Consider the following 60,948-nt stretch of genomic DNA (forward strand, 5'->3'; position numbering starts at 1 on the left):
GTTTCATGCCTAGAAAGAGCACTACAGATGCAATGTTTGCTCTGAGAATACTGTTGGAAAAGTATAGAGAAGGACAGAAAGAGTTACATTGTGTGTTTGTGGACTTAGAAAAAGCTTATGATAGGGTGCCAAGAGAAGAGTTGTGGCATTGTATGAGGAAGTCTGGAGTGGCAGAGAAGTATGTTAGGGTAGTGCAGGACATGTACAAGAATAGTGTGACAGCGGTGAGATGCGCAGTCGGAATGACAGACTCATTCAAGGTGGAGGTGGGATTACACCAAGGATCAGCTCTGAGTCCTTTCTTGTTTGCAGTGGTGATGGACAGGTTGACAGATGAGATCAGACAGGAGTCCCCATGGACTATGATGTTTGCAGATGACATTGTGATCTGTAGTGAGAGTAGAGAGCAAGTTGAGTCTAGTCTGGAGAAGTGGAGATATGCTTTGGAGAGAAGGGGAATGAAAGTCAGTAGAAGCAAGACTGAGTACATGTGTGTGAATGAGAGGGAGCCCAGTGGAATAGTGCAGTTACAAGGAGTAGAAGTGGTGAAAGTAGATGAGTTTAAATATTTGGGGTCAACTGTTCAAAGTAATGGCGAGTGTGGTAGAGAGGTGAAGAAGAGAGTGCAGGCAGGGTGGAGTGGGTGGAGAAAGGTGGCAGGAGTGATTTGTGACCGAAGAATATCAGCAAGAGTGAAGGGGAAAGTTTACAAAACAGTAGTGAGACCAGCTATGTTGTATGGTTTAGAGACAGTGGCACTAACAAAAAGACAGGAGGCAGAGCTGGAGGTGGCAGAGCTGAAGATGTTGAGATTCTCTTTGGGAGTGACAAGAATGGACAAGATTAGGAATGAACATATCAGAGGGACAGCTCAGGTGGGACGGTTTGGAGACAAAGTCAGAGAGGCGAGATTGAGATGGTTTGGACATGTGCAGAGGAGGGACCCAGGGTATATAGGGAGAAGGATGCTGAGGATGGAGCCACCAGGCAGGAGGAGAAGAGGGAGACCAAAGAGGAGGTTCATGGATGTGCTGAGGGAGGACATGCAGGTGGTTGGTGTGACAGAGGAAGATACAGAGGACAGGGTGAGATGGAAACGATTGATCTGCTGTGGTGACCCCTAACGGGAACAGCCGAAAGACAAAGAAGAAGATTCAACCTCTCTACAAAATGTATCCACTACTACAGTACATAGTGGCAGTCAAATTTAGGAAAGTGTTGCTATTTTCGTTCAGAGGCTATCCTCTCGCCGTCTGTCGTCTTTTACATTCATTTGTGCATCTGTGAGTTTGTTCTTTTTCAAATTCTTTTATGGTCCCACAAAATCTACTTGAGAACAGTTTCTCACACAGTGTCCCAGCCTGAACAGGCTTTAGCGCTAGCTTCAGTCGCTGATGGTGATGATTATAACGTTAGCATTTGGACTAGTGTTAGCATTTGCTTTTATGAATGTAACATTAGGTGCATGCACCTTCTGTGTCAGGTCATGTGTTTTTTTTTTAAACAATTCTAATGTCCCCTGTGTAATGATGACTAGCTAGCTGACTCGTGCCATCACATTCCTGCCAAGTAAACTGTGAAGCTGATTGGTCGCAACACTTGTAACCACAGCCATGTTTCTTCGAAAGGTCATTGATCAGCAAACCACGTGGAATAAACTAATTTTTTTAATTGTAGAATTATACAATACTTAATAAATTAAGATATATGCAAAACCACATTCATAGCTCATTTATAGATAAAATCTTCAGGTTGGCTTATTGATGTTTTTGTTGTATTTGGAAGCACTTTTTGGGTAAACATACTGTCACTAAGTGAGACTTATCATGACATCACTTATACCACTGACAAATGATGCACTGATGGATTTAAAACTTTGGATCAGCTCTATAGCTTTATTGATTCCAGAGATATCCAGGAAAATGTGTTTTTGAGACAATGGTTTTAAAGAACTTGGCTTTTGTCCAATCTGGTCCAGAAGTTAATTGTCTGGAAACATTCACTCAAGGAATCATCCATGGACAGGTCATCATGGGTGCATGGAATATTCCCGCAAGGTTTGGTGAAAAGCCTTGTAAAAGCATTTGTCTATGGAGCCACATTCACTTGACAAATCCTGGACATTACCTTTCCGTAACTGGTGATCGCATTTCAATTTGGTGTACTGTTACATGACACACTTCTGGCTGCCTTTGGGACCAAATTGTGAGATGCCAGAATCCTTCTCATAGCACTACGGTTGTCAGTCACACTGTAATGGCAGCCTATGGCACTGTCAGAAGTGCCACAGGCTGGCAGTGAAAAGCCACAGTAATTCCACAGGCTGCCACTGAGGTGCCTGTTCTCCCAAGGCCCGTATAGGATAGGATAGGATTTGAAGGCATCATCTTAGCCTCCTGGAAAATGGAGTTGAATAGACATTTTTTTACACTTTTCTGGCATTTGGTGGACCCAACAACTTATTTATTAATTGGTAATTTTCTTGAAAACAATGTTAGTTACAGCCCTAAGACAGACAAACCAGATTTTTTAACGTCTGCTGTCACGAAAAAAAAAAAAAAAAAAGTGTAAAAGCTGAGGGTGCCAAAACATTTTCATCTCTTTATACAAACAGTGCCTACAAACTGACTATGTTCACTAAAATTAGCAATGGCACAATTCCACTTGTTTATGCCCAATACCATACCGATATTATAGCCATCAGTGTCTGCCAACACCGATACCAATTTCCTGGTCTTAAAACCATTAATCTGTTAAAAAATACAATTGTCTGGATGTACTTTGCTAACCGAGCCATTTAGCAGAACATCAACTCAAACTGCGAAACAAATAGTCTATTCTCCTAAAGGAAAACATACATAACTGAAAACATGACTCAGATGTGCAATGACTTGGAAAAGACTTGGATAAAAAAAAAAAAAAAATTAGAAGAAGAAATTCCTAGCCAATCCAGCAGTTTTGACTAATATTTGCTCAATATGATTGATACATTGGAGTGGTGCACACTTAACTGATAAGACACAGTACAATCCTTGTTCTCACTGAGCCACATAGTAAAAGCTTAAATTATTTATTAACACTTTTACTCATACAAAACAATGGGATATATAAAGAAAAAGGTCACTCTCATGCCTGGGAGTTTTACTATTGCTCAAAATTGCATTAGCTGAGGAAATGACATTTTTTGAATAATAATAATAAAAAAAAAAGGCAAACAAGTGTTTTACACAATCATTCGCTCCCTTTGACATTTTCTGGCTCCAAAACTATGCTGTAAAACAAACTAAGACACAGAATGACTAAAAGTATCCCTCCGTATACCTGGGCTAAAAGCTACAAACATAAATAACAAAACCACGTGTTTGGCTTTTAATTACACAGCTTTAACAGTTCATCCAGTGTCCACTTTGCCCTCTTTTGAGAAAGAAAGAAAGACAAAAAAAAGGGAAAAAAAAATCTGAGAAAAAACAAAGAAACAAACACTGATAACACCAATAACAGTAAAGGGTGATGACAGCGCCCTCTGCAGAGAGGAGTGAAAACAGAGGAGATGAAAACTGGTGTGTGCGTGTGTGTGTGTGTTTGGTCGCCTCTCCGTCAGAGCTCTCTGGAAGCTTGGCCTCGCCGAGAGGTGTGGAACATGTTAACATGTCTGTGTGTTCAGTCCCTCCTGTGGGGGGGAGGAGGAGGAGGGGGGGGTGCCACGTGCTGCTGGGTGAGTGTGAGGAGCCGATGTGGGTACTGGTGGTCCGTGGCGGGCAGACCGAGGAACCTTTAGTCTGTAAAGTCTCTCCTCACTGCGAAAGGGTACAGCTAGGTTGGGAAAGTTCATCTCGGGACCACAGTTTAGTCACCACCACACAACATGTGACACAACACACACTCCTGTGCCCCCTCCCCAAACATGCACACGATCAGCCGGATGCAGACGCCCCCGCCGCTGCTGGTATTAGGTGGTCCGTTCCTCATCGTCGGTCTCCTGCTTGGTCCTGCGCAGGTTGCTCTTCATTTTGACAAACTCTGGGGTGTTTTCCTGTTCTTCCTCCATTTTTTGTTGCTCTAGCTCCAGCTACAAGACGGAAGACAGCAACACAATGATTGGAAGAGGCTGAACTCACTGGAAAGGACATTGTTTTTAATGGTGTGGTCCAACCGCAGAGCCGCTAAGCTTAATCATTAAGGAGTCCTACATACAGAAAGAATGAGCTCTCACATCTGTTTAGAGTCAGAGTTCATCTTCAAGGCGATACAGCGACAGCTGATACATGATTTATTATTATTTAGATGGCACGATTTATTTATTTTTTGTAATTATGTATCTGCAGACCACCAAGATGGAGCTGACATGAAACAATCAAGATTTGTTTGTAGTGTTGACACTGGTATGGTAAATAAAAAAAAAAAAAGATGTCCCTGTCTAGATACTGCTGCATTCTTCCACTCACCTGCTCTAGTTTCAGTTGTCTTTTCATCAGCTCTATTTCCAGGTCACTCCTCTTTTTGTGGGCCTCCTGCTCCTCCCTCTGAGCCTTGAGGACTTGGTCCCTCTTCTTCTTCTCCAGAACCTTCTGGAGCTCAGGCTTGTTCTGAGGAACAAGTCCCCTGTGCAGAATTCACAATGAAAGAAAAGTCAAACACAGCACATCCTCAGGACACTTCAGAGCCGCAGTCAAATAAAAGCCAGGCGTAGTCTTCAGCCAGTAGAGCACTCAGTGGAGAACATGCTAATGCAATGGCATTCATTCTTTTTCTAGCTCCAGCTCCTATCTATATAGGACCTGGAGCCTATCCCAGAGGTCAATGGGCGAGAGGCGGGGTATACCCTGGAGAGGCCACCAGTCTATCGCAGGGCTGAGCTGTATAGACAAACTTTTTCACACTCCCACGCCCAACTGCGGTCAATTTAAAGTCTTGAATGACCAAATAAACCTATTTTTATACATTACAGCAGTGACAGTGGAAACGGTGTGTGTGTGGCAGAGTGGAGGGCATGGCTGACAATACTGTGATGTCACTCAGCTGTTGGCAATCATTTAACTGACCCAACAAGAGACTGCATTTCTCCTACAGTTATCCATCTGATGCAGAGATTAAAGTGCTTCGTAATGATGCATCACATTCGACCGCTCACACACTCATGCTAGCATGCTGCCATGCGAGTCGCTCAACTGCACACATAGAGCAAAGTGGCAATTAATGACCCTGTTCATACGCACTGTACTGAGTTGCTACTCTGACAGAGTTTTTAATGATCTAATGGTAACTGTTGACTCAGGGAACCCTGCATTGCTTGTGCTCCTTGATCTGACAGCTGCTTTTGATACTGTGGATTAGGGGATCCTCTTAGCATGACTGGAACAGTGGGTGGGCATTAAAGGCTCTGCGCTCTCATGGTTCAAGTCATATTTGACTGACCGGAGTTCTTCTGTGCAGCTAGGTGAATTCACCTCATTCACAGCCCCTTTCGTCACTGGGGTCCCCCAAGGCTCCATCCTCGGGCCGATTCTTTTCCTGTTGTATCTGTTGCCATTGGAGTCAATTTTTAGAAAATATAATCTTTCTTTTCATTGTTATGTTGATGATGTTCAGATTTATCTGCCTTATCAAAATCCAATGACACCGTACAGTCATTGCTTGATTGTCTAAATGATGTTAAGTGCTGGTGACCGCAATTTTTTTTTAATTTAAATGAAAACAAGACAAATGATAATGTTTATAAGAGGTCCATCTGATTTTCCTGCTGGCTTTCTGGGCCCCCTGTCACCAAATATCCAGTCATCAGTGAGAAAACATGGTGTAATATTTGATGACAAGCAGAAATTTGATCGCCAGGTGAGTTCAGTTGTGAAAAACAGCTTTTTTCATTTAAGGATTTTATCAAGAGTAAAAGGGTACCTGTCACGCAAAGATCTCAAGACTGTAATCCATGCTTTTATTAACACAAGACTGGATTACTGCAACTCGCTGTATTTTGACCTGGACAAGTCAATCCTGCACCACGTGCAGCTGGTACAAAATACAGCTGCTTGTCTCTGGCAAACGCAAGCGTGACCACATATCCCCTTTAGCTTCACTGCACTGGCTCCTGGTTGCTTTCAGAATAGATTTAAAATTTTTATTATTTGTTTTTAATAGCCTCCCGAGCCCACAAGTATTTGTCTGAGCTCCTTCATGTCTACGCCCCTGCCAGAGCATTGAGATCTGCGAATCACCTGCTACTGGTCACACCAAAAATGAGGCTAAAAAAACTAAAGGTGACAGAGCCTTTGTGGCTGCGACCCCTAGGCTCTGGAAAAACCTGCCCTGGCACATTCACTCTGCGGGATCGATTGAAGTTTTTAAATCTTCCCTAAACACTCACCTCTTTTCTCTGGCTTTTAATCAAGGTTAAGTGGGCTTTTGGCAGAATGTGATTTGAATTAAATTTTTAATTATACTTTAATTTATTAAATTATATTTATAGCACTGTTATGTATTTTAGTACTATTTTTTGTAACTGCTGCATTTTATTGCTTATCCTGTTTTAATGTGTACAGCACTTTGGTCAACCCTGGTTGTTTTAAATGTGCTCTATAAAGTTTGAGTTGGGTTGAGTTGAGTTGACTCTCTCATCTCAAGGCCACCACCTTCCTTAAATGAGTTCTATGGACACACACCATTTGCTCTTTGAAAAATGCATCGGCCCGTATAAAATATTCAATTTTGCAACTTTTTTGTCTAGGCTCCTCCCCAATTAATTAATCAATCAATCAATTTTATTTATATAGCGCCAAATCACAACAAACAGTTGCCCCAAGGCGCTTTATATTGTAAGGCAAGGCCATATAATAATTACGTAAAAACCCCAACGGTCAAAACGACCCCCTGTGAGCAAGCACTTGTCGACAGTAGGAAGGAAAAACTCCCTTTTAACAGGAAGAAACCTCCAGCAGAACCAGGCTCAGGGAGGGGCAGTCTTCTGCTGGGACTGGTTGGGGCTGAGGGAGAGAACCAAGAAAAAGACATGCTGTGGAGGGGAGCAGAGATCAATCACTAATGATTAAATGCAGAGTGGTGCATACAGAGCAAAAAGAGGAAGAAACACTCAGTGCATCATGGGAACCCCCCAGCAGTCTAAGTCTATAGCAGCATAACTAAGGGATGGTTCAGGGTCACCTGATCCAGCCCTAACTATAAGCTTTAGCAAAAAGGAAAGTTTTAAGCCTAATCTTAAAAGTAGAGAGGGTGTCTGTCTCCCTGATCCGAATTGGGGGCTGGTTCCACAGGAGAGGAGCCTGAAAGCTGAAGGCTCTGCCTCCCATTCTACACTTACAAACCCTAGGAACTACAAGTAAGCCTGCAGTCTGAGAGCGAAGCGCTCTATTGGGGTGATATGGTACTATGAGGTCCCTAAGATAAGATGGGACCTGATTATTCAAAACCTTATACGTAAGAAGAAGAATTTTAAATTCTATTCTAGAATTAACAGGAAGCCAATGAAGAGAGGCCAATATGGGTGAGATATGCTCTCTCCTTCTAGTCCCCGTTAGTACTCTAGCTGCAGCATTTTGAATTAACTGAAGGCTTTTCAGGGAACTTTTAGGACAACCTGATAATAATGAATTACAATAGTCCAGCCTAGAGGAAATAAATGCATGAATTAGTTTTTCAGCATCACTCTGAGACAAGACCTTTCTAATTTTAGAGATATTGCGTAAATGCAAAAAAGCAGTCCTACATATTTGTTTAATATGCGCTTTGAATGACATATCCTGATCAAAAATGACTCCAAGATTTCTCACAGTATTACTAGAGGTCAGGGTAATGCCATCCAGAGTAAGGATCTGGTTAGACACCATGTTTCTAAGATTTGTGGGGCCAAGTACAATAACTTCAGTTTTATCTGAGTTTAAAAGCAGGAAATTAGAGGTCATCCATGTCTTTATGTCTGTAAGACAATCCTGCAGTTTAGCTAATTGGTGTGTGTCATCTGGCTTCATGGATAGATAAAGCTGGGTATCATCTGCGTAACAATGAAAATTTAAGCAATGCCATCTAATAATACTGCCTAAGGGAAACGTGTATAAAGTGAATAAAATTGGTCCTAGCACAGAACCTTGTGGAACTCCATAATTAACCTTAGTCTGTGAAGAAGATTCCCCATTTACATGAACAAATTGTAATCTATTAGATAAATATGATTCAAACCACCGCAGCGCAGTGCCTTTAATACCTATGGCATGCTCTAATCTCTGTAATAAAATTTTATGGTCAACAGTATCAAAAGCAGCACTGAGGTCTAACAGAACAAGCACAGAGATGAGTCCACTGTCTGAGGCCATAAGAAGATCATTTGTAACCTTCACTAATGCTGTTTCTGTACTATGATGAATTCTAAAACCTGACTGAAACTCTTCAAATAGACCATTCCTCTGCAGATGATCAGTTAGCTGTTTTACAACTACCCTTTCAAGAATTTTTGAGAGAAAAGGAAGGTTGGAGATTGGCCTATAATTAGCTAAGATAGCTGGGTCAAGTGATGGCTTTTTAAGTAATGGTTTAATTACTGCCACCTTAAAAGGCTGTGGTACATAGCCAACTAATAAAGATAGATTGATCATATTTAAGATCGAAGCATTAAATAATGGTAGGGCTTCCTTGAGCAGCCTGGTAGGAACGGGGTCTAATAGACATGTTGATGGTTTGGATGAAGTAACTAATGAAAATAACTCAGACAGAACAATCTGAGAGAAAGAGTCTAACCAAATACCAGCATCACTGAAAGCAGCCAAAGATAACGATACGTTTTTGGGATGGTTATGAGTAATTTTTTCTCTAATAGTTAAAATTTTATTAGCAAAGAAAGTCATGAAGTCATTACTAGCTAAAGTTAAAGGAATACTCAGCTCAATAGAGCTCTGACTCTTTGTCAGCCTGGCTACAGTGCTGAAAAGAAACCTGGGGTTGTTCTTATTTTCTTCAATTAGTGATGAGTAGTAAGATGTCCTAGCTTTACGGAGGGCTTTTTTTTTATAGAGCAACAGACTCTTTTTCCAGGCTAAGTGAAGATCTTCTAAATTAGTGAGACGCCATTTCCTCTCCAACTTATGGGTTATCTGCTTTAAGCTGCGAGTTTGTGAGTTATACCACGGAGTCAGGCACTTCTGATTTAAAGCTCTCTTTTTCAGAGGAGCTACAGCATCCAAAGTTGTCTTCAATGAGGATGTAAAACTATTGACGAGATACTCTATCTCACTTACAGAGTTTAGGTAGCTACTCTGCACTGTGTTGGTATATGGCATTAGAGAACATAAAGAAGGAATAATATCCTTAAACCTAGTTACAGCGCTTTCTGAAAGACTTCTAGTGTAATGAAACTTATTCCCCACTGCTGGGTAGTCCATCAGAGTAAATGTAAATGTTATTAAGAAATGATCAGACAGAAGGGAGTTTTCAGGGAATACTGTTAAGTCTTCAATTTCCATACCATAAGTCAGAACAAGATCTAAGATATGATTAAAGTGGTGGGTGGACTCATTTACATTTTGAGCAAAGCCAACTGAGTCTAATAATAGATTAAATGCAGTGTTGAGGCTGTCATTCTCAGCATCTGTGTGGATGTTAAAATCGCCCACTATAATTATCTTATCTGAGCTAAGCACTAAGTCAGACAAAAGGTCTGAAAATTCACAGAGAAACTCACAGTAACAACCAGGAGGACGATAGATAACAAATAAAACTGGTTTTTTGGACTTCCAATTTGGATGGACAAGACTAAGAGTCAAGCTTTCAAATGAATTAAAGCTCTGTCTGGGTTTTTGATTAATTAATAAGCTGGAATGGAAGATTGCTGCTAATCCTCCGCCTCGGCCCGTGCTACGAGCGTTCTGGCAGTTAGTGTGACTCAGGGGTGTTGACTCATTTAAACTAACATATTCATCCTGCTGTAACCAGGTTTCTGTAAGGCAGAATAAATCAATATGTTGATCAATTATTATATAATTTACTAACAGGGACTTAGAAGAGAGAGATCTAATGTTTAATAGACCACATTTAACTGTTTTAGTCTGTGGTGCAGTTGAAGTTGCTATATTATTTTTTCTTTTTGAATTTTTATGCTTAAATAGATTTTTGCTGGTTATTGGTGGTCTGGGAGCAGGCACCGTCTCTACGGGGATGGGGTAATGAGGGGATGGCAGGGGGAGAGAAGCTGCAGAGAGGTGTGTAAGACTACAACTCTGCTTCCTGATCCCAACCCTGGATAGTCACGGTTTGGAGGATTTAAGAAAATTGGCCAGATTTCTAGAAATGAGAGCTGCTCCATCCAAAGTGGGATGGATGCCGTCTCTCCTAACAAGACCAGGTTTTCCCCAGAAGTTCGCCAATTATCTATGAAGCCCACCTCCTTTTTTGGACAACACTCAGACAGCCAGCAATTCAAGGAGAACATGCGGCTAAATTATTACCGGGATCTCTCAAAATTAAACAGATTCTGCTCAATTTATGAACCCAAGATTTTACTTCAACTTTTGAAGTATTTTTTTTTTTAAACCACAACAATCTCAAATAATTACATTCCTAATTCAGGCCAGAATGAACCTTCATATCAAATTTGGTGAAAATTCAGTCACTTTTCAAGCAATACTGACAACAACCAACAAAATAACCAACACGGGTGAACACAAACTCCTCGGTGAAGGTAGTAACAGTTAGTGAAGACAACGACCTCATTCTCGGTCAGTGTGATTAAACACGTCAGTCATGTTTCAGCAGAACTTTGACTTTGAGCCAATCTGTGCACAAATGGATGCCAGCAGTGGAATCCAGTTGGGAAAAGGGAAACTCTGGTTTGACAGCAGAAAAGAAAGAAAGGTGGCTTGTGGTGTAGGAGTTACACTTAAAAGTTCAAAGCAAATAAACAGCAAGTCTGTTATTAAGTACAAACACTTTACATGATGGAGAAGAAAACCAGAGAATGAAAAAGACAGAGGCTGTGAGTGAGGGCCAAGAAATTAAAATACAACCTCCCTGCTTTTCATTAATCCAATTTAACTAAAGGCACAATTTGATCCAGATTTCTTTGCCCTCCTTCGGACTGATTTTTAGCTCGTCTAAACAGTGCAGGTTCTTCAGAGAAAAGAGGCCACAGCCTTTCTGACTTCACTTTGCACAAAGTAAATCCACGAATAAACCCTGCAGATTACATAACCGAGCTCACGTTGTTCCAAGAAGCAGCGGGAGTGAATGTGAAACATAACACCGTTTTGTGTAAAGTCACTCCTCAGCGATAAATGTGCCGGTGTGCCCGTCACTTCAAAAAGGCTTGTGGAGCTGAACCAGAATGCAGAAGAAATAACATGACTGGGGTCAGGCAATTTTGTACATCTGCTCTGAAAGAGAGGAAGATCTAATCCACTCAAAATCAAGAAGAGTAAAGATGCTTGCACCTTGCATTTCTGGGTAACCACACACACACTTTTATTGCCTACTCACCTCAACACTGACGCTTTGCCAGTGTTGGTGACAGAATTTCTGATATTCCTCCACATGATTATTTGTGTGCAGGAACGATCACTGCAGCAAACAGTCAGAGCAGAAGAAGTCCTTCATCTACAGCAGTGATGCCCACAAGGTTTCCATTTTGAAAGCCCAAAATAAATTAATGCATTAAAGCTACAATGTGTAGGCTTTAGTGTCATCTAGTGGTGATGCTGCAGATTGCATTATCTTGCCTGTTGCCGGTCACAGGTTTGTTTCCCGATAGTGTACATTCAAACAGCCACCAATTCCTCTTGTTTTTTCCTTCAGTGTTATGTTCCATTGCGAAATGCAGAAGGCTGAGGAGAGATGTCCCTTTTGGGCTCCTGTATCAACATGGTGTTGCAACATGACAGCTTCTGTGAGGTGAGCCCGCCCCCATGTGGATATGAAGGACACATTCTGCTCTTATGAAGACACACTGATTCATTACTGCAGGTAATTATGCACTAACGAAGAGATGGCTATTAATTCTATATTCCTGCTAATGATCACTTTAGGAGTAGTGTAGTGACATGGGCATTTTTCATTCTTTTTCCCCTCTACACCTTTGCACACATTACTGCTGGATAAATGCAAAATGTAGCTAAGTTTTGAACACAAAAGTAAGACGAATGTTGGTCTCATTTCGATTAATATGTTTCTCAGACAAACACCACTTTAAAACAAACAAGCAAAAAAAGATCTAAACCATATTACACTCAACATTTGGTTTTCTCTCCCAGTGGATCCTGCCAGCTTGAGTCGTGACAGCCTCCTTGTAGCCTCCCAACAGCCTCGTCTATTTTTACTGCGTGAGTCATTTTAATTTACAGACACTGCACTTCACCTCACTTTCTCTTCATTCACACGCTTTCTCCAAATGTTGGGGAGGTGGCAGCACCATAGGAGGCACAGAGCAACAGACTCTGGTAATCTTGCTTACATAACTCTCCTTTTTCCCCTCTTCATCCATCCATCCATCCATCCATCCATCCATCACCCCCTGACTCACCATGACTAATTCACCATGTAGAAAAGCTTCCTGTACTTGCAATGCAAAAATACAAATCCCAGGCAAAACTCCACTAAATCCCCCAGATTCATCTTACACCATTCTTTTGGGACTCAGATTGGGCAGGGGTGGAAGCCTGGAATTCTGTCTGGACTACTAGTTATATATTACATACTGCAGCTTCATGTTTTGTGTTATTAAACAGAGGGTGATTACTGCTTTCAGAGTACACCAATGATTAAAAATATCAAAACCATAAAGAATTCATTATCAATAGTACAAGTTTCATAATTAAACCTAATGTCACTCCACATGGTTCAGTCAGTGATTTCTGCATAGCTAAAGTCTAAAATCCATGTATCATGTCTCTGTCTCTCTCCCTCACACACACGAAAAAAAAAAACAAGATAACAGTTTAGAGGAGGGAAGCCACCGAACGTGCAATGTATAATTTTGAAGAGTTACTAAAAGAGGACAAAAACATTCCATCAAGCATCCACAAATTTTGCTGAACTCAAGGTAATTTTATTTAGAAATTAATATTGTCCAGAACTCAATAGAAAGCTACTATATTACTGAAATAAATACTTTAGCACTACAAAAGAATTTCCCTATGGAGACATTCAAGTGTCTATTTGGTACATGTGCACACTTACCTCTGCAGGGATCCTGCCCATGCTACCAAACAGTTGCAGTAAGATTTTCACCCTTTTAGTGGTGACAAGAAGCAACGTACTCCGAGTGTTTCTCATTGCCCCGCTAATAAAATTAATTAGTAGGTTATCCCGTGGCAATATTTGTGTTCTAAATTAAGTGTGCTGATTAAATTTGTTTTCATCAAGTGAAAAGATGACCCCAAAACAGAGCCAAGGTTGAAAAATGTGGGCGTTCTCCTTTAAGCTTTTGAATTCTAAAAGATTCTTCTAACCTGCTGGTGCCGAAATGCAGAGGATGAACTTTTTTCATCCAAAAGTAGAGCATAATTAAAGGATGTGCTACCCCATGACACTATACTATATTAGAGAAAAGTTTGTTTGTTGCACTATTCCTCAAAGGTAATTGGAACAGTTTCCACTAAACTTGCTGTGTTCATGCAGGTTGATCCCAGATGTCCTTTGGCCAAGGAGGAACAGGCGAAGAAACAGACAAATCTGGGTTTTGACTTTTGAACCCATTTACCTTGACGTCTGCCAAAACAAACCCCTTAAGAGATCAACCTGCATGAACACAGCAAGTTTAGTGGATATATTTATTAAAGAAAAATAATATATGTGCACATCAGCAATGAAATATGTCCAGAGAGACATGCAGTCCCGTATAAAATTGTGCCTACTTGTTATATTTCTATACTGTCCTCTTTATCCTGGCATCACTTAAACTCAAGTCCCTGCTTCTATCACAACAAAAGCACCTCCCTGTGTTTCTTGTTTCGTACAAAGCATCACCGCTGTGATGTAACGGCCGCAAACCGCATTAATGTTTACACAGTTATTTATAGCATGGGCTCCATGTTCCTGCAGCGCTGTTCAGTGAGACATGATGTGTAACCATTTAGTGTCACAAGAGTGGACACAGATGCCAGCGTTCACTCACATATGTGCAACATGCACTCGTCTTGTTATCGGCAGCAGGTTTTAATGTGTACAGTGCATCTGAGCAACCTTTACATAGCTGATTTTTGACAGATTAAGCTGTTTATATAATGGCTCAGATTAAAAAATGACACCCAGAGCAATTTTTTTTCCCAGTACAGTACTTGTGCTTCTCACTTTGAGCTGAGAAATACCAGCGATGACATCTAGAATAATCACACTGCAACAGAACTGCTTCAGTCTGCACTGAATAACACTGGTATACAAATATTCAAAAGTTGTCTGCTTCAGAAATAAAATGTGCTATTATTATGGATTTTGGCATGTTGAATTCAAATATGACAATAACAATGGCTAACTGGCTGCTGTTTCCAAGATATACAAGGGTTTACATTTTGCACCTACATAATTATATTGTGTAACAGTAGAGTTTTCATGAAAAATCATAAACATAGGTCTTTTTTATGTTTCTCTGACTGTATAATATTTCACCTGTTCTCTTTTAGTAACACTTTAAAAATCAGCAAAAGGGTTATCTATTAATCCTTAGTAGCACAGCAGTCGCATTTCTTAAAACTGCAGCCAAACAACAATTTCAAACATTTCAGCTTCTAGACCAGAGTCATCAGTGTGATTATGAAAGCAGTGTGATTACTGAAAATCATTCAACATCCACAAGTAGAGGTATAAAAGAAAAGAATATAGCTGTTCCTGGTTTGTTTCAAGGCAAATCTGAGTTGTTCTTATAAACAAGTAAGGAAGTGGAGCAGAAAATGTTGCACAGCTAAGTAGTTTTTGCTGCTTAATAAATAAATAAATAAATAAATGACACAAAACAGCCATCAGCCACATCTGACGAAATGTGAACGCAGCACTTATTAATGAGGAATTCAGCTGGTTGGATTTAAAGCCCCAGTCACACGGCGCTAACGAAAGCCCAAACGAAACAAGAAATCTGGACTATTGGAGGCATCCTTTAACCTTTGTTCAGCTTCGTTCCTGCACCTGGTGCTTCATCAGAATTTTTATACTGTTGAAAAATTTGAACCAATACAGATGACAACCCCAATTAGTCTGTATTTCATTTTGCTTTCGTTCTTGACGGTTTATTATTGTTTGCTTAGTTTTCGTAATGTTAGCGTTTCGTTCGACTTTGTTCAACCTCCCAAGTCCACTGTATTGAATGAAGGTTGACAATATCTGAACAAATCAATAACTAAAGCTTTGACGAGCTGAACGAAACAGCCTTGTATCGCTAAAGAATGGTCCATGTTTGGGATGAAAAAACAATGTTAAGAACATTTTATCAACGACTTTAACTATTTACGCATGTTTCAACCGTTTGTGGCTGGCCTGTGTGTTCATTCGGTTTTATACCCCCTTTCAGTCACGTCATTGTGAATGTTTCGTTTTGATTTCATTGGTGCATGAGGTCGACGTTCGCTTCATTTGTCTTTTTGTTTTAAATTCTGTTTGACTTTGTTTGATTCACAGGCTTTTCTGTGATGGGAAAAGTGCAGGATCCTTTGTCCACCTTTTCTCGACGATTTTTGACTTTTTATGACTTTTTGTCCAGCGCTTGCTGTGTGTCATGTGACCAGGGCATAAAGTGGCTTCAATGAACTTATGACTGTAAAATAACACCATAACTCAAGAACAATAAATAGTATCATGTTCTAACTCGCCAAATAAAAAGGGCATACAATGAGGACAAACTCATAACATTTGGTGAACTCTGATGCCCAGATCCTGCTGGATGGTTAAAAGATACTGGATTGATGATGGATTAGGAGCAGGTGTGGTTGTCAGTCAGCGAGACAGAACATTTCTACACAAAAATGGACTAATTCAAATAATTTAACCATTACTTTTTGATTATTTCACATTAGCTGTCTTCTATAAAACAACACGGTCATATTGCCGCACAAACCCTGCAGAAAATGTTATGTGAATATAGCCGTTAAAGAAAAGAAGTGAGAGAAACTGTTGAGTCAAGTAGGCAGTGAATGGAATCTGTGTGAGAGAGAAAATGTACTAAATCTGACAAACATTACTTTCTGATTTTTTTTTTTTTTTTTTACTGTGGTTACATTCTAAAACTCAAGTATAGACAAAAAAAAATCTGCACAACCCCGCGGAAAGGATTTTGCAGAAACAGACGCTTCTTACTTCTCCGTCCGTCTCTCTCATCATATGTGTGATTTTGAAATGACATGGAGCCTGTAAATGAGGTTGTTTTTGTCTGTTTCTTTCATTTCCAAAGCCTAAGTCTTTATAACTTGTTTACCAGGACAAAGTAAAAAAGAGAGGGAGTGCAGAAGAGATGGAGGGAGTCTCCTGACCTCTTCTGGTTCATGAGCAGCTCTCTGTGAAGGTCCTGGTGGTTGCGGGAGGTCTTGACGGGGTTGATCAGCTTCTTGGGTTTGATGAGCTCATCGCAGTCCCCCTCCAGGTAGTCTGGCTCCGCCATGACACTCCTCCTCGGTGACAGAGACAGACCAGAGTCACGTGGATCTGGATTGACATAAACAAGTGAAGATGATCTTTTTTATTTAAATGGGACACAGTTGTGGGTTCCAGCACAATATATAGAACTTAATTTTCTGTAAGTAAACACCTTTCATAACAACATGCGCATATGATGACGACTGCAGTTCTGGCATATGCCCAGAGTTTCTGATTGGTCTCTATGGCGACGGAGGGACACGGAGCTGGCATTACATAATTGTTCCAGAGTGGGAAAAGAACACTGCATCTCCATCACAAGAAAGAGTACACTCAAAAAAAAAAAGATGAAGACAGGGAATTAAGACAATACTGAACTACAATTTAAGATCCTGGAAAGAGATTTGTTTAATTTTCAATATTTCACAAACTGCATTAATTAAATGTAATGCTTAAATTTTTTGGTGAGGACACCCCTGATTACGACTTCATACCTCTCCATATGGAAAAACATGTATTTGTTAATGCATAATGTCCTTAGATAGAGAAACAGCATTTAAAATCACATTATAGCATTTGCAAATATATTCTTCGTTTCATATAGAAATCCAGACAATTTTTTCAATACTAAAGTGAAAACAGATTGATTTGTACGAACTCTTACTATTGCCTCATGCAGTTACAAGCAGCTAATTTCAACCGAAATGTTTCCTCACCTTCAAAAACTTCTGAGTTATTGTTCTAAGAAAGCACAGAATTCACTCACCTTGCAGATGAGGAAAGATGGCATATCTGAACATCGCTGTCATCTTTTCTAGTTCAGTACAGAATTACTGTTCCGGTTAAAGCTATTCAAACACCGTAGTCATGTGAGCGGGCAGCTTGCACAGATTAGAGGTGTTTTATCCTGCACAGCTGGTTCATACTGAGCGGTTTGAAGCTCAAAGTCTGTTTTATGCCTGCTCTCCCCCTCTCTCACTCCTCCTCTCTCTCTCTCTCTTGCTCCTCCTCTCCCTCTCTTCTGCCCCTCATACAGTTCGACTCCACACGTTTCTATAAAAACACCCCAAACTGCCAGCACAGTTTTCCTCTCTTTGGTGAATTATGTCATAAAAATTAGTTGTATTTTTTTTGCATCACAGCCAACCGATACAGTCAGGTCCGTAACTAGTTGGACAGTCGCACCATTTTTGTACCTTTGTACGGCACCACAATGACATTGAAGTGAAATAATCAAGATGTGCTTTGTTCTCAGCTTTTATTTTGAAGGGCTGCTTTGTATTGTATTGTAATGATAATTTGTATTGAAATGACACCTCATTAAAATACAGGAATACTGCTACTCTTAGGTCATGAACTGTCAACTGATGATGAAGATGTGAATGTAAAGAAAGATATCTGCAAGTTTTGGAAATGTTTCAGTGTATTCATGTCAGATCTGGGCTATCTACATTCTTTGATTAAAAGCAAGTTATTGCAAGTTTTTATGATTCACTTTTATGGCGTCTAAACAATAAGTCTGTAAATGACGTTTGTGTTGCTTGGAGAAAAGCAATGTAATGTAGATGGAAGGTTCGTCCAACAACTCATTGTGATATTGTACATGAACTATATGGTAGTCTTCTATTGTCAGTGCAACTGAAAAGAATATTTAAATTCATAAGAAAGAATATATCAAGTGAAAACAATGTCAGCATAGTAATCAGAATTGCCTTAGGGAACTCAATGTCGGTTACGGGTTCTTTATTACCTCCGCTAAGGATGTTATGTTTTCGGTTGCGTTTGTCTGTCTGTCTGTCTGTTTGTCAGCAGGCTAACTCAAAAAGTTTTGAACGGATTTTGATGAAATTTTGTGGAGTGGTTGGAAATGACAAAAGGAACAAGTGATTAAATTTTAGTGGTGATCGGGATCACGATCCGGATCCCGATCCTAACGTGTTAGCATGTCTATGGCATTTTCAATGTTAAAAGTTAGCATTAAGCAGTTGCAGCTGTCATCACATTCAGGTGCATTTGTTTTCAAATTGTAATATTTCTTAAATGTATTTTTGTTTATATATTAATAATCTAATGATTATTATATACAATGTTAGAGAAAGAGACAAAAATAAATTTTTTGTCTGTCTGTTTGTCAGCAGGATAACTCAAAAAGTTTTGAACGGATTTTGATGAAATTTTGTGCAGTGGTTGGAAATGACAAGGGGAACAAGTGATTAAATTTTTAGTGGCGAATTTTTTAAAGGATTCTTCACCATTGCAGGATAGGGGGAATTTTGACATTCTAGTTTCTAACTCCACAAAAACAAGGCAGAAAGGCTTGAAAAAAATTAGGGTGTAACATAGTCAAATGTTCTATCAAACAACAAAGTTTGGTGATGATCGGATCTGGATTCCGGATCTGGTGATCCAGAATATGCAAAAATATAGGGAAAATAGAAAATGTGTCAGTGTGAGGTGACAAATGAAGCTAGAGATGCACAACTAACACCAAATTGTAGCTGAATCTGTATGGATTCAGTAAGGTGTCATCAGATTTGATGTAGCTTCAAATGTTATGGAGCTAGATCCAGAAGAACACCGCCATTACCGAAAAATCGTTTTAATACAATAACCTTTCAACTAATAAAGACATAAAAGTGATTTCAAGTTCTAGTGGTATGTTTTCATGGTCAAGGATGTCAAATATAAAGGAAAGAAAAGTGTATGTACACGTATCATAGTTTTGGATGTAACACTGAATTGTTGAATAGATCACAGTGCCAAGGAGGGAATCTCTTTAGGGTCAGTGACCCTATGGCCTTGGCGGAGGTTTGCACTGTTTGAGTGCTTCTAGCGTTGAGTCATGAATTTGATGACATTTTAACCAGTGCCATTCATTTCAGCAGTAACTGTGAAGGAGATTGGATGTATGTTTTATGGGAGATGATCTGTATCCAAGAAGGTTTAGGCCAGGGGTGGCCAAGTTCGATCCTGGAGAGCCACCTTTCTGACACTCTTAGTTGTCTCCCTGCTCCAACACACCTGAATCCAATGAAAGGCTCATTAAAAGTCTGCTGACGAGTCTTTCATTGGATTCAGGTGTGTTGGAGGAGGGAGACAACTAAGAGTGTCAGGAAGGTGGCTCTCGAGGACCGAACTTGGCCACCCCTGGTTTAGGCTTTTGTGAGAATTTTAAATTTAATGGTGTTTTAGATATGATTTTATTTGTTTATATTTGTGTGTTTTTTAAATAATCTGTACTTGTACTTAATTAACATGTGCAGTAAAGATAAAGATAATAAATATAATACTATATAAGGCACTTTCCCACTCATACATGTCAGAGGTGTTCATCAGAGATGGGAAAGAGGAACTGTATGAGTTCAGAGATTGGCACCCTGCTATCAGTTACAGAAAAGAAAGGCTGTAATTTTTAACAGCCTAAACACTGGAACTATCAGACATACTAAAACCAGTGAATGGGAATAAATAAAGAGTGCTTTAATGCTGTATCATTGATGTGTTGACGCAAGGAAACTGTTCGACATATAAATCAGTGGTGTCCAAAGTATTCCAGAAAGGGTCAAGAGGGTGCAGGTTTTCTTTGCAGCCACTGACTCCAGCAGGTGATTTCACTGATTAACATCACTTTGAGCAGATGGGATGAGCTCATCAGTGAAATCAGCTGCTTGAGTCAGTGGCTGCTAAGAAAACCTGCACCCTCTTGGCCCTTTCTGGAATACTTTCAGACACCCCTGAAATTGATAAAAAAAAAAAAAAGGTCTCCTCACAACAAGGTGATTGGGGAATAAAACAGGATGGGGTCAATCACAGACATAAACAAAATAAGATGTATCGTAACTGGTTTTGTAGTGCGAAATATTCATATCAATTTTATATTTTTAGGATGTAAAATTGATGTCCGCAGTCCTCTGGGGGTCGCCGGAGGCACACATTCGGGATCTTTTCTCCTCTGCAAGGGATGGCTCATCTGCTGCAACTTCCAGTTAGTTGCTGTAACAGTTTTGAAATACTTGAATCTAAATATGAAGCACTTTCAGTTAGATTTCTATAATGAAAAGTATGATATAAACAAACTATATATTTACCTGGACTCTAACAATGTAACAACAAGAAGCATAGTTTGTTAACCACACTACCAGATATGTTTCTCTAAATCATGAGTTAAATCTGACAACCATGTTCTCTAAAGTCTCTGGGAGATCAGTGTATACCATTGAAATACATCTAGGGAGAGTTTATAGAGTCATTAGGTCACTAGACAAAGGCGTTTGGCGATACCAATATCTTTGCAGGAAAATGAAGGTCCAAGTCTTTAAGATTGTAGTGTATCAAGTCTTACAGCATGGTTGTCAGACTTTGACGCCAAATACAGACCTAAATAGATGACTAGACGCCTTTGGTACAAAATGTCCCCAAAGGATCCTTGGGTACCATTGTAATGACTTTGTGTCTAATGAGCAGGTCCTGAGGGTGATTCATATGAAATGTAATATTTGTATGAGTGAATGTCAGCTATGACGCTAGAGTCATGTTGCATGACTTCTCTGAGCAGGATACAGTGTGCAGGTAGGTGCCTCAGTGTTGAGGACCCCAGCAACTGGAAAAGGTCAAGGGTACACCCACACTTCAGCTGACTATGGACACTAAATGGCTATTTTCGGGAAGTGGGTATGAAGTGTGGTTGGGTCGTCACCAATCAGGTGTTCTTAAATGCACTTAGGTGAGAGAAATGATTTGATGACGTTGCTCGGTTCTGAGTTTCTCCCATTGGTGAATGATTGAGCCAGACTGATGACTATAGAAAACTGAAATGTGAGTGATGAATCATAGGTTTTGACAGCAGAAAAGCTTCACAACACTGCATGTGTAGGATACAAAGGGATGGGACGTATCCTCATCAGAATCAAAACATTTAAAATTGATGTGATGATTGAAACACACCACTAGAGGGTGACACTCATATGCTGCTGAAGGTAAGACGCCTGTTGTGTAAAAAGTCATTTTAACAGACATGATTATAGAACATAATGACATATTTTCCCCCATGTTATCTACAGTTAAAGCTGTGAGGATACACCACCCAATGTGAGACTTACAATTTATTAAATGTCATATTTATGTCTGCATAATTCATAGCATTGTTCTTTAAAAGTAAACATTAAAATTAAACGTTTAAATAAAAGGGGACTGTGGCTGCAGGTGCAAATCACAGAGGCTATAATATGTATTAGGCACATTGGCAGTTTTGATAAATTGTAGAAACAAGTAAGAACATGATGATGGTGTCAAATGGCAGAGATGGGTAGCTCGCGGTTGTAACCGGGCTTTGCGTGCAAGCACCATGTACATCAAAGGTGGTTTGTGTTATTGGCGGTAGTAGGGGGTAGGGGAACCCACAGACTGGCAGTGTTGTCAAAGTATCAGTTAGCTTAACACATCTGCTCCACTTCCTGCATACCCCAAGGGAGAGGGAAGTGACATAGGGAGTTCAAAAGGCTCCAGCAACCCTAAATTGGAGGCCTGTTTAAATTCTGCCTTATCAAGGGCAGTTCTGTCTGTTCTTTATTGTTCAGTTAGGTTCTCATTAAGTGCGATGCCGATAAGTTTCGCCGTCAGCCAGTTAAAGTGCAACATGTAAGAACAAGACGGAAAAAAAAAGTTTTTTGATCCATTAATCAGCCAGATAAGGAAAAGCATTTAATCAAGGTTTAGTAAAAGTGTTTCTATACCTTGGCTCTTAGAAACATATTGCGCTATAACAGAGAGCCACTTCAACGCCGACAGCATGTGCTCCGAAGACATGGATACATTCATTGTCTGTTAAACCTCCCAGCATAACACTGTCTGTTACTGCATATTCTGTTTTGATACACTGCATCTGTGGCGCCCTCACCTGGTGTAATAGGTAACAGACAGCTGTTATCAAATGTGGCCAATGTAAAAGTCTCCTTGCACTAAGCAGTGCAAGCATGGGATGAATGTCATGAATGAGTCAAGTCAGTGAGTGGGTCAGCAAAATATGATAAAATTTGATGCATATTCAGCTTGAAACTTTAGCTTCTATACATGCAGTGAGTACCACTGAACCTCCTATTTTGGGAATCTTTTAATGTGCACAAAGACTCAGGACAGGCACAGAAACCCAGTTTCGCTATGGTACCTGTTCCAACACCACTGGTATCTCCCAGAACCAATCAGAATGAAGATTTCAGTGCATCATTAGATAGTTATTTAGCGCTCAGGCACTAACCTGAGCAGGGAGAACAAGACCAACAGACTACCTTCATTCATTGTCTATACACGCCTGTTCCAATTATGGGTCAAGGGGGAGCTGTAGGTTATCCCAGAAGTCAGAGGCCAAGAGGTGGGGTACACCTTGGACAGTTGACCAGTTTGTCACAGTCATATGGTCAATTTAAAGTCACACATATAGTCAATTTAAAAGTTTTAATTTTCAATATAAAGGAGGACATGCAAACACAACACAGAAAGGACTCTACCATAAAACTTCATATCTAACTAGGTATCCAAGATCAAATTTTATCTTCATTCATTTACAGTTGAGTTGCAACAGTTCAAAGAAGCACTGAAAATCAATGAATGGAGAAACTGAGAAGAAAGTTGGGAGAAGGCATGATGTTGCTGTGAAAACACCCCTATTCACATATACTGGACAACTGTTGCCTCATATCCTTTACATCATCTGACATGTTTCCAAAACTAAACTCTCTCCCACCTAACCGTTTTTTAGTGAGGATGTAATCCAGGCTGTTAAGTTGTATTTTTTTTTTTAAGGCTAAATTGCCAGTGAAAGGGGAGCAATGCTTGGATATGTTAGATCATCTTAGTGTGCTTTCACACAAACAGTACTTTGTTTCGTTTGGACCTTCGGGCTTTCTAGTTTGGTTTTCTGGATGGTTCAGACTTTTGGACTAATTGCAGGAAGCTGAGACAGGTTATCATCACCCAAATAAACAGGTGAAGAAAAGAAATAATTTAATTAATTTACCTGATTAAACTCATTAAAGTCCCTTCCCTGCTGTCTGTCTTTTCACCTCTTCAAAGATACTAAAACATCATTCATTTTGTGTATTGCCGTGACAGGCGTTCTAAGTAGAAAATATTTCACTTTTGGCCAAAAGTGCCGTCATGTACTGCTGGCAAAAAAAAAAAACAAGTGGATTGAGGAAATGTATGAGTTGCATATACTTGATATCTGTTCGTCTCAAATTTTGTTCTGTACAAGTTCTTTTCTCGTTCGTTAAATGCATTCTTTGTCAGTTGATGTCCAGCGAGTCCACTGACATCAGATGGTGAAATTCACCGTTGGCTGCACTTTTGTTGACCATGCTGTCCTGTACTTGTTTCTTACTTTTGCAATACTCATACTCTGTGGTTGTCCAATATTTCAGACTGGGCTTCCGATTGGCCAAAGCTCCAGTTTGGGGTGTGGATTCAGCACTAGGGGAGAGAGGACAGTTCCCGATGCAGCAAAATGAAGCTTGGCTGCTCGTTTAGCCTGGGTGTTCATTTAGCCAAGGTCAGACTGAAGAAAAAAACAGAACGGTTGTGTGTATGTTTAGCTGAACATCAGAGTGCACCCAGCAGATTTTCTTGGCAAAAAAATTGCAGCAAAAAAGAAGGTTGTTTGCTGTCCTCCCCATGACAGCAGCACCGAATGCTCACACAGTGGAGTGAATGCTGTCAGTGCACAAACTTGGTGAGGAGTAAGATCTTTGACCGAGCCCAATTCTAGCCACATTTGCATTCAGACCTCGGTGACTCCCGCTCAAATCCAGCTCCCCCCAGTGCGCATATATGTCTTCAAACTGGGAAAATCTGTTGAATGTGGCTCTGTGTTGCTAATGAAAATATGATGTTATCTATTGAATAGAACCCCAAATTCACCGGAGATCAACAGGTTAAGAAATATTTGCCACTGGACAAATTATTCAGTGGCAAATAGAGGAGATGGTCTAGTGGTTAAGCATTGGGCTTGAGATCAGAGGATCATCTGTTCAAACCCCAGCCTGACTGGAAAAATCACTAAAGGCCCTCAGGCAAGGTCCTTAATCCCCAGTTACTTGTAGTGAGTGCCTTGTATGGCAGCACCCTGACACTGGTATGTGTGTTTGTGTAAATGGGTGAATGTGAGGAATAATTACAAAGTGCTTTGAGAGGCTTTGAAGCTTATTTGCAATGAAAGGAATCAGTTCCTTAACTTTTTGTGTGCTTTCAAACTGAACTACACACCAAATTGACAACAAGCTGATGTCAGACGAACGCACCAATTTTCATCTCCAGGAAAATCCTGAGTCCGAACAAATAAACATATTTTTGTTATAGTGGGGACAATGGAGTATGTGTTTCATAATGACATCAGCCATCTTTGAGGGAACTGTCCAGCTGTCATACCAAATTGTGATTTTCAAAGCTTTTCATTATTTCTAGATCATATTTAATGTGTAATGTATTTTAACCATGACAATTTCTATACTGTACCATATACCACTGTACTGTACTCCACACGCCAATCAATGTCAAGTATGGGAAAATGCAGCCAACGTCGATGATGACAGGATGTAAGGACATCATTAAAAGTTCATCAGTCCAACCACAACATTGCAATGTGAAACGACCAAGCATGAACAAACATGAACCTTGGATCAAACCTGGTTCCGGGCTTTCAAGTGTGAAAACACCCTCAACTAGCCTAGGAACATTCTGAAAAACCCTCATACAGAGTTTTATTTATTTATTTATTTTTTGCTGGAGTTGTTTCAGGAAACCTATTAAAAAAAAATCTGTGTATTGGTTTTGGAAATATACCCACATAGTATGGAACACAGGTAAACACAGATACAAATGCACAACTTTAATGAGCCTCTTAAAGAATTGCATGCATAACTGTGCATAACCACAGCAGTTAGTCTGTAAAACCAAGGAAGAGATGCAAAACTGGGTCAGAGCAGATTCCAGGAAAGGAGAAAAAACTGTTTTATTCTGCTTTAGTTTGCTCATGTCATCCTCTTTTATATGACCCATCTCGAATAAATAAATAAAACAAAACAAACATCATCTAGTTCAACACGCAATCACATGCGAGAACATCAAGAAAACTATGCAAAGACAGTTAATTCCTTGCAGTGTTTGGAAATAAACATTTTCATGTCACTCAAATTTTTCAAGTATGAAGAATGTGCATGAGGAAGGTATTCATTCAGGGAAAGAGAAGAAATTAGTTGCACACTTTGGATAAACATGTTCGCACTAGTGAGAGTGTGTGAAAGAGGATCCTGTGGTGGTGGGTTGCATTGGAGCTGACAGAATGACGGTCTTTAGGGCAGAGCACCAGTCCTGTGCCAAGTGATTACAACTGAACACTCGGCTTCATGACACACAGACCTGCACTCAAACACTCACTCATTCCTCATTTTTCTCCATCAATTGTCATTTTCCCTCAGTCAGTCATGGAGACCCATAGTAACTGATAATTTGTTTGGTGACACAGAACAGGAAATGATATCCCCAAAGCTTCCAGTGAGAAAAAAATACAACAACAAAACAAACAACTGATGAGTTCCAGTAACTTAAAAAAGAGATCTAAATAGCGATACAGTCCTGGTCAGAATTGTTACACCAGTATTTTAAAGGACAAAATTTAAAATGCATTCAGAAATAAATCCAATTAACAAATTTTGTATGTTTTAAAAAACCTTTCTAAAACTACTGCACAATACCAAAACAAGATGCTTTTATTTAGTGAAATAAAAATTACTGGTGTCTGACAATTATTGCCACATGGACAAATTTATTTATTTATCGCTTTTGTAGCCTCTCTTTTTTTTTTTTTTTTTTTTTAACATGTCAGGGGTGGATACATGAACAGTGTGAAGTCAGTAAATATGTCTTGGAGTTTATTTATATCAATAAATGATGATTAAAAACAATGTTGTCATACATGGTAAATCTGTCTTGAGTAAGCACTGGCAGTTCTCAGAAGGTGAGTGACTAAATCCTCACCACCATTTGGAGAAAGAGCTCCCGGTGTATCTCTGTGTAAGTCCAGGCAGGCGAACCCTTCTTGATATCTCACATGAAAATTGAAAACAAAGTTGCACGCCACTGTGGCCACAGACCACTCTAAGCCAAGGAGCATAGTATCTGTCCTGGGACATTTGGCTGGAGTGTGCTCAGAGTGCCCGCCTCATTCTGGCTCATATTCACCCTCACGATTGTCCGGTGCAGTCATGGCACATCTCAGCCCTTTCACATATAAAAACAGACCATCCCTAATTTTTGCACCTCCTGTATCACATTCATTGGATGGTTACCAGCCTTTATTCCTTGGGGACTCCTCTATCTAAGAAAGGCTGAGTCCACCACAGTCCATACAAGTGTGTGCATCCACACACACACACACACACACACACACACACACACACACACACACACACACACACACACACACACACACACACACACACACACACACACACACACACAGGTCAGAAGGTTCCTGGTTACCACCTGTGCCCATTCTGTGTCCTGCAAGTGAGTTATTGTGACTTTAGATAACATGTACACTCCTAATTTTGACAATTTTAGAGCAGACAAAACTTCACAACTCCCCCACGATATCATTGACTGACTTGGGGGGAATCTCAGATGCAAAGTTGGGAACCAGAGCCTTAAAGAACATATTCATCAGGGCCCAATTTCATCTCCAGGAAAATCCCGAGTCCGAACAAATAAACATATTTTTGTTATAGTGGGGACAATGGAGTATGTGTTTCATAATGACATCAGCCATCTTTGAGGGAACTGTCCAGCTGTCATACCAAATTGTGATTTTCAAAGCTTTTCATTATTTCTAGATCATATTTAATGTGTATTTTAACCATGACAATTTCTATACTGTACCATATGCCGCTTTATCTATAAAACCAAACTAAACCACACCAAAATCTCAGATGAACAGCTCTCTGTTTAGTATAACCGTTACAGAGGAGCACAGATGGACAGAAACCCTAATGATGAGGGACGGGGAGGAGAACCTAAATTGCCCATTATTAGAGCTTCTCCTTTGTTTCACTGCTACGAAGTAAACAAGGGAGATGTGCAGATTAAAGACAAAATTATTAAGCGTACAGCATTAAAAACAGCATTACAAACATGGAAACGGAAGAAAACATACAAAGACAAGGCCATATTAGGAAAGGCTGGATAGAATCATGTTTAGCACAGAAACGAAAATGCTGACTAATGATACATTTGCTGCATCATATGTTTAACTTCACTGCTGTCCTGTTGCAGCTCAGAAAGAAAGAGGCGGTGATGAGAGCAGCTGGCGGCCGGTTTCACCATCTGATTGCCCGTCCTGCTTCTGAAGGCACACACACGGCAGCCCAATCAACCGCCCCTGGTGCTGAGCACATGGCAGACCACACCCAGAATTATCATCAGCAGGCCAGGATTTGTTTTCCAGTCCGCATCCAGCAAAAAACAACAAAAAAGTTACTTCGACTTTCAGATCATTTTAAACACTGATCACTCATTTAACGTAAAAAAGGGTAATGAAAATCAATTTGATTTTTCTTCATTGCTGATTTTAAAAAAGTATGATATATTGAAAGATCTGCACAGAATCAGCTGCAGATCATTTGTGATATCTATTCCCCCGTCCCCACCTTGTCCCATATAGTTCCTCTTGTTTTTCTGTCTTTTCTTGGACAGATCTTGTCGACTCCACTCGCAGATGGGAAGTCTACCCTCAGGGGAAATTGCGTCATCAGTGCCCCTACAGCAACCCCCACACCCTGTTCTCTTTCTGTCCAGCTCCCTTTCACACAGTTCCACCCTCTGTCCCACACAGTTTCCTGAAAGCTGGAAAGATCCGGGTACATCTCCCAGTCTTTCGGTTAATGAAGCATCTATTCAGCCATAAAAAAAAGGAGAGTCGCTAATTAAAAACACATAGATAGATGAGCTTTTAACTGACAGCTGCAGGAGGGAGAGCAAAGGCTGTGTGAAAGTGACAGTTGGAGTGAAAGTGGAGGAGTGGGGGCCTAGTAGTGACAATGAGCTCATGTCCCATTCAGGTGCCACATATACAGTACTAGTACGGCTGAAACGGGGCTTTCATGAACATATCAGTATCAGTGTTACTGTTGCTGACATAAACACTTATTTTACTGAATAAACAGTGCAGAAAAACACTACAGCTTTTGGAAATGGCGTGATTATGTACTGTGTCCAGCGGAGGGTGCTCTAATGGCACTGTTTACAATGCTGTTAAGCATGCCCACAAGAGAGAGGCAAAGCGACCAGCTGCCATTCAATTTCAATCAGAGCAGGTGTTTTACAGTCATGAGACAAGTGCTCGCTATGCCACCAGCGAGGCGGTGCCAAAACAGACGTTTATTTTATGCAAATGCTGAGTGATGCAACAGGTCGACTGCCAACCCAAGTGGAGGCAGCATGATGGTAGTGCGACATACGTTGGTTAGTCACAGTTACCTATTATAATGTACATGTTTTAACATGTAACCTCAGATACACTTCTTCATCAAAAAGGTTTGATAACAAATATTAGGAATCATTTCTATTTTTTGTGTTTACATAGGCAGATATCAGTATAAATGTTTTTACTACTATAATATACTATACTATACCAATACTATAAAATTGGTATTGTGTTAGTCTACTCACTAGGGGTGCAACACATCACAAAACACATGGTTTGGATCAGATCACAGGTGTTAGTCAGGGATCTCAGCTTTTGTCAGACCAGCACAACATACTAAATAAATACATATATTTAAAAAATGGGGGTGGAGGGGTGGGAGACAAATATAACTTTGCTTTCAGAGTCGCATGCCATTTGGCAAAAGTCAGCACAGGACTCTGTAACCAACTGGTTTGTCAGAACACCACCAGCAGATAAGTAACCACAAGGATAAGATAAAACATGCACCGTCAAGTACTCTGAGGCGTGCACGCATTCCTGTCCATACATGAGCAAAAACAAAACATCTACTCATGTGACTGGTCGGCTCATGGTTATACTGTGGAAACTGGTCAAAATTATAATCAGTATGTGTTCATGAGAAAGCAGCATTGACAGCACTATTGACAGGAAAGTTTACACAGTAACATGCAAAATATAAAACCCTTAGGCTTTGATACATTTTATGACAAAAAAACCAAGCAACGTACATGCTAGCACATGTATCAACTCTGAGCTGATTGTAGCCTTTCCAAAAATATTGCAGGTATTTCAGTTACTTGAGTATTGGTTATGAATCAAAAACACTACAATCCTCGTTCTTAATGTTTCAACCCGAGGGGCAAAACCAACACGAACATTAGCACAGTACTTGATGTCTTCCTTTTGATGAGGTAATAGTACCTGTCGTCAAGGGTTATGGCAACTGACATTTGACCCCAATGGCCTTAACCTTCACCCAAATGATTGACCTATGGCTGATCATGCCAGGATAAATCTGGAATCCACCTAAATGTGTGTCACATTTGGTCTAAATCAGGTTGAAAATCAAAGTCCTTGATCGTTGCCAAAAGGAATTATATAGGGGCAATTTTGGGGTCAACCTTCACTGACAAGCCCAGTTAGGTAAAAATCAGCACAAGGATCAGGGTAGGCTAATAGACAGAACTTTGGTAAATTTGACATCACCTGGACAATTCCATAACCCTTCATGCTCTTCATGTGTGTAGCAAGCTTTTGTAAATCGGAATGAGAAACATTCCTTTTTGTCATTGATCCCAATGATCAAGCTTTGGTAAATTCGATCTTCCCTAAGCAATTCAAGTGCCCACCTACATGTATGTGCCAAGTCTGGTGGAGTGGGGGGGAAGAAGAAAAAAGTGACCCTTGAGCCTAATGACCTTGAGGAGTTCCAAAACAAACCCATTAAGGACAATTCTGGGCTTGACATACTGGTACATCCACATACCAATTTTGCTGGAAATCTAGGCAAGGACCTGGGATGATGAACATAAATACAACCCCTGGCAAAAATTATGGAATCACCGGCCTCGGAGGATGTTCATTCAGTTGTTTAATTTTGTAGAAAAAAAGCAGATCACAGACATGACACAAAACTAAAGTCATTTCAAATGGCAACTTTCTGGCTTTAAGAAACACTATAAGAAATCAAGAAAAAAAGATTGTGGCAGTCAGTAACGGTTACTTTTTTAGACCAAGCAGAGGAAAAAAATATGGAATCACTCAATTCTGAGGAAAAAATTATGGAATCACCCTGTAAATTTTCATCCCCAAAACTAACACCTGCATCATATCAGATCTACTCGTTAGTCTGCATCTAAAAAGGAGTGAACACACCTCAGAGAGCTGTTGCACCAAGTGGACTGACATGAATCATGGCTCCAACACGAGAGATGTCAATTGAAACAAAGGAGAGGATTATCAAACTCTTAAAAGAGAGTAAATCATCACGCAATGTTGCAAAAGATGTTGGTTGTTCACAGTCAGCTGTGTCTAAACTCTGGACCAAATACAAACAACATGGGAAGGTTGTTAAAGGCAAACATACTGGTAGACCAAGGAAGACATCAAAGCGTCAAGACAGAAAACTTAAAGCAATGTCTCAAAAATCGAAAAATGTACAACAAAACAAATGAGGAATGAATGGGAGGAAACTGGAGTCAACGTCTGTGACCGAACTGTAAGAAACCGCCTAAAGGAAATGGGATTTACATACAGAAAAACTAAACGAAAGGCATCATTAACACCTAAACAGAAAAAAACAAGGTTACAATGGGCTAAGGAAAAGCAATTGTGGACTGTGGATGACTGGATGAAAGTCATATTCAGTGATGAATCTCGAATCTGCATTGGGCAGGTGATGATGCTGGAACTTTTGTTTGGTGCCTTTCCAATGAGATTTATAAAGATGACTGCCTGAAGAGAACATGTAAATTTCCACAATCATTGATGATATGGGGCTGCATGTCAGGTAAAGGCACTGGGGAGATGGCTGTCATTACATCATCAATAAATGCACAGGTTTATGTTGATATTTTGGACAATTGAAAGGATGTTTGGGGATGATGAAATCATTTTTCAAGATGATAATGCATCTTGCCATAGAGCAAAAACTGCAAAACCATTCCTTGCAAAAACACACATAGGGTCAATGTCATAGCATAGGGTCAATGTCAATGAGCAGATCTGATTTGATGCAGGTGTTAATTTGGGGGATGAAAATTTACAGGGTGATTCCATAATTTTTTCCTCAGAATTGAGTGATTCCATATTTTTTTCCTCTGCTTGGTCTAAAAAAGTAACCGTTACTGACTGCCACAATCTTTTTTTCTTGATTTCTTATAGTGTTTCTTAAAGCCAGAAAGTTGCAATTTGAAATGACTTTAGTTTTGTGTCATGTCTGTGATCTGCTTTTTTTCTACAAAATTAAACAACTGAATGAACATCCTCTGAGGCCGGTGATTCCATCATTTTTGCCAGGGGTTGTATCTCCAGAGGCACCCATTCAAGAAGAATTGCAAGAAATTTTATCAGTGAAACACAGAAATTTTAAAATAGATTTTTTTAAAGTTGTAACATCAGTATGGAATCTGTAGAAAAATTCAAAACAGTTCATCTCATCCAACATTAATTAATACCAGGCAAAACGATACAATCTATGTGATTATCAGACGGAGACAGAAAAACACAGAGCGAGACAATGGTTCTTCAAAAGTATGCTGGCTAGTTTGGGATTTGAGATCCGTTTAGTATTTCCTGCCTTGGAGTAGAGGTCTGAATCGGAGAAGAAGAGGAGCAGGGGAATTCTGGGACCTCGATATGTACGGAACTGTAAAAGCATCCAAACCACTCCCACAAGATGATGATGATGTCACTGGGGAAACGTGAGGGCATGAGAATTTTGATTCAGGGAATCACGGTTCATAAAATACAGATGGAAAACCAGGAACCAACATGCATCAAGGAGAACGCATGATGAGGAAGGCATGAAATGTTGTAATTAAACATATTTGTTTGTGCATGAAAGTGAGTGCCTTTAAACCCAGATGTCCTAAAAATTTGGACAAGATGGCTCGACAGAGATCAAAACTACACACCAAAGCTCACTGCTACATCTGCTAGCCAGATGAAGGATGAACATACATCAATCAGCCATCATATTGTGTAGGTCCCCCTGTGGCCACCAAAACAGCTGAATTCTTCATCAATTTTAGCTGCAGAAACTCTTCTGCTGGATTGGACTACATGGGCAAGCCTTCGCTCTCCATGTGCATCAATGAGCCTTGGCTGCCTGTGACCCCGCCGCCAGTTCACCAGTTTTCCTTCAATGGAGCACTTTTGGTAGATACTGACCACTATAGACCATGACAATCCCACAGGAGCTGCAGTTTTTGAGCTGCACTGGCCCAGTCATCAAACCACCACAATTTGGCCTTTGTCAAAGTCAGTCAAAATGTTTATGCATCACCATTGTTCCTGCTTCTAAAACCTCAACGTCAAGGACAAAATGTTCACTTGCTACTCAATAAAGCCCACTCACTGACAGATGCAATTGTAACAGTAAGTCCCTTCAGCTTCTCACTTATTTTCAGTTGGGGTTGCCACAGTGACTCCAGTGGATCTGCATGTTGATTTGGCACAGGTTTTACAACGGATACCCTTCTTGACGCAACACCACATTATATGGACAGCTGACAGGGGTAGTTTTAAACTGGGAATGCTCCACACTGTAAAGAAGCCCACTTAACCGCCGGGCCACAATTCCTGAGAGATTCATTCATTTTTCAGCTGCTTATCCGGGTCCAGGTCACAGTGGCAGCAGAGCAAGCAGCTCATCCCACACTTCCCTATCCCCAGCCAAGGTGAGGAGGCAGACTAAGGGTGATCCAGCTGACCCTTTATGACAGACACAATTAGGGATGGAGTCATCTCACTTGGATTAGGGATACCGGTGTCCCCGATCGAACGGTCCCCCCTAAAACTGCCCCATTTCTGCTTTAAACTGCACTCCAGTCATCATCTATCTCAGCAATAGATATCTGAAACTTTTGTAGAACAATTATTTCCACATAAATTCAGCATTATTTCATCATAAAAGACAGGGGAGTGATCAGAGGGTGAGAGCAGCACATCTGAGTCTAGAGTGCTGCTGCGCATACGTCATTTCGGAGCGTCAGCAATGATTCACCGGTTATCGCCTTGTTTCTGCTTAAAACTGACTTTAGAATTATTTAAGAGGTTTTACTTTGTCATCTGATGGTTAATAATCACATTATTCCCTTTGATCGCTTTGGGTGTAGAGAGTCAGACTCAGACAGTTAGACTCAGATATGCTGCTGTGGCGCTCTGATCGCTTCCTCCATCTTTTATGATGAAATAATGCTGAATTTATGTGGAAATGATTGTTGTACAGCTTCAGATACCTGTCGCTGAGATAGATGATGACTGGAGGGCAATGTGAAGCAGAAACAAGGTGATAAATGGACTGCATTTATATAGCGCTTTTCCATCTGCATCAGACGCTCAAAGCGGTTTACAATAATGCCTAACATTCACCCCGATGTCAGGGTGCTGCCATACAAGGCGCTCACTACACACCGGGAGCAATAGGGGATTAAAGACCTTGCCCTTGCCCTTAGTGATTTTCCTGTCAGGCGGGGATTTGAACCCAGGATCTTCTGGTCTCAAGCCCAACACCTTAACCACCATCACCTCCCAATAGGTCACTGATTATCACCTCCCAAAGGTGATAATCGGTGAATTGCTGCTGATGTTCTGAAATGATGCGTGCTGGGCCTGGGGGTGGGGTGTGTGTGTGCTACAAACGTGGGATTTGCGAGGGCTCAGCTCAAAGAAACAACACAGTGTCAGGTCCATGTGGGCTCACCAGCTACAGGCAGTCTGTAGAGGGTCTGGTGCGCTGCTTTTCTGGCAGTGGACAGGGACAAACGCCCACACGGACCCCTGATAGATGTCATTCTAATAATCAATGTTATTCACTTTGGCTGTCAGTGGTCACAATGCTATGGCTGATCGGTGTATATTATGCCTTCAGGAATTAGTACAAAAATCACCAAGGACATTGGTTAAAAAGTCAGGCTGCATTAACCTTTAGGTCTCATGTCCATATTTCATACGGCATTCTCCATTTTTAAAAAATAAATTCAGAACCCCCCTCCCCCCAATCCAAATCACATCTTTGGCCATACTTTTCTACATCCATTGTGCTTTCTGGCATTTCACTGAAAAGACAACATTCTTATCGAGGCCTGAAAAGTGCTATAACGATTGTGTTGTGGCTGTAGTTACGTCAATCTGTGTTACTTTCCACCTCTCACCATATCCTCAGCCCTCGTACAACGAGAGTGGACAGCCTGACCACTTCCATATTTGGTTTGGAGAAACTATATCGAACAAAAAGGCACTCAGAGGGTGAAGACTTCTATCAGAGCCCAACACTTAGGTTCATCTGCCCTTAAAGCCACAGTGTGTGGGATTTCGTGTAATCTAGTAGTGAGGCTGCAGATTGCAGACTTTGTTTCCCCTTACATTTTCGGGCGATTCTTTAACTACGGGCACTATTGGCCTTGTAAATGTAATTTCCACCACACCATTGCCTTACAATATAAAGCGCCTTGGGGCAACTGTTTGTTGTGATTTGGCGCTATATACATGTGCTCTGATGTCACTGTTTATCTCCATAGAAACTACCCAAACAATCTTTCATACAAACTGTTTAGGGACATTACAGTGTTGTGGTAGAAATTACGGCAATAGTGTGGGACAACTACATTTTGTTTTAAAAAAAATCACAACAGTTGTATGACATTGAATACCCCAATTATGTTTTGATTATTTTACTGATATTTTATTCAGAGATATTTTAAAACATTAGAAAAAACATTTCTTTACCATTCATTTTTATCATTGAAGATCAAAAGTCTGGGTGTGGGACAAGCACAAAACAGCAATATTTGCATATAATGATGCTGAAAAAAGGTGAAAAAGTCATCATAGACTACTAGAACAAATTTCTCAACACACTTTCATTGTAAAGATAACTATAAAAGTGTGAAATGTCCCCTTTTTTCTGTTTTTCATACAATATGATCAAAGGACATAAGTGCCCGTAGTCTAAGAATCACCCTTTCACTTCTTTTGCAAAAGGAATTTATGTTAGTCTAGGACCTAGCTTAGGCATGTATGCACATCATTTATGAGAGGATAACTCAACTGTTCTCAAATAATATGGCCCCAATGAACAACTGGGGATATGTGCCAAAATCTCTATCCAGGACGAACACCCCGAAAATGACCACACTCTTTTTCGACCCGAGTGTTACTTCAAACACAGCTATATTTTCTAACTGCAGCAGCTACAGATTTTCCAAGATAATCAATATGTTCAGAACGATCAGTACATCTTTAGAAGGGTCATAGAATAGTGTAAAATTTCTAACTTGAAATTTTAAGAGAAAACCGCAGGTCAAAATGACCTACATACAGTCCGGAATCGCCACATATTTAGTAATCTTAAACTTTCTGGGCTTAAATTATGTGCCTACATGTTGGGAAATTCCCTTGATAATCTTTAAAACATTTAAGATCTCTAGATACTGCTGTCTGCCAAAGAAACAAGTTTTGTTTTGTATTTTTCACTTTAAATGAATATTCTATTGACATGTATGACTGAAAATAAAATTTCATTGTATTTGGAAAATGTTAATTTTCTTTCAAAGTACGGTAAGTTGCCCCACTTATTTTTGCATTTTTTTCTGAAAATATCACATTTCTCTTTGCAGCACCTCTCAAGCTCTATCAGGTTGGATGGGGAGTGTTCTCCCCAAAGATGTTCAATCAGATTCACGTCTGTGCTCTGTTGGGCCACTCAAGGACATTCACAGAGTTGTCCTGAAGCCACTCCTTGGCTGTGTGCTTATGGTCATTGTCCTTCTGAAAGATGAACTGTTGCCCCAGTCTGACATCAAGAGTGCTCTGGAGCAGGTTTTAATCCAGCTCAGTAGTGGCTTCTGTCTGGCCACTCTACAGGCCTGATTGGTGGATTGCTGCAGAGATGCTTGTCTTTCTGGAAGGTTCTCCTCTCTCCACAGAGGAATGCTGTAGCGCTGAGAGCGTGACCAATGGGTTCTTGGTCACCTCTCTGACTAAGCCCTTGTCCCCCAATCACTCGTTCGGATGGGCAGCCAGCTCGAGGAAGAGTCCTGGTGGATCTGAACTTCTTCCATTTACAGATGATGGAGGCCACTGTGCTTATTGGCACCTTCAAAGCAGCAGAAATGTTTCTGTACCCTTCTCCAGACTTGTATCTCAAAATTCTGTCTTGGAGGTCTACAGACAATTCCTCTGACTTCATGTTGGTTTGTGCTCAGACACAAACTGTCAACTGTGGGACCTTATATGTAGACAGGTGTGTTCCTTTCCAAATCATGTCCAATCAACTGAATTTACCCCAAGTGGACTCCAATTAAGCTGCAGAAACATCTCAAGGATTATCAGTGGAAGCAGGATGCACCTATGTTCAATTTGGAGCTTCATGGTAAAGGCTGTGAATACTTATTACGTACATGTGATTTATTAATTTTTTTTTATATAAATTTGCTAAAATCTAAAAAAAACAACAACAACAACAAAAAAATGTACGTTGTCATTATGGGGTATTGTGTGTAGAATTTTGAAGAAAAAAAAATAATTTCATCCATTTTGGAAAAAGGCTGAAACATAAAAAAGTGAAAAAAAGTGCAGCGCTGTGAACATTATCAGTATCGGCCCTCCAAAAATCCATATCAGTTGGGGTCTAATAATATGCCATCTTAAAAAGCTCATGTACTTTTAATGAAGTAAGCATGTGCACATTTAGTTCTGCAGAGACCCTCTCTATGCGCCAGCCAATTCTAATTAGATTTTTTTAAAAGAGGAACCCCAAAACACCTAAAATAGAGCCTAGATTGAAAAATGTCAGTTCTGCTCCAATATCATAAACCTTGGACTTGCTGCAATGGAAAAATAGCTGTTATGAGGCAGATCATTTTGATACACTGTAAATTCTAAAGTCACAGTTATGTGTATAATCCTTCTTTACTGCATTAAAGCTGTAACTATTAAAACCAAAATAAATGTGTTAACATGTCCATTAATACATATTCATCTCCCAGTCCTTCAAAGTAAAAGTTACCTGATACATGAAAGTGAATTAACATTGACAGCAAATCCTGAAGATCTTGTCCACAGATATGTTCTCCTTTCAAAGGTGGCCATCAAATACAAGGACCAAAGGGACACCATTGTGCCAAAGTAGAAACAACATGGAAATCCTTGCGAGACTCCATAAAATATAAACCAAACTGATCCTGAGTCCACACCTTCCAAAACATTCAAGAAAATCTGTCTTGACCAGGAAGTACATCGCCACGAAATTTCACAGAGATAGCTTCAGCTGTTTTTGGGGGCAGGAACTTGATCACAAAGTTTATTTTTTGTTGGACAAACGTTTCTTACGGCTACACCAACTGGATAGCTGCAAATTAGAACAACAACCACAGCATTTTCTTGTCATGGCATTGCACAAGATGACATTCAGCTGCGATCTTCCCTTTCAAATTCAAACGTGCTTGAAGTGACAGCTTGTGTTCAGCACCGACTGAAGTTATTTCATGCATGTGGCACGTGCACAAAGCTGTTGCCGTGCATTTGTGAGGCCCAGGGAGAGGCAGATTATGGAATGAATGGGACACACAGAACAGGCACAGTCACCGCTATGAGTCACGCTGTGGGAATGTGCTAAACTTGCAAAGAGATGACGAGCCGGCTGCACAACATAAACAAGCCAACTGTACGATTTGGAATGAAAAAAGAAAAACAAAAGGAAACATGCAACTGCCACACTGTGCACACCTTTTGGTAAATGTTAAAATCAAAGTGCTTGAACTTGCAAAGTTCTGAACATGTGCACGAAAAGGGAGTGCAATTTGGGGTCGCACCTGTCAACCAAACACAAAGGTTGTACTGCGGTGCCTCACAGCTGACACTGACATGTCATCCTGTGCGGATAAATATAGATCCGATGAGAACAGGTGAAAGCATGTGGCACAGCTGTCTTATTGCTATTGGGCATAGACACACCTTGTAAATGTGTCCATATGTGGCACATTCCTGACATGTCACCCTCAGTTTATTTTGTGTTGTAACTTTTTATCTGGTGGTGGTGTTGGGGGGGGGTTATCAAGCAATGGACACCACAACGGTTTTGGTGCCGTTAGATCTTAGTGCTGCGTTTGATACTGTGGATCATCATATTTTACTCGATTGGCTGGAGAATTATTTTGGGATTACTGGAAGTGCCCATGCGTAGTTGACGTCATACCTGTCCAGTCGTTCTCATTGTGTTTTGTACAATAACACTACTTCCTATCTTAGTGATATGAGGTTCGGGGCTCCACAGGGATCTGTCTTGGGCCCCCTGGTTTTTGTGTGCATGTGGCACCCTTTGGGCATATACTGCAACGTTTTGGGATTGCCTTTCATTGCTATGCTGATGATACTCAATTGTACCTGCCGATAAATGCTGGTAATCTCAGTCAAATAAAATCCTTAGAGCAGGGGTGGCCAAGTTCTGTCCCCGAGAGCCACCTTCTTGACACTCTTAGTTGTCTCCCTGCTCCAACACACCTGAATCCAATGAAAGACTCGTTAGCAGACTTTTAATTAGCCTTTCATTGGATTCAGGTGTGTTGGAGCAGGGAGACAACTAAGAGTGTCAGAAAGGTGGCTCTCGAGGACCGAACTTGGCCACCCCTGCCTTAGAGGATTGCCTTGCATCAGTGAGAAGTTGGATGTCTAGTAACTTCCTACTTTTAAACTCTGATAAGACTGAAATCATGGTTCTTGGTCCAGCGAGGCATCGGCATCAATTTGACCAGCTAGAGCCTAGCTTGAGTTTGTGCGTTATACATCATACAGACAAAGTGAGGAATCTTGGGGTAATTTTTGATCCTACGTTGTCCTTTGACCTCCACATTAGAGACATCAAGAGGACTGCTTTCTTCCATTTGCAAAATATAGCGAAGATCCGTCCCATCCTGTCTATGGCTGATGCTGAAACTTTGATACATGCATTTATCTCTGCTAGATTGGATTACTGTAATGCTTTATTTTCTGGTTTGCCGCAGTCCAGTACTAGGGGTCTTTAACTGGTTCAAAATGCTGCTGCCACACTCTTGACACGAAACAGTAGGTTTGACCATATTACCCCCATTTTGGTATCCCTTCACTGGCTACCTGTCTCTGCGAGGTGGGATTTTAAGGTTTTGCTTTTGGCCTATAGAGTTGTTCATGCAATGGCACTGGCCTATCTTGCTGATTTAGTTAAACCTTATGTACCGGCCTGGATTTTGCATTCACGGGATGCAGGACTGCTCCATGTCCCAAGGGTGAGGAAAAGGTCTGCGGGACAGAGAGCCTTTTCATACTGTGCTCCTGTTTTGTGGAATGCTCTCCCGGCCTCAGTGAGACTTTCAGATTCTGTGGAGACTTTTAAGAAAAGACTAAAGGCACATCTTTTTACCCAGTCTTATGGCTAGCATTCTTTTTTAATTATTTTAAGTTCTTTTACTCTTTATTGGGTTTTATTGTGAACTTTTAATTGTGTTTTTGATGTTTTAATTTTATTTTGCATTGTTTTTTTTATTATTTTATATTGCTTTTGAGCTGTTTTTATGTGAGATGCCTTGCGGTGATGTCATGATTTGGCACGATATAAATTGAATAAATCAATAACAACACAGCCGCCTGGTGTAGCACATCCCTGTGAGGTGTTGTTCAATGTTTTGTTACGGCTCTTCTGTTTGTTCCAGCTCCAGATTCAAAGCTTTGTGCTTCACTGCCGATTCCCCTCGCTGAGCAGACTCGCGCCTGGTCCTCACCGTCTACTGGCTGAACTCAGCTGGGAGCTCGAATCTTATTGGCCCGGCAGGCACACTGGGGAGGATTTGAGGGGTTCTCCTTTGTTTACATGCTAGTAGTAGGAAAAAAAAAGCCAAACTCAATAACAACCCTTACCTCAGGCAACCAGACAATCTACAGTTTGCCCGAACCCACACACACACACACACACACACACACACGCACGCACGCACGCACTCAAGTAGGTGTCCTAACCAGTCCATAGTCTTTGTTCTTCCTGATTCTTCACTCTGTGCTCGACATACAGTACGTACAGTACATGCATATTTATAACTGGGTCAGGAGGCAATCATGTGGTTTTTTGTTTGATGCAAGCCATTACGGTCATGCACTCTGAAAACACAGACTCAAACAGACATTCAGTCGTTCCGTAGGCGTGTCTTCCTCCCTTTATAAAATGACAGGCTCATATGTCTTGATATTTACTAAACAAGAGTCTAATCCAATTCATGCTCCTCAGACTCACCATCTCTCTTTACTTTAACCTAACAAGCTGTAAGGAGGACGGTATTTAGTCTGCATCTGTCATCCTTTCTCTACACAAAGTGGCCAGCAGCTCAGTAATATGACTTTATCGTGATTGAAGTTTCACGATAATAGCAGGGGGGTATTGACTGTGCACCCTGTTTACGCAGTGGTATGCATTTATGTCTCATCTCTACTTTATTGGGTATGGAGTGAATAAATCATCACCAGATCTGGAGCCTGCTGGAGCTCTCGTACGTAAAACCTTTCTCACTGATCCCTTAAACCTCCACCGCCTCTGTGTGTAAACTTAATATCTAAATTCTGACATCGTAACCTAAAATGGGCTCAACCGAACCATAGCAGAGTGTAAACAGTAATTTTGTAGGATTATGACATTGCATCAGTAGTGTCTGTATTGTGTCAGAATACAGAATGTAAGGGTGGTCAGTAAATGATTCAGAAAAACCTGTGAAATAAATCGTCATGGCAACTTGCTTCTGACGGAGTGTTTGTTGCTGTGACGCCACTCTGAACTTCACACGGTTGTATACGCTTCTTTTATTTCTGTTTAGCACTCTTCTGGTTATTAATTGTATCTACTCTGAACGTTACTTAACAACAGTCCTGTTGTGAATCACTAGCAGTTAGCATTCGCTAGCGGTTAGCATTTGCTAGCTAGGTCGACACCTCCCCTCTCCATTGTTACTTTTTATAGCTGTTTCTTTTCTGCCCGTTTAATACTTCTGTTCGTTTTTCAGTTGAACTGCTGTGAATTTTAAGTAATTTTTACTGCTGTGTAAAATCTTAAGAGCGGCTAGCATTTTCACGAGCGGTTAGCTTGCGTTAGCTATTTCTGACCCTTGTCATCATTTTTTTCATTTCATTTTTTTACACTCCTGATAGTTCATTATCTGTTTAGTGTATTTTATAGCTGCTGCTTTTTAACCTGTTTAATACTTCTGTTAGTTTTTCAGTGTAACTGCTGTAAATTTTAATTCATTTATCTGCGTCTGCGAGAGCCTTAGGAGTGGTTAGCTTATCCATTATTGGTTAGCTCGTGTTTGCTTGGCTACATTTTTGAATTTCTTAGTGCACAAAGTACACTACTAATTCTACTTTACACCCTCCGTAAATCCTGCGTGATGTTGCAAGATAGGGTGGCTCTCTTAGAGAGCCGTGTCCGTAAGTTAGAGCAGCTTCTTAGCGCAGTGGAGTTAGATGTTACGGGCACTCCAGATGAGGTTAGTGTTGGGCCGGCTAGCGAGCCCATTAGCATCAGCTTAGAAACGCCGGCTGTGGAGGACGGCTTTCGGACTGTGGCTAGGCAGAGGAAGCCCTGTAGGGCTTGGTGCCCGGTTGTGGCACCCCGATCACACTCGCCAGTGCGAACTGTGAATCGGTTCTCCCCCTTGGATTTGACAGATGTGAATTCTCTGAGTCCACGAGTGACTTCCACTCCTGTCTCCAGGCCGAAACACCGGACTTTAGTGATAGGGGATTCTACCACCCGCAAAGTCAGGTTACAGACGCCGGATGACGTTAAATGTATTCCTGGGGCCAGAGCTCCCGACACTGCATCTCATCTTAGGGTGCTGATGCTGCAGAAGGGAAGACAGACGAAGAAACATGACATGAGATATAGTCACATAGTTATTCACGTTGGCACCAATGATATCAAGATGAAGCACTCAGAGGTCACAAAAATGGACATAGAGAGGACTTGTGACCTTGCCAGAAAGATGTGTCGGCATCGATTAATAGTCTCTGGTTCCCTCCCCTCCCGGGGTACTGATGAGGCATTTAGCAGGCTGACATTAAATAGGTGGCTAGCGCAGTTTTGTAGACAGCAAGGCTTTATCTTTATTGATAACTGGCCTTCATTCTGGGGCCGCCGTGGCCTGCTGATGCCGGATGGCCTCCACCCTACTGGGGAAGGCGCCGCCATCTTGTCTGCGAACAAAGATAGAGCTCTACAGGGTAGGTAACAATAGGAATCTACAGCAGGCCACAGAGCAGGTGATTAGAGACCCCGATAAGGCTTATGACAAATGTGGGTGTGGAATCCATTAGCTTAGTAGGGAAATTAGTGCAGAAAATTCACTATGGTGATAGTGCAGTTTATCTGCCAGGGAGGGAATTTCAACAAGTTGAGACTGTGGCCTGCTCCCGTAGATGTGTCCATAAAAATCATAGAAGGATATGCTTTGCAAACTTAATACCCATTACTATATTAGATCATGTTGAAATTAAGGATGGCCCAATGGTTGTTCCAGCAATATCAAAGATTTTATGTCTATCAATCAATCAATTTTATTTATATAGCGCCAAATCACAACAAACAGTTGACCCAAGGCGCTTTATATTGTAAGGCAAGGCCATACAATAATTACGTAAAAACCCCAATGGTCAAAACGACCCCCTGTGAGCAAGCACTTGGCGACAGTGGGAAGGAAAAACTCCCTTTTAACAGGAAGAAACCTCCAGCAGAACCAGGCTCAGGGAGGGGCAGTCTTCTGCTGGGACTGGTTGGGGCTGAGGGAGAGAACCAGGAAAAAGACATGCTGTGGAGGGGAGCAGAGATCAATCACTAATGATTAAGTGCAGAGAGGTGCATACAGAGCAAAAAGAGAAAGAAACACTCAGTGCATTATGGGAACCCCCCAGCAGTCTAAGTCTATAGCAGCATAACTAAGGGATGGTTCAGGGTCACCTGATCCAGCCCTAACTATAAGCTTTAGCAAAAAGGAAAGTTTTAAGCCTAATCTTAAAAGTAGAGAGGGTGTCTGTCTCCCTGATCCGAATTGGGAGCTGGTTCCACAGGAGAGGAGTCTGAAAGCTGAAGGCTCTGCCTCCCATTCTACTCTTACAAACCCTAGGAACTACAAGTAAGCCTGCAGTCTGAGAGCGAAGCGCTCTATTGGGGTGATATGGTACTATGAGGTCCCTAAGATAAGATGGGACCTGATTATTCAAAACCTTATAAGTTAGAAGAAGAATTTTAAATTCTATTCTAGAATTAACAGGAAGCCAATGAAGAGAGGCCAATATGGGTGAGATATGCTCTCTCCTTCTAGTCCCCGTCAGTACTCTAGCTGCAGCATTTTGAATTAACTGAAGGCTTTTCAGGGAACTTTTAGGACAACCTGATAATAATGAATTACAATAGTCCAGCCTAGAGGAAATAAATGCATGAATTAGTTTTTCAGCATCACTCTGAGACAAGACCTTTCTCATTTTAGAGATATTGCGTAAATGCAAAAAAGCAGTCTTACATATTTGTTTAATATGCACTTTGAATGACATATGCTGATCAAAAATGACTCCAAGATTTCTCACAGTATTACTAGAGGTCAGGGTAATGCCATCCAGAGTAAGGATCTGGTTAGACACCATGTTTCTAAGATTTGTGGGGCCAAGTACAATAACTTCAGTTTTATCTGAGTTTAAAAGCAGGAAATTAGAGGTCATCCATGTCCTTATGTCTGTAAGACAATCCTGCAGTTTAGCTAATTGGTGTGTGTCCTCTGGCTTCATGGATAGATAAAGCTGGGTATCATCTGCATAACAATGAAAATTTATGCAATGCCGTCTAATAATACTGCCTAAGGGAAGCATGTATAAAGTGAATAAAATTGGTCCTAGCACAGAACCTTGTGGAACTCCATAATTAACCTTAGTCTGTGAAGAAGATTCCCCATTTACATGAACAAATTGTAATCTATTAGATAAATATGATTCAAACCACCGCAGCGCAGTGCCTTTAATACCTATGGCATGCTCTAATCTCTGTAATAAAATTTTATGGTCAACAGTATCAAAAGCAGCACTGAGGTCTAACAGAACAAGCACAGAGATGCGTCCACTGTCTGAGGCCATAAGAAGATCATTTGTAACCTTCACTAATGCTGTTTCTGTACTATGATGAATTCTAAAACCTGACTGAAACTCTTCAAATAGACCATTCCTCTGCAGATGATCAGTTAGCTGTTTTACAACTACCCTTTCAAGAATTTTTGAGAGAAAAGGAAGGTTGGAGATTGGCTTATAATTAGCTAAGATAGCTGGGTCAAGTGATGGCTTTTTAAGTAATGGTTTAATTACTGCCACCTTAAAAGCCTGTGGTACATAGCCAACTAATAAAGATAGATTGATGATATTTAAGATCGAAGCATTAAATAACGGTAGGGCTTCCTTGAGCAGCCTGGTAGGAATGGGGTCTAATAGACATGTTGATGGTTTGGATGAAGTAACTAATGAAAATAACTCAGACAGAACAATCTGAGAGAAAGTCTAACCAAATACCGGCATCACTGAAAGCAGCCAAAGATAACGATACGTCTTTGGGATGGTTATGAGTAATTTTTTCTCTAATAGTTAAAATTTTATTAGCAAAGAAAGTCATGAAGTCATTACTAGTTAAAGTTAAAGGAATACTCGGCTCAATAGAGCTCTGACTCTTTGTCAGCCTGGCTACAGTGCTGAAAAGAAACCTGGGGTTGTTCTTATTTTCTTCAATTAGTGATGAGTAGTAAGATGTCCTAGCTTTACGGAAGGCTTTTTTTTTTATAGAGCAACAGACTCTTTTTCCAGGCTAAGTGAAGATCTTCTAAATTAGTGAGAAGCCATTTCCTCTCCAACTTACGGGTTATCTGCTTTAAGCTGCGAGTTTGTGAGTTATACCACGGAGTCAGGCACTTCTGATTTAAAGCTCTCTTTTTCAGAGGAGCTACAGCATCCAAAGGTGTCTTCAATGAGGATGTAAAACTATTGACAAGATACTCTATCTCACTTACAGAGTTTAGGTAGCTACTCTGCACTGTGTTGGTATATGGCATTAGGGAACATAAAGAAGGAAACATATCCATAAACCTAGTTACAGCGCTTTCTGAAAGACTTCTAGTGTAATGAAACTTATTCCCCACTGCTGGGTAGTCCATCAGAGTAAATGTAAATGTTATTAAGAAATGATCAGACAGAAGGGAGTTTTCAGGGAATACTGTTAAGTCTTCAATTTCCATACCATAAGTCAGAACAAGATCTAAGATATGATTAAAGTGGTGGGTGGACTCATTTACATTTTGAGCAAAGCCAATTGAGTCTAATAATAGATTAAATGCAGTGTTGAGGCTGTCATTCTCAGCATCTGTGTGGATGTTAAAATCGCCCACTATAATTATCTTATCTGAGCTAAGCACTAAGTCAGACAAAAGTTCTGAAAATTCACAGAGAAACTCACAGTAACGACCAGGAGGACGATAGATAACAACAAATAAAACTGGTTTTTGGGACTTCCAATTTGGATGGACAAGACTAAGAGTCAAGCTTTCAAATGAATTAAAGCTCTGTCTGGGTTTTTGATTAATTAATAAGCTGGAATGGAAGATTGCTGCTAATCCTCCGCCTCGGCCCGTGCTACGAGCGTTCTGGCAGTTAGTGTGACTCGGGGGTGTTGACTCATTTAAACTAACATATTCATCCTGCTGTAACCAGGTTTCTGTAAGGCAGAATAAATCAATATGTTGATCAATTATTATATCATTTACTAACAGGGACTTAGAAGAGAGAGACCTAATGTTTAATAGACCACATTTAACTGTTTTAGTCTGTGGTGCAGTTGAAGGTGCTATATTATTTTTTCTTTTTGAATTTTTATGCTTAAATAGATTTTTGCTGGTTATTGGTAGTCTGGGAGCAGGCACCATCTCTACGGGGATGGGGTAATGAGGGGATGGCAGGGGGAGAGAAGCTGCAGAGAGGTGTGTAAGACTACAACTCTGCTTCCTGGTCCCAACCCTGGATAGTCACGGTTTGGAGGATTTAAGAAAATTGGCCAGATTTCTAGAAATGAGAGCTGCTCCATCCAAAGTGGGATGGATGCCGTCTCTCCTAACAAGACCAGGTTTTCCCCAGAAGCTTTGCCAATTATCTATGAAGCCCACGTCATTTTTTGGACACCACTCAGACAGCCAGCAATTCAAGGAGAACATGCGGCTAAACATGTCACTCCCGGTCCGATTGGGAAGGGGCCCAGAGAAAACTACAGAGTCCGACATTGTTTTTGCAAAGTTACACACCGATTCAATGTTAATTTTAGTGACCTCCGATTGGCGTAACCGGGTATCATTACTGCCGACGTGAATTACAATCTTACCAAATTTACGCTTAGCCTTAGCCAGCAGTTTCAAATTTCCTTCAATGTCGCCTGCTCTGGCCCCCGGAAGACAACTGACTATGGTTGCTGGTGTCGCTAACTTCACATTTCTCAAAACAGAGTCGCCAATAACCAGAGTTTGTTCCTTGGCGGGTGTGTCGCCGAGTGGGGAAAAACGGTTAGAAATGTGAACGGGTTGGCGGTGTACATGGGGCTTCTGTTTAGGGCTACGTTTCCTCCTCACAGTCACCCAGTCGGCCTGCTTTCCCGGCTGCTCGGGATCTGCCAGAGGGAAACTAACGGCGGCTAAGCTACCTTGGTCCGCACCGACTACAGGGGCCTGGCTAGCTATAGAATTTTCCACGGTGCGGAGCCGAGTCTCCAATTCGCCCAGCCTGGCCTCCAAAGCTACGAATAAGCTACACTTATTACAAGTACCATTACTGCTAAAGGAGGCCGAGGAAAAACTAAACATGTCACACCCAGAGCAGAAAAGTGCGGGAGAGACAGGAGAAGCCGCCATGCTAAACCGGCTAAGAGCTAGTAGCTGCGCTAAGCTAGGGGATTCCTAAAAACACACAAAGTGAATAACGTGTAAATAATTTAGAGGTGATTCAGCAGAGGGAGTGCTTTAGTTAAGGCACGTGAAGATAACACTGTGAAACAAATCGTTATCTAGGTAACTAGATCAATCTAACTGCGCAGATTAAACAGCTAACAGATACAGCAAAACACCGCTGTGCTCCGGAACAGGAAGTGATACAATACCGCAGTGAGAGCCAACCACCAGTAGAGGCAAGCAAGTCTACTACCTACAACGCGTGTGGAATGTCTCAAACCTAAACCTACTTCTAGGCATCTTATATATGCCACTCTGGAACCACCCCTAAACGCAAACAGCTCAACTGTCAACCCCACTGAGGTCCTTAGACTGGGTCTCATTAACATAAGATCACTGTCCTCAAAATCATTGCTGATTAATGACTTAATTATTGATCATCACTTAGATATGATTGGGTTATGTGAAACCTGGCTTAAACCTACAGCTGTCCTCCCCTTAAATGAAGCCTGCCCACCAGCATATACATTTAGTCACGTCCCTCGTGATGCGAAGCAAGGCAGGGGTGTAGCTCTTATTTATAAATCTAGGTTTAGCTCATTAGCTGTTGGGGGTCACAAATATAACTCGTTTGAGCATCTGATTCTCCGCTCCGCTCAGGATATTACGCATTGCCAAGGTCAGAAGAATAAAAATCAGCCGTATTACTTTGCCACTGTATATAGGCCTCCGGGCCCATATTCTGAATTCTTAGATGAATTTGGTGCGTTCATTTCTAACTTGTCAACGAGAGCAGATAACATTCTGATCATTGGTGACTTTAACGTTCATATAAATAAGCCTTCTGATCCCCTCTGCAAATCATTTATGGAAATTGTGGAGGCATTAGGATTTCGGCAATGCATTCGGGATTCGATGCACATTAGTGGAAATACCCTGGATCTGGTTCTCGCACGTGGTATTGCTGTCACGAATACTGACATCATGCCTCTTACATCAGTGGTGTCTGATCACTCACTTATTAAGTTTACAGTTTCACTGCCGTGTTTAGTGGAACAACAACCTTATTTATCATTACGGTGATACATCAACTCCTCAACTAAGACTGAACTAGAAGCTAGACTGCTTGATGTCTTAGCCTCACTTTTGACAAATACCCAGTCAGTAGACAGACTTGTGGATAGTTTAAATTCAGTGCTCCAAACGACACTCGACATGATTGCACCACCTGTGTTGAAACCGCGCTCCCCCAAATCGCAGTCACCTTGGTTCAATGATTACCTGCGTGACCTCAAGCATAAAGCAAGAGGTCTAGAACGGAAATGGCGTTGTTCAAAATTAGAAGTATTCCACCTTGCATGGCGTCATGCTATCTTAGACTATAAGCATGCATTACTGGCTACAAAGCGGACCTATTACTCTGATTTGATCAACAAAAATAAGCATAACAAAGTTCTTGTTCGACACGGTGGCAACACTTATTCATGGACAACCACCTGTAGTTCGCTCTCCTTTTACAGCACAAGATTTCCTGGATTACTTTGAGAAGAAAATAGATGACATTAGGTTGAACATATCCCAGCATGCCTTAACCGAGCCACTACACCCTGCTATTGAGGTGGGCGCCACTACTGAGGTATTACCTATATTTACAGAATTTGATGGTATCTCTCTAGACATGCTGACGAAACTCGTAACGTCAACAAAAAGCACAACCTGTTTATCTGATCCTATACCAACAAAACTGTTTAAGGACCTGTGGCCCACTCTTGGGCCGATTGTACTGGAAATTATTAATCTTTCTTTAACTTCTGGATCAGTTCCTACACGTTTCAAGTGTGCAGTGATTAAACCATTACTTAAGAAACCTAATCTTGACCCTAGTGTATTGAAAAACTATTGGCCGATATCAAATCTGTCTTTTTGCTCTAAAATTCTGGAAAAAGTGGTGTCACGGCAGTTTGTAAACTATCTTACTGAGAATAATCTCTTTGAGCCACTGCAGACTGCTTTTAGAAAATATCATTCCACAGAGACGGCTCTCACTAAAGTGGTGAATGATCTTCTGCTTACAGTGGATTCAGACACCACTACGGTTCTGTTGCTGTTAGATCTTAGTGCTGCATTTGATACAGTGGATCATCATATTCTACTTGATAGGCTGGAAAATCATTTTGGGATTACTGGGAGTGCCCTTGCATGGCTGACGTCATACTTGACCAGTCGTTCTCACTGTGTTTTGTACAGTAACACTACCTCTAATCTTAGTGACATGAAATTTGGGGTTCCTCAGGGGTCTGTCTTAGGCCCCCTGCTTTTCTCCCTTTATATAGCACTGCTTGGGCACATATTGCGGCGTTTAGGGATTACCTTTCACTGCTATGCAGATGATACTCAGTTATACATGCCGATAACTGCTGGTAATCTCGTTCACATAAAATCCTTAGAAGATTGCCTTGCAGCAGTGAGAAGTTGGATGTCTAGAAACTTCCTACTTTTAAACTCTGAAAAGACTGAAATGATGGTTCTTGGTCCAGTGAGACATTGGCATCAATTTGACCAGTTAACACTCAGCCTAGGCTCGTAGGTCATACGTCACACTGACAAAGTGAGGAACCTTGGGGTAATTTTTCATCCTTCATTGTCCTTTGGTCTCCATATTAGAAATATTACTAGGACTGCTTTCTTCCACCTGCAAAATATAGCTAAGATTCGTCCCATCCTGTCTATGGCTGATGCTGAGACCCTGATCCATGCGTTCATCTCTTCTAGATTGGACTACTGCAATGTTCTATTTTCTGGTTTACCGCAGTCTAGCATTAGGGGTCTCCAACTGGTTCAGAATGCTGCAGCTAGACTTTTGACACGAAGCAGAAAGTTTGACCACATTACACGCATTTTGGGCATCTCTTCACTGGCTTCCTGTCCCAGTGAGATCATATTTTTAAGGTTCTGTTACTAACCTATAAAATTATTCATGGACTGGCACCTCCCTACCTAGCTGACCTAATTAAACCTTACGGCCCAGGCTTTACATTCTCAGGGTGCAGGACTACTTTGTGTCCCTAGGGTGAATAAGAAGTCTGCGGGTCACAGAGCTTTCGCTTATCGTGCCCCTGTTCTGTGGAATGATCTCCCTGCATCAATAAAACAATCAGATTCTGTGGGAACTTTCAAGTCCAGATTTAAGACGCACTTATTTTCCCTTTCATATGGCTAGCATACTGGTACAGTTTTGTTTTACGCTTTTTACTGCAGCTCCATCCAGAGATGGGAGTTGTGTTTGTGTTGGCGATCCTCCTGTCCTGTGCACCAACAGCAATTCTTGTATATTTGTCCGTGAATTGTTCTGTGAATTATTTCTGTAATTTATGATTGTAGCATGGCCCAAGCAGAGGGTCACCCCTTTGAGTCTGGTCTGCTTGAGGTTTCTTCGTCAGAGGGAGTTTTTCCTTACCACTGTCGCTCTGGGGGTTGGTAAGGTTAGACCTTACCTGTGTGAAGCGCCTTGAGGCAACTCTGTTGTGATTTGGTGCTATATAAAGGAAATAAATAAAAATCATGAAATCAAATCAAAAGACAGATTGTCAGATTTTTGATAAATAATTCACACAAGCATTTAAAATGTCAAAACTGCAATATGTGATAAAGAAACTATCAGACCAATAACTACCTGCCACCTCAACATACTCAACACAAAATGACTATAGGCCCGTAGTTTTGGGAATGGGCAACGTAGAGATGTGTTTTGTAAAACCAAAAAAGTCAAGGTTTAGCCTTTTTCACCTATGCTGTGCATTTATCACCATATCTAAAAAGACCACAAGCTGTTGTCTTCTTCTGGACTTCTACGCTGTGCATTCTGCTGCTGTATGTGGTGCTGCCCCCAGTGCTGAACAAAAAGGTGACCAGAGGCACAACACAGCACAGTCGTAAAAAACAAGTCCCAACCTCCGGTTCTCTGAAATGAAGCAAAGGTGGAAGTGGAAAATCGTGCAGTTCTTTGAAGAGCTGCTTGAGGCGAGCTCCAAAAGAGAATTAATTCCCATAGAAGTTCCTGTTAAAATGTCTAACTTCAGAAAGAGAAATAAACATGTTTACAGCCTGGTAGAAAATAGTTTTGGTTTGGTTTCCCCCCTTCAGGATAACTACAACAGGAAAGGGGGTGTCAGCAGTTGTCGACTAGGTTTGTTCTTTGTGAAATTTTTTTAACAAATTTCAGAGACAATATGGCTTGCTCAGCTTGTTCGGTTATTTGTACTAGCAGATGATCAAAGAAGTCTGCGCTCCAGAATTTCCATCCAGTGAAATTTTCATGTTATTTAGTTTATATGCTAGCACTGTTAGCACTGTTCAAAGATGCCAGTAGCTTGGTGACATTAGTTTCACTGTGACGTCACGGTTACTGAGGTAATAAGTCAGTCATAGTTCTTAGATACCTGCATGCAAGTTCCACAAAAATACTTTAATAAAACAGCTGAACCAAGGTTAGGCCCCATAAAAAACAATAATACAATAATAACAAAAACATTAGTTTATCATCCTTGACATCAGAAAAAAGTGGTGAGGGCGGGCGGATATTTTTTTCTTAGAAACAGGTACATACAATGTCATTTCAAACCTGAAAAACGACACATACAACACATGAATACCAAGTGAGGAACTGAAAATATCAGCTATTTTTAAAATAAATCTTGTTTCTATTTTGAATACAGCCAGTGTAATGCACACTGGTAGCGTCATAAACATGCATACTGTCCGTGTGTGAGTGACACGGGGCAACTGACTGTGGTTGTCAATGACCATCTTTGGCCAAAGCACACTTGCCACTGAGCAGATGTGCCGGTTCTTGCACCAGCTTTACCCCCGTTAATGAAATTCGCCAATAAATAATAATAATAATAATAATAATTGAAGTGGGCCGATTTCGGCATGCGGGTGGGGATGATAAACTAATGTTTTTTTGTTTGTTTTTTTAAAATGGGGTCTAACTCTGCCATGGTGGCAGTTCAGGCTTCATTCATCCTGCCCAGCTTAGGCAGGATCTTGCCCACGTTACACTTTTTTTTAACATATTAATGGGTTGGCCAGGAGATAGGCAGAGTATATACTGCCACCAAGGCGACATCCAGATAAGCAATATTTGCACTTCAAATCCGCTCTTCAGAAAACCGGCAGGTTTGACCAATACAAAAAAAATAAATAAATATAAGGTCATCTCTGGTCCTTTATGAAATATGTATTTGAAGGTAAGTGACGCCACTTTTATCTTATTCTAATTCATCACGGATCACAACACAGCCCATGTATCTAGACGTGTCAGATCGTTATATAAGGGAAAGACGCACACCCCCAATAACGGAAATGAAATATTTTATCTGGATAAATTATACAGTTATATCGCCCAACTCTAATTTTCCTCAATACCAGAACACACAGAAGAAACTCAGAGATTGATAAGCATTGCGCTCATCACTAACAGCCTGTACTGTAAATGTCATGTCATGAATGAAGTCATTTTAACTGCCACATGATGCTGCAATGTTAGAACTCAAGCGTATGAAAAGACCTTTTGTTTAGGTGCAGGGTACAAGATGTTCTTTCACTGCCATTGAACAAGACGTGCCTCAAAAAAGATCAGGAGAGCAAGACTGTGAAACACAGACACACTGCGTCTCATGTGGTGTCGGTCTTCAGAATCAGTGTGTTCTGCTGACTAATGAAGACTTTGTGCCCACAGACAGAGCAGCAGCACTGTCTGAGAGAATCAACATGCATGTGGTTGCCAGTTACTCCTCCTGGACGCACACCCAGCCCTGCCCCAAATACCTCGACTCCTTGAGGTCAGATTGAGTCTTTGATACGGACTCAGATTCCATAATAATAGATCTGACAAGCAGGCACCAGAACCACTCAGGCATTACAGCATGGAAATCCAGACATTTCATTCACATATTTAAATTCCTTTGAGCGCAGTAATGATGGAGTTGAGAGCGATTACATTTATAACACCCATCACTGTGACAGCATCAACTACGGGAAACAGAAGACAGCAAGAGGGAAGGAGAACCCGGAGAGAGGAGGAAAGGAGGGGGTTCAGAGATCACAAAACAGATGTAAATCGTTGAGCAAACTCCCTTCTAAATGACTAACACATGTGCGAGAACTTTACCCTCCCTGTGAAGACTTACTCACACTCGCAGAATTACTGAGACGATATTAGACTCAGGACATCTGCCTGTGCTCCCCCCCTGCACAAAAACACATCTGATGACCTGCAGTTGAGCCGCTTCACATAATAAAGCTGTTCAATTCTATTTACCGTTCTGCCTCCACCCAGAAAACACACACAAACAATCCGCCTGGAGTCAGGCACAGTTTGCATAAACGCTTGTTAAAGTTTGACAGCGGCTTTTTCATGAATCAGACACCAATGCCTTTTCTCAGCTCTCGTCAGTTGACTCCGTAGGTATGATGACAGCACTGACTCAGGTCATGTGCTTTAAATGCGTCACCGCTGTGCTGTTTCACAATTTTGTTCACGAGGAATCTAGCAGTGAGTCATTAATTAAACACGTTCTTTGCCGTTTGTCTCGCTAACGGCCAAATTTATACTGTCACCACAAGTGATTTTCTAGCTTGGACACAAATGGGACGTTCACGTGGGCATAGATTCTAAACTCTATAACTAGCCTCTCAGATCGACACTGGAAAATGATCCTGGACGTGCGTAGGAGGAGACTCCAACACCCAAGATCAATCCAATCCCAACTCGCGCAAAAACCTCAGAGTTTGGCATGAGTGTTAAAAGTGTGTCAAAACGTGTGGTCAACTTTGATTCCAAGTGGTTTATAACAACTGCAGTACATATTTGGGAAATCAGGCTGTGCAACAGAATTATGCAAAATTTTCGTTGAAATATTTCAATATATGAGATTAAGTTGTGCATCAGCAGGTGCAATAAGGCCAGTTGATCATTTTTAACCATGTCATAATGACGACAAAATAAATAAATAAATAACTAAAAGGCTTTAAGTTTGGGTCAACAGGCCTCTGTGATGTCATAAACACAGTTATGACATCACAAAGGCCTTCACTTTCTTTCTTAGTATGACTAGGAAAGAAGCGATAAGAGACATCATTTTGAATTAGAGCCTAATTTTAAATCAACTCTTCCCTGAACTGAGGAGAATCTTTCCATAAAATAATGTTAAAATCCATGCTCTGTTCTTTGTGGAATTGTTGACGCTGTTCGCCAGACTGGCACTTAACCTCCGCCCCCACCAGTTGGCAGAGGTAAGAACAGTTGTTTCAAATGTTTCAAAACTGGTGCACATTTTCCTTCTATTAATTTCTAGGATTTACATGAATGTCAAGCACTAGAAGGTAACTATAGACCAGTTGATAATACTGGTTAATCATTCAACAAAAACTTGGTTCAACTTCTGAATGTTGCTGATGATTGACTTGCCTTGTAAAATACAGGGAACCATATGACTATTCAACTTTTTTGCACATAACTGACCTCACAGAAACATGGGAAGAGTATGTTATTTTTGTGAGATAAATTTGTGGTGAAACTGAGCAGTGAGCTGGGGCAAAAGCTGGGGTACCCCCTATTAAAGTCACCAGCCTATCGCAGTCTATTGAGTTCAATTTTTGTGACATACATATAAACTTTGGAAATGTGAACAATACTTCCTCTTCCAGACCATGGATGTGTGCACTTTTGAAAGTCTTGTGCAGCAGTAGAATTCGAATATGGTCCAGGTCCATTTCTGGAATATTCCTGATTACTAAACTGTGCGTAACACATTGACTGTGACATCATCTCAAATAGCTGTGCTTAGATAATACTGTTACAGTCATGTGGACCGGTCAAAATCTATGTTGGTTAACCAACACAATTGTGGATGTTATCCATGATAAAAAATTACTACACTGTCCCTAGGGCTGGATGGTGTGGCCTCAAATTTATAGTGAAGAATAATTTTAAACACAAACTGTAACAATATATATCATGGTGTATTCATTTTTGTTAAAGTTTCAATATAAATGCTTCACAAGTGGTAAAATAGTGGTGTGGAAACTGCATGGCAGCTGTGACAGTACTCTTAAATGTACTGTAACATATTTCATATAGTACAGAGGTATATTAAGAACATTTATTCTGCAAAACTACAAAATAAAAAAAAAAAGAAAAAGAATCTTTCTACAAGTAACTATAATTTTTGCAAAACACATTCAAAGCTTTTTTTACTTTTATCTCTGCCGGACAATTTATCTGACATTTGCGGTGAATTCATTTTTTTGTAGGCAATGGCTATCTGTATGTAGCCGTATTAGTATAGTGAAACTCTATTGGTACGTAGCGTCCCTCTCACTGGTCACGTGATCATGAGGCTATATATTTTCTAGATATGTAGATTTCAAAACTTACGTTAATAAACTGAAATTACGCTAACCACAAGTACTAATCCTAACCCCTAACCATAACAAGGCTGCTCTAAATACGAATACAATTTGAAATTATTAATACAGCTACGTATGAATACCCACTTCCTTGCTTGTATTCTTCATTTTCCAAAAAACGTTTTAATCTGACCGTTTGCAAATTATTATGTTTTTGCTCACTGTCTAACTTCTCAAATTAGAGCCACGTTGATACAACGGACAGTCCACCAGTCTTTTGTAGTGTGTGTCCATCTTTCTGACTTTCTTTGCATAACAAAACAAGGCAGTGTGAGTGCACACATTTTCAACATAGCTCGCCAGTGCAGGCTGAAAATCTATACTTGTTCAATCTATAGTCCAAAATCCATACTGTACAGCAAATTTATACTGAGCAACAGTATACCGTTTATACCATTCACCCAAAATTGTCCCTCATGTCAATTATATTAATTGCAGCGGAACATTAGTCTCTACAAATATCCACAGAATTCTCATGCCCGATAAAACAATGTGATAATTGTTAGATTTGTCAATAATCAAAATAACTGTGAGATGCAGCCCTACATGCGAAGAAACTAGTGATGCTGCTTTTATTAAGTCAACTAGTTGAAATGTTTCTACTAGGGCTGAAACGATTAGTGGAGTAACTCAAATAATTCAATTACAAAAAATGTTCGCAGCAAATTCTGTGCCTCGAAGCTTCATTTAATGCTGTAGTACATATGCCAAGTCTGTGTGTGGCGCTGCAACGTCCCCAGAAAAAAAACACAAGAAGACTAGTGCATAACAGCTAATGAAATTAGCAATGATAGCTACTGCTTTTCAACGTGACACACAGAGTAAAATAAAGCCTTTTAAGAGAAAGACGGTCCATGCTGATCACCTGAAATAGACTGACTGCGCATTTAAAGCGAAAGTGTGTTTGTCTATTTTTAAAAAACAAACGGCCTGCTCTACATGGGGAGTGACCCGGTGTTCTGTCGAGATGAGGTGCGCCGTCAAGATGAGGTGCATGACACCTCCGATCAACAGATAAGTCTGTCAAGATGAGGTGCATCGTTGAGATGAGGTTCCTCGCGTAACTGCATATGTGTGCACTGAAAAAATTACTTGACAAAGTTTGCTTATTTTGATGGGCAAGCAAATGTATAAATTGGTCATCCGAACGTAGTAATGTATAAAATCTACTCACTATAAAACGATAAGTATTTTTAAGCTGGAGTTAGCGTATTTTGACAGGCAAAATATACATATACATACATTTATGCTCCCTAACGTAAAATACAGAAAATGTTTTACTTACTAGGCTACAAATACACTGAATACAATTAATAACAAAAAAAAAAAAAACTGATGGAAAAAAACAAAAACAAAATGCGCATGCGCAGTTGCACGTCGAGCGAGTTACATCATCTCCCCATGTGCAGTTGCGCGAGGCACCTCATCTTGATGGGTGACGTCTTCAAGTCTGAGGTAGAGCGATGTGCGTATGCGCAGTAGCGCGACACACCTCATCTCGATGGCTGCTGTATCTCTGCCCGCTCTTTCTTCTGTGTTTTCCTCAGACTCTAAGTGTTTTGCTTTATAATTTTTGCTTTTTTGGGCAGCACACCACGCTTCACAAACAAAATATAAATAAAATAAATAACAATAAAAAAAACTGACTGCGAGGCTTGCATGTTCAACTTCCAGCTGAAATGCATCTGCTGAATCGCAGAGAAAGAGGGATTAAAAAAAAAAATCACACAGGGACCCAGCCCACCAACCTATATATATATATATATATATATATATATATATATATATATATATATATATATATATATATATATATATATATATATATATATATATATATATATATATATATATATATATATATATATTAGGGCTGGGCAACGTTAACGCGCTAACGTTGCGTTAATTATTGAGGTCATTATCGCCGACAATTTTGTTCCTCCCCTTAACGCTGCGTTTTTTTTTTTTTTTTTTTTTTTTTTTAGCCTTTTATGACTGTTGCTCGTTGCCTTTTATTTTGAAAGCGTCAGTCGGGGGCGAGCTTATGCTGCTGCTTCCTGCTGATAGCTGAGTTCACACAGAAAACGACACGAGGATCGAGAAAAGTACAGGCTATGCAATGCACAACAAAACAAAATGCAGAAAGACGCCGAACTTTTGAATGGACATTTTCGGTACAAAGTTCTACAGGATCAGGCCCGGATCCAGACCGGTTTGGACTGATGCCGCTGCATCGGTCAAATTTTTTTTTACGCATCGTTCGTTATCGGTAAAAAAAAAAATCTTGAATAATCTCGAATAGCCGAACGTGTCCCCGCAGTGAACACAGCTTTTCGGTGGTTTTCATTTCAACCTATAGCCCGTAAATGATATGGATTTTTCTGAGTTTCAGAGTCATATGGACGTACAAATAAAGTCGGATATTCAGGGTTTGGTCTGTAATAAACTATTTCTGCAGCGCGGCTCCACTTTGAAACCATGAACCATTGAAGCAATGCTTCGATCCAGTAGCTCGTTGGTTCTTTGATTCACTGCTCTTCAGAAACGGCAAGCCGCTTCTTAACCCCTCGCAAAGCCATTAAAATATCATCAGGCACTTTTGTGTGGATTAAAGTCACTAACTGGGACTCTTGTCTTGTTGCTGTCAAGAAACAAGAATCGTCCTCCGTTCCGTTCACACAGCTCGAAACGCTGCGCGGCTGAGACAGTGTCCAGTCGGAATTAATAACTTCAAAATGAATCGCCGCTTTAAATAAAATGACACCTCTTTCCAAATGTAATACAGACAAGAAACTACAATCGACTAAAACGTTTTTTTTTTCTCCCAAAATGAAACGTGCTGTGTTTTCTTTTCAAATTACATCCTGAAGTGAAGCACAGCAGCTGTAAGCTCAGCTCAGATATATGGAAACACATTCATGCCAATGTCTGAAAGGAAACGCTTTTGACAAAAACTACAGATTTTGTTTGTTCCTATTTATGTCCAGAGATCAAGGATTCACCATGTAGAGTTCATTATGTACAAAGTTTAAGGATCTAGTGACCAAATTCATATTTATTTACTTTAAGACTCAATAAAATGTTCAATTTCAATTCAATTTAATCAGCTTATAAAGTGCCAAATCACAACAAAATCTAAATATACTAAAACAAATACATCACAATTGTACACATATCAAATTGTGGTATGTGTACAATTGTGACGTATTTGTTTTAGTACATTTAGTCATGGACATGAATATTGTTATTTTGATATGAAACAGGATAGCAAATGACCTGCCAGTGGTTTTATATTTGATTTCATTAGTGTGTTTCAGTTGAAATTTACATTTTCAAATTTATGCTATGTTCATTTACATTTTCAAATAAAACTGTGCTTTTAAGCGGCTTTTGAATTCATTTTTGGGTTTCACATATACCATGCAATTAATCATGATTAATCACAGAAAGTCACTGAGTTAATGTGATTAAGATTTTTTATGTTTGCCCACCCCTAATATATATATATATATATATATATATATATATATATATATATATATATATATATATATATATATATATATATATATATATATATACTTAAAAATGGTTAAATTTTACAAGTTGGAGAAAACAAAACAAAACAGAAAGCCACATCCCATCGTTATTTCAGCAAAATGTCAACACTTTGGTGCAGCGACATTGTGCCATTGCTTAGGGAGAGCCCTGGACTATTGATGTGGTTTAAAAACACAAAAGTACTTTTCATCCGATTACTCGATTAATCGCCAGAATAATCGATAGAATACTCGATTACTAAAATAATCTATAGCTGCAGCCCAAATAGACAGTAATCCAGTAAGACTTCAAGATTTACAGAGTTAAAATCTGGATTGGGGGGGAACCACCCCTCAAAAGCCCCCTTCTGGCTACACCCCTGAATATGGCAATAAACTGCAACAGTCTTTGTGGCAATTCCCCATAACAACTAATCCTCATTACCACAGACACACTATAGGAGCAGAGGCTGTTTGATTTTTTTTTTTTTTTTAATGTTATCTCCTCTTGTTTCTCCAAACAGACAGACGAACAGCAGCTGAGCCAAAGTCTCCACATGCTGCTCTAGTCTCAACATGTTTGTCCCGTCGGCCAGTCGGGCGCAAACAACAAAAGCGCACCATCAAACTAGAGTTCATATTTTTGCAGTCTCATTGTCCGTGTCCGCGGCGGACACTTTGGAAGGCAAACCCGGTGTCGGGGAGCAGCGGACTGCTGCTTTGTTACTCCTGAAACCATCACACGCCCAGACACACACAAACACACGCACACCTACCTCGACGGGACTTGTCCAAGTCAAGTTCTTTAATATTTAAGATGACGAAGTGGTTCAGGCCGCATCGGTGCGTCTCTGGGTCATTTGTCTTGATTTAGTCCGCGACTCTGCTTTTAAAAAAAAAGTGTTCAGTCGACCCCGGACACACATACAGTGAGCCAGGACACATAGAAAATGTAAATTTAAGATCAATGGGAGGGGCACAGTGACGTCACGAAAGGGGCTCCTCCTCTTTTGATGGGGGACTCCTCGACTGCAGGGCGGGGCCAGCACGCGCGCCCACGTCTCAAACAGTAACATTATAAGTACGTATTTTTAATCTTCTGTAACAAATTATGTGTCCAATGTAGAAAAAAGAACAAATAGAGTAACATAGATAGAGAGATAGATTTTTTCTTAAACGTCATGTTTGATGTTTTTGTTTT

At 40.5% G+C, this 60,948-nt stretch overlaps 1 protein-coding gene and 1 long non-coding RNA gene across 3 annotated transcripts; both read right to left on the bottom strand.

Moving 5' to 3' along the window:
* Window positions 1-3,056: 3,056 nt before the first annotated feature.
* Window positions 3,057-27,070, bottom strand: LOC117515864. The gene is made up of 3 exons (XR_004562240.1): window positions 27,043-27,070; window positions 22,393-22,395; window positions 3,057-3,882 (listed from the first exon to the last, which is right to left on the bottom strand). It is a non-coding gene; the product is annotated as an uncharacterized LOC117515864 (long non-coding RNA).
* On the bottom strand, window positions 3,057-60,665 carry fam107b (family with sequence similarity 107 member B). 2 transcript variants are annotated; one of them, XM_034176623.1, is made up of 4 exons: window positions 60,523-60,665; window positions 16,446-16,619; window positions 4,446-4,602; window positions 3,057-4,069 (listed from the first exon to the last, which is right to left on the bottom strand). In XM_034176623.1, the coding sequence occupies exons 2-4, from the start codon at window positions 16,571-16,573 to the stop codon at window positions 3,950-3,952; spliced, it is 405 nt and encodes a 134-aa protein (XP_034032514.1). In that variant the 5' UTR covers window positions 16,574-16,619; window positions 60,523-60,665; the 3' UTR covers window positions 3,057-3,949. The 2 variants fall into 2 exon arrangements, with proteins under 2 accessions (XP_034032514.1, XP_034032513.1); XM_034176622.1 differs by lacking the exon at window positions 60,523-60,665 and adding an exon at window positions 17,315-17,533 and having other exon boundaries at window positions 16,446-16,617.
* Window positions 60,666-60,948: the final 283 nt, after the last annotated feature.

This window comes from Thalassophryne amazonica, chromosome 8 (genome assembly GCF_902500255.1).
Source record: "Thalassophryne amazonica chromosome 8, fThaAma1.1, whole genome shotgun sequence".
Lineage (NCBI taxonomy): Eukaryota > Metazoa > Chordata > Actinopteri > Batrachoidiformes > Batrachoididae > Thalassophryne > Thalassophryne amazonica.

Coding starts and splice junctions, on each gene's coding strand:
- fam107b (XM_034176622.1), bottom strand. CDS start 17,357: ATGACAGCGATGTTCAGATATGCCATCTTTCCTCATCTGCAAG. Junction 16,618..17,314: donor CATCTTTCCTCATCTGCAAG/GTGAGTGAATTC, acceptor ATGTCAATCCAG/ATCCACGTGACTCTGGTCTG. Junction 4,603..16,445: donor CTGCTCATGAACCAGAAGAG/GTCAGGAGACTC, acceptor AATTCTGCACAG/GGGACTTGTTCCTCAGAACA.